At 45.3% G+C, this 71,866-nt stretch overlaps 4 protein-coding genes and 3 pseudogenes across 4 annotated transcripts; 2 read left to right on the top strand and 5 right to left on the bottom strand.

Moving 5' to 3' along the window:
- Positions 1 to 12,353: 12,353 nt before the first annotated feature.
- LOC135888037 (olfactory receptor 5V1-like) lies at positions 12,354 to 13,238 on the bottom strand. The gene has a single exon (XM_065415850.1). The coding sequence runs from the start codon at positions 13,236 to 13,238 to the stop codon at positions 12,354 to 12,356; it is 885 nt and encodes a 294-aa protein (XP_065271922.1).
- Positions 13,239 to 20,279: 7,041 nt separating this feature from the next.
- LOC135888454 (olfactory receptor 10A7-like) lies at positions 20,280 to 21,251 on the bottom strand (annotated as a pseudogene).
- Positions 21,252 to 26,518: 5,267 nt separating this feature from the next.
- LOC135887643 (olfactory receptor 6C76-like) lies at positions 26,519 to 27,438 on the bottom strand (annotated as a pseudogene).
- A 12,576-nt stretch (positions 27,439 to 40,014) lies between these two features.
- LOC135888479 (olfactory receptor 6M1-like) lies at positions 40,015 to 40,926 on the bottom strand (the record flags this gene model as incomplete). Its single annotated transcript, XM_065416284.1, has 1 exon — positions 40,015 to 40,926. A coding segment is annotated over one exon (912 nt), but the record flags the coding sequence as incomplete, so codon positions are not given.
- Positions 40,927 to 41,305: 379 nt separating this feature from the next.
- LOC135887940 (olfactory receptor 14A16-like) lies at positions 41,306 to 42,226 on the top strand (annotated as a pseudogene).
- A 4,369-nt stretch (positions 42,227 to 46,595) lies between these two features.
- LOC135887474 (olfactory receptor 14I1-like) lies at positions 46,596 to 47,531 on the bottom strand. The gene has a single exon (XM_065415221.1). The coding sequence runs from the start codon at positions 47,529 to 47,531 to the stop codon at positions 46,596 to 46,598; it is 936 nt and encodes a 311-aa protein (XP_065271293.1).
- Positions 47,532 to 57,551: 10,020 nt separating this feature from the next.
- On the top strand, positions 57,552 to 58,481 carry LOC135887356 (olfactory receptor 14A16-like). The gene has a single exon (XM_065415130.1). The coding sequence runs from the start codon at positions 57,561 to 57,563 to the stop codon at positions 58,479 to 58,481; it is 921 nt and encodes a 306-aa protein (XP_065271202.1). The 5' UTR covers positions 57,552 to 57,560.
- The last annotated feature ends 13,385 nt before the right edge of the window (positions 58,482 to 71,866 follow it).

The raw sequence follows: 71,866 nt of genomic DNA, 5'->3' as shown, positions 1-71,866 counted from the left end.
TACTCTAGTTCAAATCAGCAAGTGGCCCGTGCCCCATGCTGCAGAGGAAGGTGAAAGTGGGTGAGACCCATCTATCTATAACATGGCTCTACAGCCAAAATGCTTCTGAAATAAATGTAGTCAAACTTTACTAATTCTGGGTCACTGAGAACGAAAATGATGCTTAAAATTGTTGATTGGATCTAGTTTTCAAGATATGCTATTGGGTCAGTATATACGACCCTTGACTTGGGAATGGCGGAGGATAAGTGAGTTATAAAGGGAAGGGATCTCAATTTAAACCAGAAATGACTAAAATACATCTTTGACTGGATCTATGAATAAATCTATGACTGGGTTTGGACAGTACTTGCTTTTTAGGCAAAACAATGAATGATGCAATCTGAAGCTGGTACTGCGTCATACATGATATGAATTGCATCATGTTATTCTTAGAAGTCATGGATGATGCAATCATAACAAAGCTTACATCACTCTGCTGAACAAATTGCCCTATATCAGCTCTAGAAATCATACAGTGTCGTGCTCTCTTATTTGTCAGTGTTTGATTTTGCAAAGGGACACATTTCTGTTTAGCCAAAGTGAGTAGAGATGCCTCATACTTGTGTGAACAGTGCAGATAACTTCTGCTATGTTTGTGGTGAAGTGACTTTTGCATCACAAAAGTGCAGTATAACCACTATGGTTAAGAAAGCCTATCACCTTTATTTTGGCTGCAAAATTGGAGATCAGGACAAGAGGTGGGCCCCGCACATATGCTGCAACACTTGTGCAACAAATCTTCGCCAGTGGTTGAACAGGAAAAGGAAATCTATGCCTTTTGCAGTGCCAATGATTTGGAAAGAGCCAACAGATTATACCAGCAATTGTTACTTCTGAATGGTGCCTCCAGTTGGGAAAGGTGTGTCTAAGAAGAAAAAGTGGACTGTGCATTATCCAAACATTCCATCAGCTATATGCCCAGTACCCCACGGAGAAGAACTGCCGGTTCCTGATGCACCAGAATCATTCTCACTTGAGTCAGACGAGGAAGAGGATGAAACTTCTGGTCCTGAACCATCAATGTCACAGGACCCACATTTTCTCCCATCCTCCTCCTCTGAACCACTCCTCATAACACAAGGTGAACTGAATGACCTTGTCAGGGATTTGGAACTACCCAAGAGTAAGGCAGAGCTGTTGGGCTCCAGACTACAGCAGTGGAATCTCCTGGCAGGTGATGTTAGGGTTTCCATGTTCCGTGACCGTCAAAAAGGATCTTGTCCCATTCTTCTTCATGGAAGGTGATCTTGTAGCCTGCAACAACATCGATGGTGTGATGGCAGCCCTCAACATCGTTCACGATCCAGATGAGTGGAGACTGTTCATTGATTCATCGATGACGAGTCTTAAAGCTGTTTTACTGCATAATGGCAATGTTTTGCCATCAATTCCAGTTGGTCATGCAGTCCGTATGAAGGAAACCTATGACAACATGAAACAACTTTTGAGGTGCATAAACTATGACCAACATCAGTGGCAGCTTTGTGGCGATTTGAAGGTTGTTGCTCTCTTGCTTGGTCTGCAGACTGGATACACAAAGTACTGCTGTTTTCTCTGTGAATGGGATAGTCGTGCAAGAGATTCCCACTACATCAAGAAAGATTGGCCCCTCCGACAGTGATTGGAGCCTGGGAGGTAAAGTGTTCAGCATCCACCACTTGTTGAATCAAGGAAGATTTTGTTACCACCCTTACACATCAAGCTGGGTCTGATGAAGAACTTTGTCAAGGCCATTGACAAAACACAAGCAGCTTTCAAGTACCTCCGTGGAAAATTTCCAAGGTTAAGTGAAGCTAAGATAAAGGAAGGTGTCTTTGCTGGTCCTCAGATTCGTGAACTTCTTCGAGATGATGCATTTGACCATGCACTGCGTGGCAAGGAAAAGACGGCATGGAAAGCCTTCCAGTTAGTGGCAATAAATTTTCTCGGAAACAACAAGGCAGACAACTACAGGTTGTTGGTGGAAAACCTCCGCAAGGCATACAAAAGCCTTGGTTGCAACATGTCACTAAAGATACATTTTTTGCACTCTCATCTAGATTTTTTTCTACCGAACTGCGGAGCAGTGAGCGACGAGCACGGCGAGCGATTTCACCAGGACATTGCAACAATGGAGAAACGCTATCAGGGCAAATGGAGCCCATCAATGCTTGCAGACTATTGCTGGACAGTGACAAGAGATGCTCCATTTAATGAATACAAGAGACAAGGCAAGAAGCGCCGAGTAGACACTGAATAGGACTAAACTATGTACATAATAGTTTTTTGCCTTTTGTTTCATAATACATTTTATTTATATAATCCTTTTGCAGATTTTTAAAGTGTTACATAAACAGGACAGGTGAAATATTATCATGTAAAGCAACCATAAACACATGAAAAGACCTAGGTTTACAATTTATGATTAAAACTCTACTATCTACACAATATACATAGACATAAAATGTAAAAACTTAAATATCTTAGAAACAGTAGCCAATCAGTTGTTTTAATTGTCATATTTGAATTCAGCACATCAAAATACATAATAAATAGCACATTTTATCTCTGAAGCAGACGACTTCTCAAAAATTGTAGACCAGTGTAATAATTCTCTGTAGCCCTCTTCATCTGGTGTCCCATCTCTGGCAATCGGAGCTATTTGCTAATAGCAGTCACAGATGGGCCATAAGCCATTCTGACCGACAGATGGGAAGCATTTGGAAATGGATTGTGATAGAAAAGTAAAAAGAAGAGCCTGAGAGTACGGCTCATATCAAAGAGATTCTGTTTGCTTTATATGATCGCTAGATGGCAGCACACGGTCAGAAATGAGAAGGAAGCAGCATTATAGGAAATGGATGGAAGGAGACAATAATTTATAGGTTTTAAGGCCAGAAGGGACCACTGTGATTGTCTAGTTAACCTCCTGTTTAACACAGGCCATACGACTTCTGCGAATTAATTCCTGCTTCAAATCCAATAGTTGTGATTGAACTAGAGCAGATCTTACAAAAATAAATTCAGAAAGAGGCAGATCCTCTGTGAAATGAGAATGATGAATATGAATAAAATACATTGAACATCACATTACTATTGTTAAAACAATGAGGAGTCCTTGTGGCACCTTAGAGACTAACAAAATTTATTTGGGCATAAGCTTTCATGGGCTAGAACTCACTTCATCAGATGCATGGAGCGGAAAATACAGGAGCAGGGCCAAACTGGACAGTCTCTATGCAAAAGAATAAATGGACACAAATCTGACATCAGGAATCATAACATTCAAAAACCAGTAGGAGAACACTTCAATCTCCCTGGTCACTCAATAACAGACCTAAAAGTGGCAATTCTTCGACAAAAAACTTCAAAAATATACTCCAACTGATTTGAAACTGCAGAACTGGAATTAATTTGCAAACTGGACACCATCAGATTAGGCCTGAATAAAGACTGGGAGTGGCTGGGTCATTACAAAACCTAAACCTAATTTCCCCAATACTAATTTCCCCCTACCGTTACTCACACTTTCTTGTCAACTGTTTGAAATGGGCCACTCTCATTACCACTACATAAGTTATTTGTCCTCCCTTGGTATCCTGATGTTAATTGAATTGTCTCGTTAGACTCGTCAGCCTCTATTTCTAGATAGCTTTAACCACTATAAGGAATAGCCAGCATGTAATTGTCAAGAACAAATCATGCCAAACCAACCAAATATCCTTCCTTGACAGGTTACTGGGTTGGTGGATGAGGGAAAGCAGTAGACAAGATATATCTTTATTTTAGTAAGGCTTTTGACACAGTCCCACATGATATTCTCATAAACAGACTATGGAAATGCAGTCTAGAAAAATTATTATAAGATGGGTGCATAACTGGTTGAAAGACCATACTCAAAGAAGAGTTATGAATGGTTCACTGTCAAAGTAGGAGGATGTATCTAGTGGGGTCGCACAGGGTCAGTGCTCGGGCCAGTACCATTCAATATTTTAATTAATTACTTGGATAATGGAGTAGAAAGTATGCTTATAAAATTTGCAGATGACACCAAGCTTGGAGAGGAAACAAGCACTTTGGAGGACAGGATTAGAATTCAAAACAACATTGACAATTTGGAGAATTGGTCTAAATTAAACAGCATCAAATTCAACAAAGGTAAGTGCAAAGTACTTCACTTAAGAAGGAAAAATCAAATGCACAACTACAAAATGGGGAATGACTGGCTAGGTGGTAGTACTGGGGAAAGGATCTGGGGTTATGGTGGATCACAAATTTAATATGTGTCAACAATGTGATGCAATTGTGAAAAAGGCTAATATCATTCTGGGGTGTCTTAACAGAAATGTTGTATGTAAAACAGAGGAGGTAATTGTCCCATTCTACTCGGCACTGGTTAGGGATAAGCTGGAGTACTGTATCTAGTTCTGGGTGCCACACTTTAGGAAAGATGAGGATAAATTGGAGAGAGTCCAGAGGAGAGCAAAAAAAATGATGAAAGGTTTAGAAAACCTGACCTATGCAGAAAGGTGAAAAAACTGGCATGTGTAGTGTTGAGAAAAGAAGACTGGGGGGACCTGATAAGGGCTGTTATAAAGAGAATGGGGACTAATTGTTCTCCATTTCCACTGAAAGCAGGACAAGAAGTAATGGGCTTAGATTTAGGTTAGATTTTTGGAAAAACATTCTAACTCTAAAGACAGTTAAACTCTGGAATAGGCTTCCAAGGGAGGTTGTGGAATCCCCATCACTGGAGGTTTTTAAGAACAGGATGGACAAACACCTGGCAGGGCTGGTCTAGGTTTCCTTGGTCCTGCCTCATCACAGGTACTGGAACTGATGACTTCAGGAGGTCCCTTCCAGCCCAACATTTCTATGATTCTGTGATTTGTTACCCTGTTCAACAGGGGACCACAAATGGTCATCTAGCCCCACTACTGCTGTGGGGAGAGGGACCGTAGCTGTGGCCAACTACCCCCTGCCTCTGGTGGAGTTTTCGTTCCGCGGTGAGTGCTGGAGTCCACAGATGCTTGTGTGCTGACACAGGGAGGGCTAATGCTGTGCCATGCTTCTTCATGGGTCTCCTGGGGTGAGGCAGGCTCCTGGACTGTCTGCCTGGCACCATCCAGAAGAACTAGGGGCTAGCTTCATAAATTAGGCATGGGGACACTGAGGCCTGGTCTACACTATGAGTTTAGGTCGAATTTAGCAGCATTAAATCGAATTAAGCCTGGACACGTGCACACGACAAAGCCCTTTTTTTCCACATAAAGGGCCCTTAAAACCAGTTTCTTTACTCCACCTCCGACGAGGGGATTAGCGCTAAAATCGGCCTTTGTGGGTCGGATTTGGGGTAGTCTGGATGGAATTTGACGTTATTGGCCTCCGGGAACTATCCCACAGTGCTTCATTGTGACTGCTCTGGACAGCACTCTCTACTCAGATGCACTGACCAGGTAGATAGGAAAAGCCCTGCAAACTTTTGAATTTCATTTCCTGTTTGCCCAGCGTGGAGAGCACAGGTGACCATGCAGAGCTCATCAGCACAGGTAACCATGATGGAGTCCCAGGATCACAAAAGAGCTCCAGCATGGACCGAACGGGAGGTATGGGATCTGCTCGGCATATGGGGAGATGAATCAGTGCTAGCTGAACTCCGTAGCAGTAAACGAAATGGCAAAATATTAGAAAAAGTCTCAAAGGCCATGAAGGACAGAGGCAATAACAGGGATGCACAGCAGTGCCGCGTGAAAATTAAGGAGCTAAGGCAAGCCTACCACAAAGCCAGAGAGGCAAACGGAAGGTCTGGGGCAGAGCCGCAAACATGCTGCTTCTACACGGAGCTGCATGCCATGCTAGGGGGTGCAGCCACCACTACCCCAACTGTGTGCTTTGACTCCATCAGTGGAGAATCACGCAACATGGAAGCGGGTTCGGGGTACGAGGAAGATGATGATGAAGACAATGAAGATAGCTCACAGCAAGGAAGTGGAGACACCGGTTTCCCCAAAAGCCAGGATATGTTTATCACCCTGGACCTGGAACCAGTAACCCCCGAACTCACACAAGGCATGCTCCCAGACCCTAAGGGCACACAAGGGACCTCTGGTGAGTGTACCTTTGTAAATATTACACATGGTTTAAAAGCAAGCGTGTTTAATGATTAATTTGCCCTGGCAATCGCGGCCAGTACAGCCACTGGAAAAGTCTGTTAATGTGTATGGTGATGGAGCGGAAATCCTCCAGGGACATCTCCAGAAAGCTCTCCTGGATGTACTCCCAAAGCCTTTGCAAAAGGTTTCTGGGGAGGGCTACCTTATCTCGTCCACCATGGTAGGACACTTTACCACGCCAGGCCAGTAGCACGTAGTCTGGAATCATTGCATAACAAAGCATGGCAGCATATGGTCCCAGTGTTTGCTGGCATGCAGACAACATCCATTCCTTATCTCTCTTTGTTATCCTCAGAAGAGTGATATCATTCGCGGTCACCTGGTTGAAATGGGGTGATTTTATTAAGGGGACATTCAGAGTTGCCCGTTCCTGCTTGGCTGAACAGAAATGTTCCCCGCTGTTAGCCACGCGGTGGGTGGTGGGGAGGGGTGACGTGATCATCCCAGAGAATTGGGTGTGTGGAGGGGAGGGGGGTTAGTTGGGTTTGTGCTGCATGTTAACCCGGAAACCACAGCCCCTCCTTTTACATTGCAAACCCATTTTAAATGGCCAACCCAACGGGTGCTTCGTATGGGAAATGGGGGTGCTGCTGTTTGAAACCATTCCCACATGTTATGAAGGTTAAAAGACTGTGGCTTACCATGGCTGCCTGCAAGCCGAATTCTGTTGCCTGGCACTGCGTGAGTGATCTCTCACACCAAACCGGCAGGCCCTCAACATAAGAGGGAAAATGCGACCTTGTAACGAAAGCACATGTGGTGTGTAATGTGAACAGCAAAATTTAACGTGAAAAAGTGTACCCATTGTTCTCTAAAATGTGTCTTTTTTAACCACTTCTCCCTTCTCCTCCACCAGCTGCAAATGTTTCTCCTTCTCAGAGGCTAGTGAAGATTAGAAGGAGAAAACGGCGGACTCGGGATGATATGTTCTCGGAGCTCCAAATGTCCTTCCACGCTGACAGAGCACAGCAGAATGTGTGGAGGCAGTCAATGTCAGAGTGCAAAAAAGCACAATATGAACGAGAGGAGAGGTGGCGGGCTGAATCGCGGGATGAAGAGAGCAAGTGGCGGGCTGAAGAGGATAGGTGGTGTCAGCTTGCTGACAGAAGGCAAGAGTCGATGCTCCGGCTGCTGGAGCATCAAACTGATATGCTCCAGCGTATGGTTGAGCTGCAGGAAAGGCAGCAGGAGCAGAGACCGCCGCTACAGCCCCTGTGTAACCAATAGCCCTCCTCCCTAAGTTCCATAGCCTCCTCAACCAGATGCCCAAGAAAGCGGTGGGGGGGCCTCCGGCCACCCAGCCACTCCACCCCAGATGATTGCCCAAGCATCAGAAGGCTGGCCTTCAATAAGTGTTAAACTTTAAAAGTTTTAAACTGCAGTGTGTCCTTTTCCTTCTGTCCTCTCCCACCCCTCCCGGGCTACCTTGGCAGTTATCCCCCTAGTTGTGTGATGAATTAATAAAGAATGCATGAATGTGAAGTAACAATGACTTTATTGCCTCTGCAAGTGGTGCTCGAAGGGGGGGTGGGGAGGGTGTTTAGTTTACAGGGAAGTAGAGTGAACCAGTGGGGGGGGGAAGGTTCATCAAGGAGAAACAAACAGAAGTTTCACACCGTAGCCTGGCCAGTCACAAAACTCGTTTTGAAAGCTTCTCTGATGCGCACCATGCCCTGCTGTGCTCTTCTAACCGCCCTGGTGTCTGGCTGCACGAAATCAGCGGCCAGGCGATTTGCCTCAACCTCTCAACCCGCCATAAATGTCTCCCCCTTACTCTCACAGATATTGTGGAGCGCACAGCAAGCAGCAATAACAATGGGGATATTGGCTTCGCTGAGGTCTATCCGAGTCAGTAAACTGCGCCAGCGAGCTTTTAAACATCAAAATGCACATTCTACCACCATTCGGCACTTGCTCAGCCTATAGTTGAACAGGTCCTGACTACTGTCAAGGCTGCCTGTGTACGGCTTCATGAGCCATGGCATTAAGGGGTAGGCTGGGTCCCCAGGGATAACTATAGGCATTTCAACATCCCCAATGGTTATTTTCTGGTCCGGGAAGAAAGTCCCTTCCTCCAGCTTTTGAAACAGACCAGAGTTCCTGAAGACGCGAGCATCATGCACCTTTCCAGGCCATCTCACGTTGATGTTAGTGAAACGTCCCTTGTGATCCACCAGGGCTTGCAGCAGCATTGAAAAGTACCCCTTGCGGTTTATGTACTCGGTGGCTTGGTGCTCCGGTGACAAGATAGGGATATGGGTTCCATCTATCGCCCCACCACAGTTTGGGAATCCCATTGCAGCAAAGCCATCCACCACGTTTCCCAGAGTCACTACCCTTGATATCAGCAGGTCTTTGATTGCGTTGGCTACTTGGATCACAGCAGCCCCCACAGTAGATTTGCCCACTCCAAATTGATTCCCAATTGTCCGGTAGCTGTCTGGCGTTGCAGGCTTCCACAGGGCTATCGCCACTTGCTTCTCAACTGTGAGGGCTGCTCTCATCCTGGTATTCTGGCGCTTCAGGGCAGGGGAAAGCAAGTCACAAAGTTCCATGAAAGTGCCCTTACGCATGCGAAAATTTCGCAGCCACTGGGAATCGTCCCACACCTGCAACACGATGCAGTCCCACCAGTCTGTGCTTGTTTCCTGGGCCCAGAATCGGCGTTCCACGGCATGAACCTCCCCCAGTAACACCATGATTTGCACATTGCTGGGGCCTGTGCCTTGTGAGAGGTCTATGTCCATGTCAATTTCCTCATCACTCTCGTCGCCGTGCTGCAATCGCTGCAATCACCTCCTCGCCTGCTTTTGCTTTGGCATGTTCTGGCTCTGCATATACTACAGGACAATGCGCGTGGTGTTCATAGTGCTCATAATTGCCGCGGTGATCTGAGCGGGCTCCATGATCCCAGTGCTATGGCATCTGAGCTAAAAAAAGGCGCAAAACTATTGTCTGACGGAGGGAGAGAGGGAGGGGTGAGTGATGACATGGCTTACAGGGAATTAAAATCAACAAAGGTAGCTGTGCCTCAGGGAGAAACACAAACAACTGTCACACAGAATGGCCCCCCCCCAAAGATTGAACTGAAAACCCTGGGTTTAGCAGGCCATTGATTTCACGGAGGGAGGGGGAAGCAAATGAATACAGAACAAATCTGGTCCATCTATCTTTTACATCTTAGGCTGGCAGCAGACGGTGCAGCATGACTGATAGCCATCGGCATCTTCTGGGTGCTTGGCAGAAGATGGTGTATTATGATTGCTAGCCATCATCATCAAGATGGTGCAATAGGACTGCCGGCAGGACTGAGTCTCCAGGAGACAAAACATGTCTGCCCAGGTGCCTCTGACCGAACTCGCTGAGGAATACGACGATGATGGATACCAATCATAATACACCATCTACTGCCAAAAGGCAAGGAGCTGCTGCTATATAGCAATGCAGTGCCACGTCTGCCGGCACCCAGGTGACATATGGTGACGGTGAGCTTTGAACAGGGCTTTGCCACCTCTCAAATGACTGCCCTATGGGATATTCTGACAGGGGGCTCACTCAATCTCTCCTGTTGGAGTCATTCCGGTGTGGATAAATAATGAAAGTCATTGGAGCATGGGGACTGGATTCTGGGTCTCCCAGCTGAGTGCTCTAACCACCAGGCTACAGAGTCATTCCCGGTCTCTTTCTGTCTGGCCTACCCAGAGCAGAGCAGGAATACTCCCTCTATATACATCTCTAGGGAATTAGCACCTGCTCAGCTGTAGGCCTCTCTTTCCCCAAGGCCTCTTCTCCTCTAGCAGGGATGGGGTAGTCCCGCTTTGTCTGAGGATACCCTCCCCACTCCTGGAAATTCTGTGCTCAGATCAGGGCCTCAGAATGCCAGAAGCCTCCCAAATAAAAATAGACCCATGTGCAATGGAAAAACCTCGCTGCCTTCTCTGAACTACTAGTGAGATGCTCAGATACTATGGTGATGGAAGTCATATAAGTAGCTATAGATTCATAGGCAGAAGGGACCATTGTGATCAGCTAGTCTGACCTACTGTATAACATAGGCCAGAGAACTGCCCAAAATAATTTCTAGAGACCTTTTCGGAAAAAAAAAATCCCATCTTGATTTAAAAATTGTCAGTGATGAAGAATGTACCGCAACCCTTGGTAAGTTGTTCCAATGGTTAATTACTCTCAGTGTTAAAAATGCACACCTTATTTCTTGATGGCATAGATAGGATAGATTAGATAGATACTGAAGAATAATATGAAATCAATTTTATTTTATGTAACACCCTTTTAGACAAAATATATCCCACACATTTTGCAGAGAAAAAAAATACATTTAACAGGATTAAATAGTACACAAAAGCAGAGGGAAATGGACATAATTAGTATAAGTTAATGAGAAATAAACACAGGCAAATGAGAAATACTATAACTAAACTTTTTGTTGTCACTTTGGGCTTGTCTATTACAAACTCTTGGCTGGGACTGGTGTGTTGGCAGAGCCCCGTAGTGGCATAGCTACACCATTTGCCTGAATAACATAAGCTATAGCATCAGACACACTCTTCTGTCAGCATAGTTGCCTCTACATGATGGATTTTGGTGACATAACATGTCAGTGAGGGACTGTGACTTCTTTCACACTCCTAGCTCACATAACTATTTGGCAAACTTTGCAGTGTAGACGAGACCTTGCATAGTATTTCTCATCTAAAGATATGAAATGACTTTACAGACAAAAAAACGCTGGGAAGTTTTGTTTTGTTTTTTGAAGGAGGCTAACTCCCAATGGGAGATGGGCACCTAAATTCCTTTGGCTCCCATGAAAATCCAAGCCTCAGCCTTTGAGGGAGTTAGGCAATAGGGAATGTTCAGTCCACCCACTACTAATATGCACCCATATCAGGGATGGAGCATCAAAGTTCTGTAACGAATGAAACACAGCAGAGGAGTTTACAGGCGTGTGGACTCTTACTCCCATGAGTGAAGGGATTCATGTGCATTGGAAGGGGGGGAGAGGATGTAAGTCAATCCAACAATTACTTATGGCCGTGATTTTCAAAGGGGCATAAAGGAGTTAATTGAAAATGAATGGGAGTTGGGTGCCTAACTCCCTTAGGCTCCCTTAGAAATCTGAGCCCACATGCTTAAGTAGTTGAAGGACTGGCCCAAAATTTCATTTTTTAAGTCAGATGTATATCATAGAATCATAGAAATGTCAGGCTGTAAGGGACCTTGAAAGGTTAAGTCCAGCCCCCTATGCTGAGCCAGGACCAAGTGAACCTAGACCAGACCTGACAGGTGTCTGTCGAACCTGTTCCTAAAAACCTCCAGTGATGGGGATTCCACAACCTCCCTTGAAAGCCTGTTCCAGAGCTCAACTCCCCTGAGAGTTAGAAAGCTTTTCCTAATAGCTAACCTAAATCTCCCTTGCTGCAGATTGAGCCCTTTGCTGCTTCTCCTACCTTCGGTGGCCATGAAGAACAATTGATCCCTCTCATCTTTAAATGAGCCATTAACATATTTGAAGACTGTTATCTGTCCCCCCCTCAGTCTTTTTTTCTGAAGACTAAACATGCCCACCTTTTCCCCCCTTTTTTCACATTTCCACATAGGTCAGGTTTGCTAAACCTTTTATCATTTGTGTTACTCTCATTTGGACTCTCTCCAATTTGTCCACATCTTTCATAAATATGTGAAACACGTTCAAGGCCACACAGCAAGTAACATTACGTTTATAAATTAAGGTTCAGTTTAATTGTAATGTTCTATTGATGGATCCTTTCTCAAACTTTCCTAGTGATTGAACTCCACATTTAATAATAACATTTAGCACCCCTATAAAAGCTTTCATCCATAGATATAAAAGCTCTTTGCAACAGTCCTGGGGCTTCAACTCCGCTGCTCCAACCCCTAGACCCATTCCCCTCCAAGAGTCATCAAATGTAACCTAGGATCCTGACTCCCAGCATCCCCCCTCTCTAACCACTAAAACCCACTCCCTTCCCAGAAAGAAGAATAGAACCCACGAGTCCTGACTTCCAGAACCTATATGTTCTAACTTACTACATCCCATTCATGGAAATAGATACTAATGCCAGTATTCTTGATTCTCTTAGAAGAACATTTTCTTCACACGGACCTTTTTCATGGCTCTCTTCACATCCTTTTCCTCAGAGTATAGATCAATGAGTTTAACATGGGGGTGACGATGTTGTACAGCAGGGAGATTAACTTATCATTATCCAATGAGTAACTAGAGAGGGGTCTGACATAGGTGAAGATACTACTCCCATAGTAGAGCAGGACTGCAGTGAGATGTGACACACAGGTGGAGAAGGCCTTGCTCCTCCCCTCAGGGGAATGTATCTTCAGTATCCTTGAAACAATGTATCCATATGAAAGTCCAATGCACAGGGTGGGGCTCCACCCCAAGAAGATGTTGGAGACCAGAATCATGGTGACATTGAATGAGATGTCTCCACAGGAAAGAGCCAGCAGGGGTGGGATATCACAGTAGAAGTAGTTGACCCTGTTGGCCTCACAGAAGGGCAAGTGGATGGTGAGGAAAGTGTGCAAGGCTGCATTGAGTGTACCACTAAGCCAGGAGACTGACACCAGCAGAACACAAAACTTCCTGTTCATGAGCAGCGTGTAGCGCAGGGGTTTGCATATGGCCACGTAGCGATCATATGCCATGGTGGCCAGCAAGATGCACTCTGCACCCACAAAAAACAGGAAGAAGTAGAGTTGTGCTGCACACCTTGCATAGGAGATACTGCTCCTGCCTGAGAGGAGGTGCACCAGCATCTGGGGGACGGTGGTGGTGGTCTGGCAGACGTCTAGGAGGGAGAGGTTTCCCAGGAAGAAGTACATTGGGGTTTGGAGACGTGGTTCCACCAAGGAGAGGAAGATGATGAGCATGTTCCCCAAGATGGTGAAGATGTAGATGATGGAGATAACCCAAGACAGTAGGAAACGTAACCCCTGAATATTATGAAATCCAAGAAGGATGAATTCAGTTGGCATGGATTGATTCTCCATGACCACATCTTCACTTGTCTGCAGCAGAGAGGAGAATGGTGTATAAACAAGGAAAAAGGAGTTATGATACAATAATTTGCATATTTCAGTTTGGTCACTGGCAGAACCAGGAGTCTAGAATTTTTTTCCACTAATCCTCTCTTACCATTAGAACACATTTCCCTCTCAGATCCAGGAATAGAGGCTAGACATCCTGACTCCCTGACCCTGATCTAACCCCTAGAACCTGCTTGCCTTCTGGAGCTTGTACCGCAGGGATATCACTGCTAGAGCACACACCATTCCCAGGGCTGAGGAATGCTCGTGGCTCCTAGACCTCATTGCTCTAACCACTACACTACACTCCCTCCCAGAGCCTGCAATACAATCCATGACACCTGTCTCCAAGCCCCCTGTGCTAATCCACTAGACCCCACTCACCTGCCAAAGCTTGGAATAGAAACCAGAAGTGCTGACTCCCAACCCCTGCTTCTCTAACCAATAGACCCTATTCACCTCTCACAGTCGAGAATAGAACCCAGGAGTCCTGATTCTGAGACTCCCAAATCACTAAACAATAGAGCTCACTCCCTTTCTGAGCTTGGGATAGAACTCAAGAATCCTTCTCTCATTGGTAGATCACATACCTTTATGAGTACCTGAAGGAGGACATAGAAAAGCTCCTGATTCACCGTCTTTGCTTTAACTCTAAGATACCAGTCTTTCCCTTAGCCAGGGCTAGTGCTTGTGTATTGGAGAAAATTTGTCCCTCCTTGGACCATACCACACATATTCAAGTGATAAATAAAGGACTTTAATCTTCATGGACTGTAAATCTAATACTACAGTCAGAGGCATGGTACTGTGAAAACACTGACAGTGGAGAGACAGATTATTACCACTAGCTGGTAAAATATAAAAACAATCTAATCTTCATTTCTTTAGCTGCCATACATTTCCAGATTTCATTTAAAATAAACATTTAAAAAAGGATAAAAGGGTATGTATGAAACTTATGGGCATAGTAGGTTACAATGTCTTTCTGCTGAAGAGCCAGATTCTACCCTCCACAAAAACTGTAAGTTTCAATTAACTTAAACAGATAGATAAAGACACAGAGAGAGATGCATGTAGATGGAGAGTGAATAATTTGGTGAGAGAGAGAGAATGATGAGGAGTATAACTTATTTGTAATTAATAAAATATACAAAATATACAATCATTTTATTCTTTCTTTAACTGCTTTATATTTCCACAATGCAAAGTACGGCAGTCCACTTGGTATTGGGGTCCATTTGTTTTCAGTTTAGCTAAATGGCAAAAATTGCAGTTTCTCATTATTGCATATATAAAAATCTACATGCCCCTCAATGGCAAGGTAGGTTAATACAAGACTTTACAGAAGATCCAGATTCTGCTCTCCACAACACCAGAAAGTTTTGAATATTCCAACAGAGAGACAAATAGTTGGATAGATAGATAGAGACAGAAGGAAATAAATAAAAAGAGAAATGGGAAAAAAATATTATGACAAGAGCTAGCTACCCACCTGATATAGATAGATAGATAGATAGATAGATAGATAGATAGATAGATAGATAGATAGATAGATAGATAGATAGATACTGACTGGTGAGACAGAGATGATGGTGAAGATGATGACGATGGATGCTTTTATTAAAAGCATTAGTAAAATACAGAATCACCCTATGTTTTATTTTGATCTATTTTATGTTTCTAGATTTTCAGCTTACAAAATGCAAGAGTCCAGTTGATATCAGGATCCATTAGTTTTCCCCTTACCTAAATCAGAAAGATTATACTCTCTCATGTTTGCAAGTTAGTTGTACATTCAGAAACAAAAGCACAACAAACAAACAAATATATTCAAAATTTCTGTGCCCTTCAGACACTACAGAAGAATGAAATTGTGCTTCCCATAGCACCAGAAAGTTTCATACAACTCACCAGAGCGATAATAGATAGATAGATAGATAGATAGATAGATAGATAGATAGATAGATAGATAGATAGATAGATAGATGAAGGAGATTCAAAACATCCATGAAAGAATGAACATTCAGAATCACTATAATAGCTACAGCAATATGTGAAATATCTCTTACTTACCAGTTCAAATAAATAAATGGTGCTGGCTCTGCATTACTAACAATGGGGACCTTGAAGGAGAACTTAAATATATATACTTTAAAAGGACTCTTGAGAACACATCCCCAGAGCATGTGTTGTGTGTTCAGAGATGAAGCTGCTTTGGGTGGAATTCCAGTGTGGGGCGGAATGGGAGGGAGATATCATCAGTTTGTTCTCTGGTGAAATACCTGTAACTGTACTATGTGGTGGTGAAGTAAATTATATTTGGAAATAGTAGTGTTAGTGTTGATGTACGTCTATACCCACTGATATCCAAAGCCAGATTGTGGCTCTTTGGAGTGGAGCATAGATCACAGCCACTTTTTTTTGGTGTCTTTGACAATTTCTGCAGAAGTAAGCATCTAAGCCCTATGGATGGGAAATATGACCCTGATAAAGGACCCTGTAGGGCTGTGAGAGGAAAGAGGTCTTGAGCATCTACAATTCTTAAGGGTCATTTGGAATCCCCAGAGAAAAATATCTGTTCTAACATCATTTAAATGAATGGATTTATGTCAGGGATGAATTTTGGCTCCATTACTTCTCAGATAGGGAGATGACTCTGAAACCTATTGATGACATATTGGGTCAGATTTTCAAACTTGGTTTACCTAATGGTAAAGACTGAGACTGGGATTTTCAAAGAGGCCTAAGGGAGTTAGGCACCCAGCTAGCTTTCCTCTATGTCCAATGGAAGCTGGGTGCCTAACTCCCTGGGGTCCTTTAAAAATCCCAGGTACAAATCTTTATTTGAGCAACTTCATGCCAAATTCTATTTTGACCATTTCGCAGCAGAAACTTAAAGCACTTATTGGATTTGGGGTAGAATATGGTATTTTAGTTGGAGACTGGGATATGGGTGTGGTGTGAGCAGAGACACCAGACTCCGTTTGCCTTAGCCGAGAACTAGAGAATGCCCTCCCACCATAAGATCCACACATTATTAACTTCATCCTACAGTCTATCCTAGACTGCTCTGGAAATTGAAGGACCAAGAACTCTATGAATTCAAGTCACCTCCACAGCTGATCAAGCTTCAGTAGCATACCACCACTTTTCCCCGTTCTAAATTGACTCCTGCCTCTCTTTCACGAGAAACCACATATGCTTTAGGGAGTCAATAGGACTTATTTGTACCCTGTGATGTGTTACTAAATTATTACATGTGGATATAAAAGTGTGAGGTGCTTTACAAAAATTTTAATTAGGGGTGAATTGGAGCCTAGAGAATTTAGTTTTGCCTTGAACCTGCAGGAAGGGAGTAACACCCCCAAATGGAATTTGCCCATGTTAGCAGGGTTGACAGAAAGAATTTGGCAAAGTTATAAGCAACTGAAAACAGGGTTGTAATGGGGTTGGGGTTCTCACCCCTAGCGAGGGCCCTTGGCTGAGTGTGCGCAGGCTTGCACTTTCTCTCCCTGTAGCCCTCTTTGGGCTCAAGTCCTTAATTAGTCCCGTAATCTATCAATGGTCTCAGCCCTGGTGTCGAGACATACTCCCAGGGCTTTTCCCCAGGAGGCAATGTCCTCGCCCTCTCTGGGCGCTTCAGGCCCTAGCTCTCTTGCTAGGCCACTATGGAGTTCTGTTCCCCTTCTGGGGTGCCTCAAAGTCCAGGCCACTACTCCCCCAGTGGCTAATGGGGGTGGGGGGGACCTGGGCCCACCCAGTACTCCAGGTCCCAGACCAGGGACCCTGTTGATAGCCGCCATCCACTGGGTCCCTTTATCTAAGTCATACCACTGCTTTAATTCCCTAGGCCACTTCCCCACAGCCCGGCACCTTCTTCACCCTAACCTCAGGACCTTGTCTGAATAGGGTCCCAGTTACCAGCCTAGAGCTCCTTCTCACTCCCTCGGCCAGCCACACACTCCACCAGTTCCAGAAAGAAACTGACTCACTCTGGCCCTGCAGCTCTTCTTATACTAGCCTGCTGGGCCCTGATTGGCTATGTCCCACATAGCCCTTCTAGGCAGTTTGGAGGATCCTCTCCCCTGCGTTTTCAGGGTCAGGGTGTGACAGGGCCATGATGTCTTGAGCAGGGTGCCAGTTTGTAAAAGGACGAATTCTTCTGTTGACCTAGCTACCACTTCTCAGAGAGGTGGATTAACTACATCAATGGATAAACTCCTTCCACCAACAAAGTAAGTGTCTATGCTATAGCGACACAACTGCAACATTGTAGCTTTGCGGCTGTATGTTGACGTGCAAATGTCTCTTGGGAGAATGCATTAGCCATAGGCTACAGAGTTATTCCCACTCTCTCTACACCCTCTAGAATTCTACAGAGCTAATTGCTAGGATGTTCTCCTCCAATACCCCACGTTCCACTCCCTGCTCCAATGAAGATTTCAGTACATACACAGAGTAGAACAGCTTCAACAGGGGAGATTGAGAGAGACCTCTGAGCACACCTACCAGATTAGACCCCCACAAGTGAGATTCCTGAGGGAGCACCAAGTTTGTAAATGCCACTAGGGAGTTGACATGAGTCAGGGCTGAGCTGCTCTGTGGTGTCAGTAATTTGATGGCTTCCCAAAAGCCCACTGGCAAAAATGTAGGCACCTCTGGGACTTTACTGGTGGAAACTTAGGCACCTGAGGACCAGATTCACAAGGGGGATTTAGGTGACATTCATGAAACCCCTGCTACCTTGCCCTGTAGTGCCTAAGTCTCTAGATGGTATGGTTGCAAAGACAACCTAGCAAAAATGACCCGAGTGAAACCACTGTGGCAATGTCTGCCCGAGTATGCAGAGAGCCTGACACAATAGCTCAGAAGTGTGAACTGCCTCATTTATTTAAATGGGTGCTGTTCCAACCTGACCCTGCCCTCCCCCTGGTCAGGCATCAGTCTGTTGTACTCAGACCCAAACTGTGTTTCTCATGTGATTCTAACCTCTCTGGATCTAGATAGTGACTGGTCACTGTTCCTAGCTCTGGGTCTCTCTGAGGCATATTGACAGGTGCAGACCCCATGCATGACATCCTTCTTGGGCAGTGGGACTCTGCAGTCCACCTGGCTTAGATCACAAAACAACTGTCTCATTCCTCCCATCATCCAATTACTTATACCTATTCCCCCTCACCTTGCAGTGGGAGCCCAGACAAACCCTTCAGGGACAATGCAGCAGGAAAGCAAGAAACGCAAACACTTTCCAAGGCATCCCACACTCTAGCAGGGGCAGCAGTGCTCATAAAAGACTGATGCTGTCAGGATAGGCTGCTTTTTCACTAGCATCTGAATGTTCTAAACCAACAAGGAGGTTACAATGCAAAACAAAGGTCTCAATGAAGGTGACAACCACAAAATTGCTAAAGCACATTGGTATGCTATGTCACCAGCCCCATACAACTGTAACTCTGCATTCATAAAGTTTTTGTCAGTGAATTTCCCAGGTGTTTTTATTTTTGTTTCTTTTTTAACAGAAAATGCTGTTGGTAGGAGATTAGAAGTCATTTAGACAGTTGTAGTTGTCAGACATTCATAGAAATGTAGGGCTGAGAGGGACCTCGAGAGGTCATCAAGTCCAGCCCCCTGTGCTAAGACAGGACCAAGTAAACCTAGAGCAGCCATGAGAGGTCTTGTCCAACCAGTTCTTAAAAATCTCCAATGATGGGGATTTCACAACCTCCCTTGGAAGTCTGTTCCAGAATTTAACTGCTCTTCTAGTTAGAAAAAAATTCCTAATCTATAAACTAAATCTCCCCTGCTACAGATTAACCCCTTTACTTATTGTTTTATCTTCAATGGACATGGAGAATAATAGATCACCATCCTATTTATATCAGCCCTTAACATACTTGAAGACTGTTGTCAGGTTCCCCCTCAGTCTTCTTTTCTCAAAACTAAACATGCCCAGTTTCTTTAACCTTTCTTCCTGTAAGGTTTTCTAACCCTTTGGTCATTTTTGTTGTTCTCCTCCATACTCTCTCCAATTTGTCCACATCTTTCCTAAAACATGGATGTAATAAAATACAGCCCAGATTTTAAATGTGACCTGCCCTTCTGGATGCCTTCTGGGTAGGCTGCCCCCTTCTGAGACCCTTCTCCAGTCCCATGAGCAAACCCCTTCCATGTGGCTGGCTCATGCCTCTATTTCTCTCTGGGGTAGGATCCAGAAATATAGCCACGCTCCAATGGGGTCACCAGCTTCTTCCTTCCCGGGTGCCAAACCCACTACCTCTCAGGTCCAGCTGTGCTTGGACTCTGCCAAAGTTCCCCTTTGGGACCCTGTGGTCAGGAATCGTTTGCAGTGACATAGAAGCAGGAGTATTTGTCCAAATCGTGCAGAGTGCTTAGAGAAGCAGATTTTAACAATAAAATAAGACCTATAGGGCCATTGTCTTCCCTACATTTGGCATTTCCCTCCAGCCCCTGGGTAGACACGACCTACCCTTGGTGTCTCCTGTTGTCTCTGGGCACCAAGTTACAGCTTGACCACTGCAGTTCCTGACTTTCAGTCTGTCTATCTGTCTTTCTTCACCCTGATGGATCTGGGTCTTTTTGTCAGATTCCAGCAAAGCCAACTACTTCCTTTTTAACCCTTCAGGGTCTTTTGATCTTAGCCCTAGCCTTAGGAAGAGTAAAACATCCTAATGTGGACCATGCCAGCCAGGTTAGTTCTCTCCCCAGTTGATGACCCAGCCCATTGTTGTCTTAACTCTCTGAAGTGGGTACCTCAGAGGCTGAATTATCTGAGTCGTTGTGTTACCCTTCATGGATTCCTTAACAGCACACTTTACAACCTCCTTTGCTTTAACACTACACATTAAGCCAGACAGCAAAAATTAAAAAGGGAAACCAAATTATACATCATATTTTTAAGCAATAATACAGACATTTTCCCACTTTGTGACACTTCCCAAGTTGAGACACTTTAATGGGGCTCAATGATCAGAAAAACAACTGTATTTATGAGAACAAACAAATGTTACTCCTGGTCAAGAATTTCCTCAGAGCATCCTTGACTTCTTTTCTTTGTTCCTCAGGCTGTATATGATTGGGTTGAATGTCGGAATAACAACCGTGTAGAACAGGGCGAGGGCTCGGTCGGTGTCCACAGACACATTGGAACTGGGCCTCATGTAGGTGATAAAGACGCTGCAGTAGAATAAGATGACTGTGATTAGGTGTGAGGAGCAAGTGGAGAAAGCTTTGCGTCTCCCCTCACCTGAGTGCATCTTCAGAATGGTCCAGATGATGCTTGCATAGGAGGTGATGATTAAGATTAAGGGGACTATTGTGAACACCATAGTGAGGAAGGCAAGAATGGCATTGATGAGTGATGTGTCCGTGCTCACCAGTCTAAGCACTGGGAGGACGTCGCAGAAGAAGTGGTTGATTTTATTTGGCCTGTGGAAGGGTAATGTGAATATTGCTGCCGTTTGCTCACATGCCACCAAGTTGCCCACAATCCACACCACAGCTGCCAAGCTTACGGAGACCTTTTCTGCTCATGATGAGTGAGTAACGCATGGGGTTGCATGTGGCAACGTACCGGTCATAGGACATAACAGTCAGTAGGCCACACTCCGTGCTGCCAAAGAAAAGGTAGAAGTACATCTGGACTGCACAGCCTAGGAAAGAGATAGCCTGCCTCTCTGAAAGGAAGTTGGTCAAGGTCTTTGGGATGACCACCGAAGTGTAGCAGATCTCCAAGACTGACAAGTTCCTGAGGAAGAAATACGTGGGGGTGTTGAGGGCCAGGTCAGCAACCGTCACAGCGATGATGAGGCCATTTCCTATCAGTGTGATGAAGTAGATGAGTAAGATGAGGACGAAAAGAAGGGGCTGCAGATGCTGGAGGTCTGAGAAGCCCAGAAAGATAAATTCTGTCACTGCAATTAGGTTTTCCTCCATAGCTCGGACCTGTTGAGACCACATAGGTATTTAAATACCTCTCTGGGGTTTGCATGGTATCTCATAATAGATAGATAGATAGATTAGATAGAATCACAGTTACACAATCAGCTTCACCCCATCCCCTTTCTCATCTCACTATGTTCACACAGCTCAGGTGTTCCGTCTCTTGGATCTTACTCATCTCTGGTTGGCGATTCTGACACCCTGTCCCAGGGTTTGCATGGTATTTCATGATAGATAGATAGATAGATAGATAGATAGATAGATAGATAGATGATTATGTGAACACAGATCAGGTGTTCGGTCTCTTGGATCTTACTCATCTCTGGTTGGCAATTCTGACACCCTGTCCCACACTCATCTTAGGAACAGGCATTGGCAAATGCTGTGTCCACTCCAGAGGGGCAGTTGGGCCACATCTAACTGGCGCTGTGACCCCACGTGCTTGGTCGCAATTCCTGGAGTGGGGGTTGGGGCTAGCCCCACAGGACAGGCACTGCAGGAGCCCCCACTTCAGGGTGAATCATGGACACACACAAAAAAGTCATGAACAAATGGGAAAATCACAGTGTCTGTGACTTCTTTCCCATTGTGACAGACATGCATCCATAAGAATGATTATTAAAGAGTACCCCCACATTTGTTACCACTTCCCTACCTCACACAGTGCCATCCCATTAATGAGAATGAGATACCAGAGTGTTGAGAGAAAAAGCACTAGACAAACCAGCAATAAACAGCCCAGACAAATGGCTGGTCCCATCTAATCTTACACTTCACTGCCAGCTAATGTGGTTAGATTTACCTTTCACGTTACTGGAACCCACCTGGACCAATTTCTGTTCTTCTAGACAGACAAGATTCTCCAGTGTGTCTGTGGGACTCTCAAATCTGGGTAAGACGAGAGACAATCCTGTAGATGAAGATATTTTAGGTGCCTTTGAAAATGACATTGTAAACAGACAGAATCAATAGGCAGATAGATGAGTCATTCATTAACTTTAGTTGACTTGATAGAAAGACTTTATGCACAGTACCTTTGATAAGACAGAGAGAAAGACATGAAGGACAATTCTGTAGATTAGATACATAAGAGTAAATTAGATTGAGTGATTAGATGAGAGAGAGAGTGAAAGAGGTTGCTCTATTTTTCCTTCAATTCTGGAGATAATTTAGGTGTTCATGACTCAGAAAATGAACTTGGGGTCATAATAGTAAAGAAGGAAAATGCCTCAGACTGGCCCACAAATACCTTGCTCTTAGCCGTCAAACCTTCCCACTTCTGAGCAGTTCCATCATTTCTGAAACTGACTTATCTTTAACAGAAAAGCTTCTCTGCTAGTGAATCTCAGACGTTAATCCTTTCTGTACTGTTCAGTAACCACTGGGATAAAATCCCGAGGGTTCTCTCTGACTATGGGTGCCTGGGAGAATTAGTAATTGTATTCTGTTTGTAAGCACTTGGATCAATGAAATCAACTCAGCAATAAAGAAACTACCATTAAATTCAGTGATGGTCCGATCCAAATTGCAGTGTCAACTGTACTTGTTCATAAAGGTCAGAATATTGGTTTACTGACAGTTCTCCAAGCATTTACTGTAGACATATTCTTCATTATTAAGATGTATTTGTTGCAATAAGGGTCTAAGCCCTTAGAGCCTGGACAATTTATATAAGCTTCTCAGGAACATGGGACATGTTCTAAAGATGTATAAATTGTATCTACAAATGTCAAGAAAAAATATAATTGAAAGGTAGGCCAAAAGCTTTTAGCAATAATTGCCAGTGATCTCAACTGCATAGATCTTGGTAGAACTGGTGTGAGGTCTGACTAGTCTTTAAAGAGACATGGTGTTCACTTCATCATGATCTCAACATCCAACTTGGAACACATTGCACCCCAGTGTTGGCACTCTCAGGATGGAGCTGAGAACTCACTGGACCATGGGTAGTTATTAACTCCCCTCTCATCCCTAGAGTGACTTCTTAAAGACAGAGTTGAGGCACACTGGTCAAGAGTGTTTGTAGGGAAATTCACAGGGCCATTTCCAACTTGTGTTAGATATACAGAAAGCCAAGGACAGCATCCTCCATGGATGTCAGCTCTTCCCACCATTAATTTCTAAATCTCCAGTTCAGATCTATCCCCTGGCAGGCATGACTCCAATTTGTTATCACATGATGGCTGCTTGTTGTCTCATGTGAAATGTATGCAGTGGTTCTCAGACCAGGTCCCAGTGGACAAGTCTCCATGTCTAAAATGTATTCACCAACAGCCTTGGAAATAATTTTCAAACTTCTTGGTAAATTCATCTCAGCGGCCAAGGGCTAGTGGTGAAATTCACTCCAGTGTCATTCCCAAGCCATTCCCATTGGGGGTAACTTTCAGTGTGAACTAGACAATGATCTCCCTTTCACTTCTTTGAAAATCCTAGCCTAAACCTGCAAAGGCCTTGAGTGGTGCACAGGCCTTGAGTTTATTTGACATGGAAGGATCACGGACATTGAACTAACCTGGGACACCTGGATGCAGGCTCCCCAAGACAGGGCCGAAGCAGGTTAGTGGGACAGTGTGCTGGAACTGTCGGTACTTCAGCCTTAGCCTGAGCTGTTTGATGAATCACTGGAGGAACTCTGTCCTCATGTGCAGAGTTGCATTAATTCCTTGTTTTATAAGGGTTTTCGTCACCTTCCTCTGAGACATCAGATCTTGGCAATTGACAAAGTTATGACACTGCGATGGCAACAGTCTCAGCCTTTAGAGCCAATCTTTTCTTGCCCCTGATTTTCGCCAATCATGATTATTAAGAAGAGGTGATATATGAATAATAAAACCTCTGATTTATAAATATGTTTGTGAATAACATAGTAAGGACACTTCTCCAATGACCTGAGAGAAGTCTGTTCCAAGAAGATCGACTGTTTATAGCAGGTAGCTGAGCATCAGCTTTTCTGGGTTCAATTTCTAGCTCTGGGAGAGGATTGGGTGTAGCAATTATAGTGTGTGGGGCGGGTGGCTTGGGGACAGATGGGAGTCAAGATTTTTAGAGAACAGGGCACATCAGGGAGCTGGTTCTGAGTATGTATGTATTTCATAATCTCTCTCCTCCTTCCTGTGGAGGCCAACTGTCTTCTTTAATTGATAGCTCTTCAGTGAAGGCACCAACTTTCAATTATACCCTTATTATGGGCAGATCAGTAGATCCCCGGTCCTGATTGGAGCATCTGAGCATTGATATCACTCCCTACATGGTTGTAGACTTGGATTTTCAAAGGAGTCTGCTGGACATAGGCTCCCAAATGCAATTCAAAACCAAGGAAAGTTGGGTGACTGACAATCTCAGCCTTCATTATTTTAGCCATATCATCAAGGTCTACAAAAATGACAGAGTAACCATAGACTGGTGGACATAGTCTGTGATTGGTTTCAGTCCCCTGAAGAAAGTCTCAGTTTTCAACAGACTGGGAAGCACTGGGGAAAGGGATTCTTATTCTGGCACATGATGCCATTAAAACATGAAGGCGAAGACTCACAATCATCCAACTCCCATTGACTTTGAATGGTATTTGGGAGCCTCCTCAATTAGAATTTTTTGAAAATCCAAGTGGGCTGTCAATGTAGTTGTGGAATACACATCTTGCACACTGTAGCCGTGCGGGACTCACACCTGCAGCGCCTCCTGCTGGTACCTTCTGGGAATTAGTTCTCTAGCCATCGGAGCGCCCTCTGCAGGCTGGTGTCCCACTTTTACTGGCCCCCGTGTCCCTCCCGGCCCTGGTGCCCTTTTCTCTGGGTGCTGCCCCTGGAAGTACACCCCTCAGTCTCTGGGTCTCCCCTCCCCGGGGAATCCCCACCCACTATCCCCATCTCGCCTCTGTCTTTGGTTACTGCCCAGGCTCCATCTAGCCCCCGTTCACAGGGGCAAACAGCAGTATAAATGCCACTCATCACAGGCAAGGGGGTTTGGACCTGCTGCCTCTGCCTACCTCCTTGGGCTGCCCCCTGCAACCCCAGTACCTTATTTGGCCTTCCACTAGGCCGTAGCCTGGGGAGTTTCCAGGCCGGAGCTCCCCAGCTCCCTGCGCCTTCCCCCCAGCCCTGCTCCACCTCAGGTACCTTGGTATGCTCCCAGCAGCCAGGTCCCTCCCTCTCAACAGGCTAGAGAGAGAGTGTGTCTCTCTCCCTCCTGGCCCATGGTCACTTATAAGGGCCAGCTGGGCCCTGATTGGGGCATGGCCACAGCTGAGGCTGCTTCCCGAATCAGCCTGGGAGCTACTTGCTCCAGCAACAGTCTTCTGCTAGGCTGTTTTAAGCCCCTCCGCACCGGAGTGGATGACCACCCCACTACACACACCTTGACAAATTTCTTCACACGCCTCCCGTCAAACTTTTCACACTCCAGATGTCAAAATCAGTTCTCACCCCTCAGTGCTGGTTGGTCAGGGGGCAGTGCTAAGAGACTTGTTGGGGGCAGTGCTAAGGGGGGCATGATGTAGGTCCTGCACCCCTTGAGCATGTGCTCTGGGGCACAGGCAGGAACTTTTGGTGGTAGTTATCCTGAATAGATAGAGTCAATAGGTAGATAGATGAGTCATTTATTTTGATCAGTTAGCTTGAGAGAGATAATGATGCACAGTCCATTTCACCATGATTGCACCATCGCATTGGTACAATATGTGTACCCCATAACCACTCCTACATAACTGTCATGTATTTCATAGTCTTTATTATTTATTATTTGTATTTCAGGATCAACTAGGATCCCCAATAATAGACCAAGAAAACATGGGCTAGATTCACAAAGGGACATAGATGTTCCGGTGCTGATCATTGAAGCAGCTGAATTTTATGTACCTAGAAATTCAAAGGGATTCACAAAGCCTCAGTTTAGGCACCCAGGCTCCCTACACAATGAATGGGGAGAGGTAGGCACCTAAAAATGGGATTCACAAAAGCCAGCATGCTCAGGGGTTCCTCATCTAAGCTAGCCAATGGGAGATTCCAGGGAGGTGCCTATCTGTCAGCTTTCTTGGGGTCAGGCACCAAAGGTGTTTTTTGCAAGAGGCCTGAGGCATGAGAAGGATGACTCATTCATCACTCTTAGCTCAGTCATTTGGGTACTCAACTAGGAGGCAGAAGACCCAGCTTCAATTTTGCCCTCTGCCTTAGGAGAAAACGGATTTGAACAGGGAACTACAACTTCTTAGGAGAGTACTATAGCTTAGGAAAGTACTATAACTATTACTCTTGCTTAATTTCCCCTTCTTTTCCCCTCACAAAACCCATTCAGAAGTTAATATTCTTCCTTGAGAAGTTCATGCTTCTCTTCAAGGCAGCCCTCAGGGAATCTTTCATCTGCTGGTTCCTCATGCTGAAGATGAAGGGGCTCATGAGAGGGGTCACCACTGTGTTGAGCAGGGCCACCAGCTTGTTGAGCGAGGTGTCACTGCCCAAAGGCCGGACATACATGAAGATGCAGCTGCCGTAGCCCGTGGTGATGATGATGAAGTGGGAGGAGCAGGTGGAGAAAGCCTTATTGCGTCCTGAGAGGGATGTTATCCTGAAGATGGTGGCAACAATGTAGGTATAGGATACCACCGTCAGGATCAAGGAGCCCAGCAGGATGGCAGAGGAGGTCATGAAACTCAGCAGCTCCACAAAGCTCATGTCCACACAGGACAGCTTGACGAAGGCCAAGCTGTCGCAGAAGAAGTGGTCGATCTGGTTGGCATTGCAGAAGGGCAGGGTGATGATGGGGATGATGGTGATGATGGTGGTCAGGAACCCCATTACCCACGACCCCAGCACGAGCTGGAAGCAGAGCTGAGCATTCATGACCATGGTGTAGTGCAGTGGGTTGCAGATGGCCAACAGGACAAACTCACTGCAGCCCAGAAGGAAGTAGAAGTAGCACTGAGTGATACAAGCCAGGTAGGAGATGGACCTGTCACCCGTCAGGAGCTGACAATCACCTTGGGTAGGACAGAAGATGTAATAAGGATCTCCAAACAGGAGAGGTTCCAGAGGAAGAAGTGCATGGGGCTGTGGAGGTGACAGTCTAAGAGGATGATGGCGATGATCATGATATTGCCAGACAAGATCAGCAGGTAAGAGGCCAGGAAGCCAACAGCCATGAGGCATTTTAGATGGCGGAGGTAGACAAAGCCCCTGAGAATGAATTCGGTTATGGTGGTTTAGTTCCGCATGGCTACATTGGAGCTATCTGTGCGGGGTAGAGGAAGGACGGAGGGAATAGGGAATAATGTGTCAGATGAACAGGAGAAAAGAAAAGTAGAAAAACAGAAGAGTAGAGAAGAGGAAAGAAAAGAACAGAAGAGAACTTAAAAGGAAAAGGAAGAGAGATAAGGAGGAAAAAATGATTAAATGTAGAGAAGGAAAGCAAGGGTGAAATAAGAAAAGTGAAGAAGACAAAAGAACAATACAGCAAATAAAAATTTACCCTGTGGGCAAAGGGTGGGATGGGAAGAACAACAAGTCAATGTGAGCAGGGAAGGGAAGACAATGAGAAGAGGAAACAAATGGCAAACAGAAGAGGAAAGAAAAGTGGAGGAGAGAAAAGCCCCAAAAATAAAGAATAGCAAAGCTGGGTGGAATTGTTTCTCTGTGCAAATTTTTGAATTTTTTTTTTTGAGGTGTGGGGGAGAAAGGAGAAGAAAAAAGAAAAGTGTTCAGCTGAAAACTCTTCAACTTTCTGTTTTTTTATTTTCTTAATGAAAAGTCAAAAATTGTCCACAGAAAGCAGACTCTTACCACAAAGGTTTTAGTTTAATTGAAAACCCAATTTTTTGGGTCAGAAAACAGTTTTGATAGAAATATTTGGACTATCCTTAAAAATAAGGAAAGAAATAAAAAAGAGAAAGGAGAAGTAAAAGGTAAAATAAAGGAATAGAGAAAAGCAATAAAGGAAATGAGAGGGTGAAAATGAAAGTAGAGAAATGAAGAAAGGGAATAAAAAGGAAAGGGAAAAAAGATAAACAGAAAATGTAGGAACCAAAAAAAAATCAAAGTAAAAGGAAGGAAAGAAAAAAACAAAAAAGAAGAAAAAAAGATGAGTGAAAGAAAAGAAAGGAGAGAAAGGAGAAAGGGGAAATGAAAATATAAGAAAAAAAGTTATCAAAATGGAGAACAAAGATATTAAAAAAGAGAAGATGGAAAACAAAAACAACAAAAGGAAACAAATAAACAGAATGGGGGGCAGAACAGTTACTCACGTTAGTCCGTATGTCTACACTATGAAATTAGGTCGAATTTATAGAAGCCGGTTTTATAGAAATCGGTTGTATACAGCCGATTGTGTGTGTCCCCACATAAAATGCTCTAAGTGCTCAAGTCGGCGGACCGCGTCCACAATACCGAGGCAAGCGTTGACTTCCGGAGCACTGCACTATGGGTAGCTATCCCACAGTTCCTGCAGACTCCGCCGCCCATTGGAATTCTGGGTTGAGATCACAATGACTGAATGATGCAAAACAGTGTCGCGTGGGGTTCTGGGTACATGTCATCAGGCCCCTCCCCCTCCATCAGAGCAACGGCAGACAATAGATTCGCGCCTTTTTACCTGAGTTACCTGTGCAGACAACATACCACGGTAAGCATGGAGCCCGCTCAGCTCAGCTCACCGTCACCATTTGTCATCTGGGTGCCGGCAGACATGGTACGGCATTGCTACACAGCAGCATCTATCTGCCTTTTGGCGGTAGACGGTACAGCATGACTGGTAGCCTTCATCGGTGATCTGGGTGCTGGCAGCCATGGGGCTGGCAGCCTTAGGGCTGCATTGCACCAGCCCCTTGCCTTCTGCCTTTTGGCAGTATATGGCATATTACGACTGGTATCCGTCGTCGTCGTACAGCAGTGGCTGGAACTCCGTATGTACCCCAATCCCCCCCCCCCCAGTAATATTCTGCTGTCTTCACAATGACGATGATGGCTATCAGTCGTAGTATGCCATTTTCTGCCAAGAGCCCAGTATTATCTGCTAAGCACCCAAAAGAGGCCGAGGGCGATCTGGGTGCTGGCAGAAGTGGGGCTGGCAGACGTGGGGCTGCATTGCTACACAGCAGCAGCCCCTTGCCTTTTGGCAGTAGATGGTGTATTAAGATTGACATCTATCATCGTCATACTGCGGTTCAATCAGAGGCACCTGGGCAGACATGCTCAGTCCTATGGAACCGTCTTGATGATGATGGCTATCAATCTTAGTACACTATTTTCTGCCAAGCACCCAGTATTTGCTGCCAAGCACCCAGAAGATGCCGAGGGCTATCAGTCATGCTGCACTGTCGTCCGCCAGCTAAAGATGTAAAAAATAGATTTGTATTCATTTGCTTCCCCCTCCCTCCGTGAAATCAACGGTCTGCTAAACCCAGGGTTTTGAGTTAAATCTTTGGGAGGCCATTCTGTGTGACAGTTGTTTGTGTTTCTCCCTGATGCACAGCCACCGTTGTTGATTTTAATTCCCTGTACCTGTACGCCATGTTGTCACTCGACCCTCCCTCCCTCAGATACTATTTGTGCACCTTTTTTCTTACCAGACACCATAGCACTGTGATCATGGAGCCTGCTCAGATCACCGTGGCAAATCTGAGCACTATGAACACCACGCGCATTGTCCTGCAGTATATGCAGAGCCAGGACATGCCAAAGCAAAACCAGCGCTAGCCGAGGAGGCAATTGCAGCACGGTGACGAGATTGATGAGGAAATTGACATGGACATAGACCTCTCACAAGGCACAGGCCCCAGCAATGTGGAAATCATGGTGTTACTGGGGCAGGTTCATGCCGTGGAACACCGATACTGGGCCCGGGAAACAAGCACAGACTGGTGGGACTGCATCGTGTTGCAAGTGTGGGACGATTCCCAGTGGCTGCAAAACTTTTGCATGCGTAAGGGCACTTTCATGGAACTTTGTGACTTGCTTTCCCCTGCCCTGAAGTGCCAGAATACCAGGACGAGAGCAGCCCTCACAGTAGAGAAGCGAGTGGTGATAGCCCTGTGGAAGCTTGCAACGCCAGACACCTACCGGTCAGTCGGGAATCAATTTGGAGTGGGCAAATCTACTGTGGGGGCTGCTGTGATCCAAGTTGCCAAGGCAATGAAAGACCGGGTGATATCAAGGGTAGTGACTCTGGGAAACATGCAGGCCATAGTGGATGGCTTTGCTGCAATGGGATTCCCAAACTGTGGTGGGGCGATAGACGGAACCCATATCCCTATCTTGTCACCGGAGCACCAACCCACCGAGTACATAAACCGCAAGGGGTACTTTTCAACGGTGCTGCAAGCCCTGGTGGATCACAGGGGATGTTTCACCAACATCAACGTGGGATGGTCAGGAAAGGTACATGATGCTCGCGTCTTCAGGCACTCTGATCTCTTTCGAAAGCTGGAGGAAGGGACTTTCTTCCCGGACCAGAAAATAACCGTTGGGGATGTTGAAATGCCTATCATGATCCTTGGGGACCCAGCCTACCCCTTAATCCCATGGCTCATGAAGCCATACACAGGCAGCCTTGACAGTAGTCAGGAGCTCATAGACTCATAGACTCATAGACTTTAAGGTCAGAAGGGACCAATATGGTCATCTAGTCTGACCTCCCGCATGATGCAGGCCACAAAAGCTGACTCACCCACAACAGAATCTTCCAGCCTGCGACCCCTGCCCTATGCTGCGGAGGAAGGCGAAAAACCTCCAGGGCCTCTGCCAATCTACCCTGGAGGAAAATTCCTTCCCGACCCCAAATATGGCGATCAGCAGAACCCCGAGCATACAGGCAAGATTCTACAGCCGGACTCTCATTTTACCCGCGATGGCCCGTTAATGCCTATTTGACTAAAATCACATTATCCCATCAAACCATTCCCTCCATAAACTTATCAAGCCTAATCTTGAAGCCAGGAGCTGTTCAACTACAGGCTGAGCAAGTGCCGAATGGTGGTGGAATGTGCATTTGGCCGTTTAAAAGCGCGCTGGCGCAGCTTACTGACTCGCTCAGACCTCAGCGAAAAGAATATCCCCATTGTTATTGCTACTTGCTGTGCGCTCCACAATATCTGTGAGAGTAAGGGGGAGACATTTATGGCGGGGTGGGAGGTTGAGGCAAATCACCTGTCTGCTGATTACGCGCAGCCAGACACCAGGGCGGTTAGAAGAGCACAGCAGGGTGTGGTGCGCATCAGAGAAGCTTTGAAAACGAGTTTTGTGACTGGCCAGGCTACGGTGTGAAACTTCTGTTTGTTTCTCCTTGATGAAAACTTCCCCCTCCCACCCAGTTCACTCTACTTCCTGTAAACAAACCACCCTCCCCTCCCCCCTTCGAGCATCGCTTGCAGAGGCAATACAGTCATTGTTACTTCTCATTCATGTAATCTTTATTAATTTATCACACAACTAGGGGGATAATTGCCAGGGTACCCCAGGATGGGTGCGGGAGGAGGGAAGGAAAAGGACACACTACAGTTTAAAACTTTACCACTTATTGAAGGTCAGCCTTCCCATGCTCGGGCAATAATCTGGGGTGGAGTGACTGGGTGGCCGGAGGCCCCCCCACCGTGTTCTTGGGCGTCTGGGTGAGGAGGCAATGGGACTTGGGGAGGAGTGCTGTTGGTTAGACAGGGGCTGTAGCGGCGGTCTCTGATCCTGCTTACCTTCCTGCAGCTCAACCATATGCTGGAGCATATCAGTTTGATGCTCCAGCAGCCGGAGCATCGACTCTTGAGTTCTGTATGCAAGCTGACGCCACCTATCCTCTTCAGCCCGCCACTTGCTCTGTTCATCCCGCGATTCAGCCCGCCACCTCTCCTCTCGTTCATATTGTGCTTTTCTGTAGTCAGTCATTGACTGCCTCCACGCATTCTGCTGTGCTCTGTCAGTGTGGGAGGATATCTGGAACTCCGAGAACATATCATCCCGAGTCCTCCGTTTTCTCCTTCTAAGCTTCGCTAGCCTCTGCGAAGGAGAAACATTTGCAGCTGGTGGAGGAGAAGGGAGAGGTGGTTAAAAAAGACACATTTTAGAGAACAATGGGTACACTGTTTCACGTTACATTTTGATGTTCACATTACACAGCACATGTGCTTTCGTTACAAGGTCGCATTTTTCCTCTTATATTGAGGGCCTGCAGGTTTGGTGTGAGAGATCACTCACGCAGTGCCAGGCAAAAGATTTCGGCTTGCAGGCAGCCATGGTAAGCCTCAGTCTTTTGGCTTTTTTAACCTTCTTAACATGTGGGAATGGTTTCAAACAGTAGCGCCCTCATTTCCCATACCAAGCACCCGTTGGGTTGGCCATTTAAAATTGGTTTGCAATGTAAAAGGAGGGGCTGCGGTTTCCGGGTTAACATGCAGCACAAACCCAAGTACCCCTCTCCCCCCACACCCCCCCCCCCCATGTCTCTGGGATGATCACTTCACCCCTCCCCCCCCACCGCGCGGCTAACAGCGGGAAACATTTTTGTTCAGCACAGCAGGAACGGGCAACTCTGAATGTCCCCTTAATAAAATCACCCCATTTCAACCAGGTGACCGTGAATGATATCACTCTCCTGAGGATAACAAAGAGCGATAAGGAATGGATGTTGTCTGCATGCCAGCAAACACCGGGACCATACGCTGCCATGCTTTGTTATGCAATGATTCCAGACTACGTGCTACTGGCTTGGCGTGGTAAAGTATCCTACCATGGCGGACTGGATAAGGCAGCCCTCCCCAGAAACCTTTTGCAAAGGCTTTGGGAGTATATGAAGGAGAGCTTTCTGGAGATGTCCCTGGAGGATTTCCACTCCATCCCCATAGATGTTAACAGACTTTTCCAGTAGCTGTACTGGCCGCGATTGCCAGGGCAAATTAATCATTAATCATTAAACACGCTTGATTTTAAACAATGTGTAATATTTACAAAGGTACACTCACCAGAGATCCCCTCTGTGCCCTCAGGGTCTGGGAGCACACCTTGGGTGAGATGGGGGGTTACTGGTTCCAGGTCCAGGGTGATAAACAAATCCTGGCTGTTGGGGAAACAGGTTTCTCTGCTTCCTTGATGCTGTGAGCTCTCTCCATTATCTTCAACCTCATCTTTCTCATTCCCCGAACCATCTTCCCTGTGTTTTTCTCCACTCAAGGAGTCATAGCACACGGTTGGTGTAGTGGTGGCTGCACCCCCTAGGATCGCATGCAGCTCCGCGTAGAAGCGGCATGTTTTTGGCTCTGCCCCGGACCTTCCGTTTGCCTCTCTGGCTTTGTGGTAGGCTTGCCTTAGCTCCTTAATTTTCACGCGGCACTGCTGTGCGTCCCTGTTATGGCCTCTGTCCTTCATGGCCTTTGAGACCTTTTCTAATATTTTGCAATTTCGCTTACTGCTACGGAGTTCAGCTAGCACTGATTCATCTCCCCATATCGCGAGCAGATCCTGTACCTCCCGTTCTGTCCATGCTGGAGCTCTTTTGCGATCCTGGGACTCCATCATGGTTACCTGTGCTGATGAGCTCTGCGTGGTCACCTGTGCTCTCCACGCTGGGCAAACAGGAAATGAAATTCAAAAGTTTGCGGGGCTTTTCCTGTCTACCTGGTCAGTGCATCTGAGTTGAGAGTGCGGTCCAGAGCGGTCACAATGAAGCACTGTGGGATATCTCCCGGAGGCCAATAACGTCGAATTCCGTCCACACTACCCCAATTCCGACCCGCTAAGGCCGATTTTAGCGCTAATCCCCTCGTCAGAGGTGGAGTAAAGAAACTGGTTTAAAGGGCCCTTTAAGTCGAAAAAAAGGACTTAGCTGTGTGAACATGTCCAGGCTTAATTCGATTTAACACTCCTAAAGTCGACGTAAACTCATAGTGTAGACCAGGCCCTAGGTCTGTGATGTTAGGAAGATGCCATAAGGCTAAGCCGGCTAGACACAGATTGAGCCCTGTGCCTCAATCATCACCAACTACTGTAGAACAAATTCTTGTAGGGTAATTTTTAAATTCTAGTCCCTCCTTTTTTGGATTAAATACTAAAGTAGTTTATTCTGAACTTCTTCAAAGACTGAAAAGAAGTAATCACTCTGATTTTTCCCTTCATGTCAAGCCATGAGAAGCCCTCAAACAGCACCTGCAACATCAGGATCTTTTGACTTGTCCAACGGGTATTTTCAAATCTAAGCAAATTGTACTTTTATATGTTGACTCTAGTTCTTCTGGTCTCAAAAATGATCTACTTGCCATTCTCTGTGAAGTAGGTCTGCCTCAACTGGGTGAGGTTGACTAGTTTAAATGATCACAGGTACCCCAGGGGATCCACTCATTGGAGAATCCCAGAGCCACTTTTTGAGTTGTACATGGAAAGATTAAAAAAATGACACTTTTTTCCCAATAAATTTTAACTAGGTTACCATCTGTGAACCCAACTACTGGTACCTTTCAGAATGTTTTAGTCTTTGCCCATATGTCATAGGCTCACTTGTGATGGCAGAGACCTTTAATGTGCCATTTAATTCATTTCACGTGCCTCCTACCATATAATTATTGTGTTCCTTACACTTCATTCGTACACAGCATAGTCCAGTGGGTTACGCACTGGTCTGGGCAACAGGAGGTGCTCACTTCTAATTATATCTATTCCATTTACTCAGGGCAGGTCCTTTAGCACTAAGACCCAGATCCACAAAAGCATTTAGCTGCCTAACTACTGCTGTGACAATTGGGCCCATAATTTTTGTCTGCTTGGGAATTAACTATGGAAAGTTCACTAGTAAATGTTATAATCAGCTTAATTCCCAAACACCGCCTCAAATGAAATGGGATTGGACTTTAACAATAACAGCTCCAGCCCATCTCAACTAATTTCTTCACTTTCCATCCAAAGGACAGTTATTACCATATTTGATGCCATCTAAGAGACTGACAGACAAAGGTTGTTTTTTTTCCCCCTTCTAAAACTCTCTTCAGCTAAAGGGACAGGGAGTGAGGGATGTTGTTAAAATGAAAGCCTTATTTAATACCTTACATTTCAAATGCTTTAACTGTGCTTTCTTTTTTTCTTTATCTTTAATAAAAGGTTAAAAGGATTTTAATGGTGTGTTTGCCGTGGGATTAAGCAGGCTGAGGCCTGTGTGTATCAAACCCTGAAACTTGTTTAACATTGTTTGATGTTGGACAGTGACAGGGTTATGCTAACACCTTTGACTTTTTGGGCCCACATATTCCATCTTAATTAACACAACACTACTACTTTAGACACCTAAGTTCAAAATTTAGGCATGACTGAGATCCTCAAAGCCCCCACTTAGCTGTTGCCTAACCCGGTAAGTGCCTTAATTCACTCGATGCCTAAAGTTTTGCTGCAAAGTGCTTATGTTTCTGCTCTAGGCATGCACACTGCTGCCTCACTTGAGGTGCCTGTCTCAAGTCTAAGCCCCAGCTGTATCCTCAAACCCAGGTGAACATAGACATTACTGCACTTCTTTCTCCTGTGGAACTTGATCTGGTAGGTGGGTTCTGAGCACGCCGAAATCCACACAAAACAGTGGAGGGGGGAAGGAGGATTTCCCTCATAACTAGGCTATGAGGGATTCAATTTTTATTGGTAAATATTAATAAATGTCGATTTCACCAAACACCCACAAACCGACAAAAAAATATTTCCATCGATAATCAAAACTGACAGGCAAAGTAAGAAAAATGCTACTTGAGAACTTATTACAGTTTTATTTAAGGATATTTACTTTGTATATTTTCACATGTGATGTGACAATGTGTATTATAACATTTTATAAAGCTTTAACTTTTTGACACTCAGCATCTACTGTCATTAAATAATTATTGTATGATCCCCTCCACCATAATTTCCTGCAACTGTGAAAATTTAAATCGATAAACATTGTGGGGATGGGGGGGAGCTTAAAACCCCTGATTTTGCACAACTGTGAATCCTAAATAAAAAAAAATGGGGGGGAGCTTAAAAATAAACATCAATAATATTGCTCAAAATTATTTTTTAATAAATGATTTCTGCCAACCCGACTCATAACTTGTAACCCAGGGGTAGGGACACACATGGGGGATGAGGGACCCTATGTTCCTAACCTCTTGTTTCTGGTTTTCACTGGGTGGCCAAGGCCCAGCTCCACAAAAAGACTAAGGCATTGCAATGTGTCGCAACACCTAATTTTAAGACACCAAGACAGCCAGTGGAATCAACAAATCCTGATTTAGGCACCCAGGCTCCCTATACATTGAATGGGAAGAGATAGGCACCTAAGAATGGGATCCACAGAAGCCATCATGCTAGGCAGGGAGATGCTTAAATTAGCCAAAGCCAGATGCCAATGAGAGGGATGTGTCTTAAGCCTGCGCCTCTCAGGGAGTTCAGCTCCTAAATCTGGGCTGGAGGTAGTCACCTAGCTCTGTTTCGGATTTTCAGCTGTGAATCCTCTCCTGGAGTTAGGTACCTATGCCATTTTTTGCAAGACATGCCTGGGGAGAAGATGCAATGCCTTATAGCTTTTAGCCCACTTGTTAGGACACTCACCTGGTACGTTAGCGACCTGGGTTTAATTTCACCCTCTACTCAATGTGGAGAGGGAATCTGAACCAGGGCATCTCACATCCCAGGTGAGCACCCTAACAATTGAGCTAAAGGTTATAATGGAGTTCCTCCTGCTGCCCCCTGTGTGGAGTTGGGTTACCTCAGAGCACTCCTACTGGATCAGGCCCTGCAGGTGAGATAGGCTAAGAATTGCCACTATGAATGACAATGAATAGTCATTGGGCCAGGTACAAGAGCATGAGGATGACTCTAAAGCCTAGTGTTTCGAGTGTTCACCTTGGATGTTGAAGAGCTAAGTCCATGTCTCTGTTTATTATTTATACATAGTGGAGCAGCTTCAACATCAAAGACTGAGAGAGAGCCCTACACCAGACCATCCCGTAATCCAATGATTAGGGCGCTCTTTTGTAGTGTAGAAGACCCAACTTCAGAGATCTCCACATGAGATAGAGCGGGGAACTGTTGGGTTTTCTATAGCACATTTCGGCGAACACACTCAGGTTGGGTCAAACCTTTATTTGAACCAAAAGCATTTCTTGAGGTTAACAGCCACTGTTAAAGCAGTAGATAGTGACAGATAGGCAGAAAAAAGTTAGGACCAGTTAACTTCTCCTGTGGCATAGGCAGGTCATGATGAATTTATCCAATAATGTTCCAATTACCCCCTTACACAGTAGCATATTTATACATATTCAATAAATTTCTTCCAATTAGCAAAAAGCATTACACAGCTTCCAATTAATATAAAACACACACAATATTAGCCTTTCCATGGGTTAATTGTTATTAATGATACCTAACCTATATAAGGTGACTGCTTCATCTATTGGCTACTTTTAGCTCAAAGTTGTTTTTCTCTACTATACTTTCCTTTTTGCCTCAGCTTCCCTGTTTTTGTCCTTAACTGTACTTTCTTGTTTATCTTAACTCCCCTGGCCTTGTGGTCACCAGTATGGGTGGGACGCCTCTTACAAACACATAGTTATCAGTTATTTAGCAAGCAATGCACACAAATTTTAGCTTGGGTATATTTTGCGGTTTTAACAGAAATTTAGACATTTTCCGTCATGGAAAGATTAAAAGGGAGGTCTCCTTTCCCCTCTACCCCACATGACATTTTGTGAATCTCATCCTCCTTTCCTTTAGTCAAAATGACTGAAATCAAAGCAAAATTTGTCGAGTTTGATTGACATGAAAAATTTAACTTCAACATTACCAAAACATTTTGATTTTTTTTTTTAGTTTGCTCAAAACTATTTGGCAAACTTGACACTCATGGCAGAACAGTTTTGGGTCAACCAAAACTGCATTTTTTGGTGTATAAACTATTCAAAAAAAATCACTCATCTCTATTTGTGAGAGGTCAGACTGTTGATTCTGTAGTAATTTGTCTCATAAAAATGGCAATACTGGGTCAGACCAATGGTCCATCTAGCCCAGTGTCCTGTCTTCCGACAGTGGCTGATGCCAGATGCTTCAGAAGGTATGGACAGAACAGGGCAATTTTTGAGTGATCCATCCCCTGTCGTCCAGTCCCATCATCTGGCAGTCAGAGGCTTAGATCATCTGTAAGCATCAGCCATAGGCGGTAATGACAGATAATAAGTGTCCAAGCTGGGTTTACAGAATGGAGATAAGGAAGAACTGATCTCTGTGTTCTTTTCCTAACTGCTCTCTTGACTGTGTGAACTACAAGGTTTAAGCTCTACATGTTACATCAGGGAGGCCTATTAGTTTGGGCTTCTGGGTAAAGGTGGGCAAAATTTTAATGACAAATAATTTATTAGTCAAAAAATGCAGTTTCAGAGCAACCAAAACTATTCATGAATTCAGATCAAATTTGGTGAATAGTTTTGTCTGAAAAAAAATCAGCTCATTTTAATATTTACTAAATGAAACATTTTGATTTTTTCCCCAAAATGACTTTTTTTAGATGGTTAACTAGCTTTATTTTAAAAACAAACAACATGGTAAAAACAAAAAAAGCCAACCCTCATACCCCGAAGAACACAATGAAACAAACAAAATAATGATAATAATAATTTTGGTCAAATGAAGTGTTTTGTTTGACCAAAACAAAATTAAATGTTTCATTTCAGGTTAACCAAAATGTTTTGTTTTTGTTTAACCCAATTGTTTTGGGTTTTTCCATTTTGGGGAAGAAAAAAATCCATTTCTGGTTGACCCAATTTTATTTTTATTTTTCCATAGTTTTGGGGTTGGCCATTGAACCAAAAAAATCAGTGATTCACTCAGCTCTAATTCTGTCTTCTATTCCCAGCTCAGGGAGGGGAGTGGGATCTAGTGGTTAGAGCAAGGGGGCCCTGAGTGTTCTGGCTTCTATTTCCAGCTCTGGCATGAAGAAATGCCTAATTGTTTAGAGTAGAGGACTGAGAGTGATTACTCCTGGATTCTGTTTCTGACTCACTGTATGACTTTAAGAAAATTGATTCACCTGTCTGTGCCTCAGTTTACATATCAGTTTACACAAAATGCTGATTATGAAGAGTCTCACTTTCACACAAGAGATATACTGTGCCCAAATAAATGCATACATTGTATTTTCCTTTTTAAATTCAGAATATTTTATTTTATATATTCTGATTGGTATGTTTTTATTATATTTCCCTTCTAAAGGCAGCTTCTTCTGCAGTACTGACATGAAAGGAGTGATTTTAAAATAAGAAAGAAAGAAAGAAAGAAAGAAAGAAAGAAAGAAAGAAAGAAAGAAAGAACTATTAAATAAAACTTTTCTTTTATTCATATTGGTATATGTTGTCATACCTCCCTCCTAAAATACCCACTTCTTCTGCACTGGTCACAGAAAACAATAGGAAACAATCAACATCTTCAGCATGGTCTTTGTCCCTAGCTGAGATGCTATAATCCTAAATGGTGGATCAGTGGATGCTGCTGCTGTGGGGCACTTATAAATCACTTGTAAGTTTATAACCAAGCCATCAGCACAGGAAATAGAAGGAGCAGCTAAACTACACATGGGCAGCATTGAAAAGAACACTTAGGCCTTCATTTTTGATCCTGCCAGGTGCTTCTTGGGAAATGCCGAACATTCTCAATGACAGCAATGGGAGTTGTGGGTGCTCAGCAAACTCCAAGAGGCTGTCTGCACCCTGAAGAATCATGACCATGGACATCTTCCACTGGAACTAAAGCAGCAGCACCAGGGAATACAAAACCTCAATACTTCTGCACTGTCTCCTTCTTAGCCCAGCTCAGAGTGTGTGTTTGATGAGCCCCAGGCACTTGTCAATTGAGACCCTCAACACCTCCTTGACCTTCTGGTTCCTGAGGCTGAATATGAGTGGGTTGAGCATTGGGGTCACTGCTGTGGTCATCAAAGAGGCGACCTTGTTGAGGTTCATGGAGCTGACTTGCAAGGGCATGATGTAGATGAAGATGGAAGTGCCATAGCCGATGGTGACCACAGTGAAATGAGAGGCACAGGTGGAGAAAGCTTTCTCCCTGCCCTTGGCGGATGGGATACGGATGATGGTGCAGATAATATACACGTAGGAGATGACCATCAACATCAGGGAGGCTAGCAACACAGGCAGCAAGATGATGAAGTTGATGAATTCCACCAGCCGGATGTCGGCACAGGCGAGGTATAACAAGGGTGCGCGGTAGCAGAAGAAACGGTTGATGATGTTGTGGCCACAGTAGGGCAATCCAAGTTTGATCACGCTAGGGACCAAGATGGAGAAGAATCCCCCCATCCGTGATCCTACCACCAGCCAGACGCAGACCTTTCTATTCATGATGGTGCTGTAGTTCAGTGGGTAACATATGGCCACATATTGATCGTAGGACATCCTGACCAACAAGACATACTCTGAAATGCCCAGCAGGAAATAGAAGTAGGACTGAGCCAGGCAGCCATAAAAGGAGATGGTATTCCTCCCTGATAGGAAGTTCTCAAGCATTTTTGGGACCACAATCATAATCATGGGGATTTCAATGAGGGACAGATTGCAAAGGAAGAAATACATGGGTGACTGCAGGCGGTAGTCAGTGCATACCAAGGTGATGGAGTTCCCAGTCATTGCCACCACAACATTCACAGCAGTGCCCTGACAGCAGAATCTGGCCAGCCAGACCCCTGATTCCCTTTGGTAAACTGAGGATAGTAACGTTTATACAATGTTATCCAGAGTTTGCCCACATCTGAGTGACAGAGGTATACAAATACAAATACCTCAAAAGCAATTGTACCTAATTCTCCTTTTCATCGCCCTGATGTAAATTAGGAGTAACTGCACTGGAGTCCATTGAGCTGATTCTACTTTCTCTCACCCCAATGCAAGTCAGGAGTAACAGCACTGGAATCAGTGGAGCTGCTTTCCCCATCCCATTCCCATATTACACCAAACTTCACAAGCTAAGGGTCTGACTGAAGGAAATTAAGGTGGTTATCACAAAAGGAGAGTTATTTAACCGATCTAATCCTGGCCCTTGCTCTTGTCCCTCCCTCTGCAACCATCACATGATGTCTTGAGAAAGAAAATGCCCAACCTAATCACCGTGACCGAGTTCCTTCTCCTGGGATTCTCTGATGTTCGGGAGCTGCAGATTTTGCACTTTGTGGTGTTCCTACTGATTTACCTGGCAGCCCTGATGTGGAATCTTCTTATCTTCATGGTCATAGCCTTCGACCACCACGTTCACAGCCCCATGTACTTCTTCCTAATGAATCTGTGGATCCTAGACCTTGGCTCCATCTCTGTCACTGTTCCCAAATCCATGGCCAACTCCCTCATGAACACCAAGTACATTTCCTATGCTGGATGTGTTGCCCAAGTCTTTTCCCCCTTCTTCTTGCTGGCAGTGGATTTTTCCCTTCTCACCGTCATGGTGTATGACTAATATATAGCCATCTGCCAATCACTGCACTATGAGAGAATGATGAACAGCAGAGTTTGTGTCCAAATGGCAGCCGGTGCCAGGATCACTGGGGTTCTCTTCTCTGTGCTACATACCGGAAACACATTTGCATTGACCTTCTGTGGAGGCAACATGGTGGATCAGTTCTTCTGTGAAATCCCCCAGCTGCTGAAGCTCACCTGTTCTGACTCATATCTGAGTGAAGTTAGGGTTCTTGCATTTACTGTGTGTTTAGTCTAAGGCTGCTTTGTTTTTATCATTGTGTCATATGTTCAGATCTTCAAATCAGTGCTCAGGATCCCCTCTGAGCAGGGCCGGCATAAAGCCTTCTCCACCTGCCTCCCTCACCTCTCTGTGGTCTCCTTGTTTGTTTGCACTGGGGCGTTTGCCTACCTGAAACCCACCTCCAGCTCCCCATCTGCTCTGGAGCTTGTGGTGACTGTTCTTTATTCCATATTGCCACCAATCATGAATCCAATTATCTACAGCATGAGGAACAAAGAGATCAAAGCTGCCCTGAGGAGAAAGACTGGGTGTAGGTAATTCACCAAGAATCAATTTTCTGTCTTTCTCTAATTAAAGTTTGCTTACGTAGTATCTTTAAGTATTCATTAACGTGAGTTATTTCCATGACCACACAGCTTGCACAGAACCAGGTCTGATTTTGGCATCAGTTGCACCAATGCAAATCCAGATTAACTTCGCTGATGTCACTACTGCTGGGGTGATTTACACCAGTAGAAAATCTGGTCCACTTGTGGAGTAAATGGGTGTAAATTGTGTGCACGAGAGGAATCAGACTTTCATTCTGTGCCAAAACAATACCCGTTACACTGCTTGGTCACTTGCACCCATTCCATGGCCACTGAAAACAATGATGGGAGTTGTCTTTCTTGCTTGTGTGTATAAATCAGTAGTGGCTTCATTGGAACCAAAGGAATCAGACTGGAGTAAGACTGGGGTAGATCCTCAACACGTTCCATTGACTTTGGTGGCGCTAAAGCAATTTGCAGCATCTGTGGATCTGAGATACTGCCTTCAATGGAGCTGTATATCCATTACCACCAGCTGGGGACTGGGCCCACTGTCTTCTAAACCATCATTCATGGCCTAACCACTAGAGGGGGACAAGGAGCCAGACTGTGTCAGTCTGGCTCACATGTACATTCAGGCGTGTGAGAGATGGAGAGACTGGCTAGAAATTACAGGGAGGTTTCTAACCACGAGTGGGGTGAGGTTCTGGAGCAGCCTCCCAATAGGAGTTGTGGGAGGCAAATGACTGAATTAGTTTGAAGAGAGAGCTGGACACATGTCTGATTGGGACTGTATGACGTCGCTGCTTGTGATGGTGGGGGACAGGGCTCAGCAACCCTGGGGCTCAATTGCAGCATATGTCTTATGTTCCTAAAAGCTCATGCTTCAGGGTTTCATCTGGCCACTGGCAGGGGTCAGGAAGGGATTCCTCCCAGTGTATTCTGTGTGACCCAGTGTGTTCTGGGAGATTTTATTTAAATCTCTGAAGCATTGGGCACCCCTGGCTGGAGATGGGACATTGGGTGGGATGTGCCAGGGCTCTGAGGTGACACTGAACCATTCTCTCTTTCTCAGGTTCTTGGCTGGCTGGTTCTTGCCCACATGCTCAGGGTCTGACTGATCACCATGTGGGCATCAGGAAGGAATTTTCCCCCTGGTCAGATTGGCAGGGACATTGTGGGGGGTTCACTTTCCTCGGCAGTGTGTGGTGCAGGTCACTTCTCACGATTTTCTGGGTGTATCTCAATAATTTCCCTGCCATTGTGGGGGCCTTGGGCACTGGAGCCCTTCAGTCTCTCCTATTCTTTGCCAATGGCAGAGAACCATCTAGTGTCCTGAGGGCTGTGACAATTCGATCTAATTTCAGTTGTTGGGTTTGGTGTGCAGATGCTGGGTGGTGTTGGCATACAGCAGGTCAGACTGTATCATCTGGTCATCCCTTCAGGCCTTGAAATCTGTGACTTTATGGATGTGTGTGGATGGGGGAGAGGAGAAGGGGCCACACAGAGAATAAAATCCAGTAGAGTCCATGGCGTTTCTTTAGTACAACTGTCTGTGACACCCTGTCCTTCTGGCTGGGGATAGGTGACTCCAGCTCAAATGAAGCCCTTGACCTCTGCAGCCACACAGTGTCACTGTATAAACACCACCCATAGGCCGTGCGTGTTATGAGGCCCCTCTGTGCCCCACCTAGGGGATAGGGGGCTGTTCTGGTGGATGTCAGGCAGCCTGGCTGTTCAGCTCAAGCTGTAGAAGCTCGTACTCTGGATGTCTCTGATTGAGTCCCCCGGGGGCCAGACTGGATTAGATGGTGACCCTCACATATGCGCAAGTGGCCTGAGTACTTCAGGGGACCATATTCCTGCACTAATCAGAGGCTGATGTTGCCTACCAAGATACTGCAGAACAGCAGCAGGAGTGAGACCTAAGAGGGGAAGAATTCTTTAGTGAGAGGAGGAGCAGGTTTATTCCTGGATCATCTCAGGTATGCCCATTCCTAGTCCCCCTGCACCCTGGAGACTGAAGATCCATGGCATGGGCAGGGATGTGTGTGTTGCTCTCAGCTTAGGTTGGTAGAGCAGGTCAAAGTAACTTGTCATTGGGAAATGGTTTCCTCAACCTGTTTGTGACAAATGCTGCTATGTTTTTAGATGAGTTAAATAATCTGCCAATGTCTTAGAAAAATGTTTCCCAACTCTTCCCTCGACAAGGTTGGCCACTGAGGCATTCCCAGAATACCGGATCTGATGGGTTGGATCACAGAAACCCCCTTGGGAACTGGCACCTGTTGTGCCTGGACTACTTCTGAGCCTGTCTTCCCTACCAGCTTGGGTTTGAGCCCGACACGTTAGCCTGCTACAAACACAGACCCAGGTCTGAACCACGTCCCCCAAAAGCTGCAGGCTTAACTGAAAACAGCTTAAGAAGTGTTCCTATCTCCAACACTCAGGTTTCCTACTCTGAATGGGGTCCAAACCCCAAATAAATCCATTTTACCCTGAATAAAGTTTATATAGGATAAACTCATAAATTGTTCACCCTCTATAACACTGATAGAGAGATATGCAGAGCTGTTTCCCCCCAGATATTAATACAAACTCTGGGTTAATTAATACGTCAAAAGTGATTTTATTAAATACAAAGAGTCGGATTTAAGAAGTTCCAAGTAATAACAGACACAACAAAATGAATTACCAAGCATAATAAAATAAAACACGCAAGTCTATGCCTAATACAGTAAGAAAGTGATTCCAGATGAAATCTCACCCTCAGAGATGTTCCAGTAAGCTTCTTTTACAGTCCAGCAATTACTCACACCCCTGTGGTTACAGTCCTTTGTTCCAATTTCTTTCAGGTATCCTTTGGGGGTGGAGAAGCTATCTCTTGAGCCAGCTGAAAACAAAAGTTTCCAGTGGCTTAAATAGACTTTCTCTTTTGGGTGGAAACCCCTTTTCCTCTCCTATGCAGAAGCCAGCTGCAAGATACAGTTTTGGAGTCACATGGGCAAGTCACATGTCCATGAATGACTCAGAACTTTTCCGGATGATGCCACATTCCCAGGAAAGCTCAGAGGTGGATTGGCATCTCTCAGAGTTCATTGTTAGCTTAAGTGTTTCTTGATTGGGCACTTACTGAGAATAGTCTTTTCTCAAGAAGCTGACCAACTGCTTCACTGGGGCTACTTAAAATCCAACAAGTACATAGCCAATATTCATAACTTCGAATACAAAATGATGCATGCATGTAATTAGGATGAATATATCCAGTAGATCATAACCTTTGCAGAGATATGTTACATGGCATATCTAACATAAAACATATTCCAGTCATGTCATATTTACATTCATAAGCATATTTCTATAAAGCATTATGGGGTTTATTATTTCTAGAAAGCAACGCCACACCGGACAATCTGGTACTTCTGGGAAAGCTGTGGCCCCACCCCTACCTCATGGGCCTGCCTGACAGTGTGACCTTGCATGCGTCCCTCATCCGTGATACTGGACAAAACCATGTCTGGTTTTGTCTCAGTACCAGACAGGGGACAAACCACTCAAAAAGGGGATTATCCAGCTTAAAACCAAATGAATGGCCAGCTACCAACCATGCTCACCACTCCCAAACAGCTTCTGTGCGGCTTCCTAGAAATCTCCTCTACCAGGAATAAGTTCCAACAAACTGTATCTCCTGCATTCTGTCCCAGAGGCACTGATGGTGGGTATATTGTCCAAATAATGAACATTGTGGCTCCTTTCTGGAGTAGGGTCTAATGGAGTTAAAGGAGTCCTTGGGAACTTGTGTTTAACTTCTTAGGCCTCTTAGAAAATCACAGCTCTGGTCTTAGCCCATCCTCCTGTCTTCTCCCTAGACATGGCACCTCCAGGTTACATGACAGACACATTGCCTTGGACAAGTGCACTTGATTTATAGGTGAAAAGAAGGATTTAGTTCTCCAGGGCTCTCAATTAAGGACCAAACAAACAAGAGACTGAAAACAGGCTTTAGTTTAGAATTTTAAAGGTCCCTAGGGGGTTTGGACCATAGGTACCATCAATGGAATAGGCTGCCAAGGGAGCTTGTGGAATTCCCATCATTGGAGATTTTATGAAGAACAAGTTGGACAAGCAACTGTCAGTGCTGGTCTAGATTTACTAGGTCCTGCCTCAGCTTCTCAAGCTTTTCAGCTTCAGCCTCACATTTCTATGGTTCTGTGATTCTATAATATACCAATAAAAGAAATTTTTTTCTATTAGGTGGGCTGGCGCCAGCCGCAGAATCAACAAAGATGTGGGAATATTCTTCAAAGGGGAGGACTATTCTTTCCAGGAATTTAAAATGGGATTTTCAAAGAGCCAGGCACCAGGTTCCCCTGGCCATTTTATTTTTTGGAGAATAGCCTTGACCCAATCATTTTCCACAGGGCAGCACTGATATCCTTGTTCCTCATGCTATAAATGATCGGATTAATCATGGAAGGCACCACGGAATACACAACAGCCACCATGTGGTCCAGACCTGAGATTGAGCTGGAGGTGGGTTTAATATAGGCAAAACTAGCAGTGCAAACAAACACAGAGACCACAATGACGTGAAGGATGCAGGCGGAGAAGGCTTTATGCCAGCCCTGCTCAGAGGGGATTCCCAGCACTATTTTCAAGATCAGTACATAAGACACAATTATAAAAACAAAGTAGCTTAAGGCAAAGTATACACTAAAGGCAATAACCCCAGTTTCACTGAGATATGAGTCATAGGAAGCAAGTTTGAGGAGCTGGGGGATTTTACAGAAGAACTGCTCCATCTCATTGTCTCCACAGAAGATTATTGCAAACGTGTTTCCAGTGTGCAGTGCAGAATTGAGAACCACACTGATCCAGGTACTGGCTGCCATTTGGACACAAGCTCTCCTTTTCATCATTGACTTGCAGTGCAGTGGTTGGCAGATGGCAATGTACCAGTTGTACGCCATGATGATTAGTAAGGGAAGCTCAGCTGCAGTGAAGAAAAGGAAGAGAAAGTATTGGGCGGCACATCCATAATACGAAATGGCCCTGGTGCTCATGAGGGAATTGGCTATGGACTTGGGGACGACAATGGAGATTGAGCTAAGGTCTAGGATGGACAGATTGTTCAGGAAGAAATACATGGGTGTATGAAGATGGTGGTTGAGAGCTATGGCTGTGATGATGAGATGATTCCCAGTCAGGGCTGCCAGGTAAATCGCTAGAAACAGCATGAAATGCAAAATTTGCAGCTCCCAAATGTCAGAGAATCCCAGGAGAAGGAACTCGGTCACAGTGATTTGGTTGGACATTTTCTTCCTCAGTACATCATGTGATGGCTGTGAAGGGAAGGATAAGGGCAATGGTCAGGGTTTGGCTGCAGTCAGTATAGGCCTTGCTGGAGCCCTAGGCATAACTAACAGTATGAACCAAAGGCTGCAAATATGAAGAGATGAAATAGAATGTATGGGTTTGAAATTATTGTATTATTGGACAATATTTGCATTCCCCAGCCTTGCTTAAAGCTCAGTTTCCAATTAAGCATGGTCAGAAATTTTCTACTTAAATTGTTTTCAAAGGAAAATTGTGTTTTCAATTAATCAAATTTTCATAGAAAGTCTCAGGTATCCTCAAATATATTTCACGGATACTTCATATATATACATAGGAAAACTGAAAACTCATGTTTCTTTGGGTGGATCTAGGCAGAAAAAAATCAGTTTTCTGCTATTTTTTGCTGAAAATGTTTGTTTCTCACTTGCCAAAACATGAAACATTGGAGATTTCTGGGAAGTCTATGAAAACCCTATTTTTTATATATAAAAAAAAATGTTGATAGACTCTAGATGGTTGATTGACTTGATAGCAAAAGTCTTAAAGAGTTCCAAACATAATTCAAATGTATGTTCTTAAATTACCCCTGTATATTAATACTCTAACATATTTAATTGAAATGGCAAACTTACTGTGCTTTTCTTTAAGGAATTTTTCCCAGCTTGCGATGCATTCAAGCCTCCAGTGTTAGGAATCATTGATCTATCTATCTATCTATCTATCTATCTATCTATCTATCTATCTATCTATCTATCTATCTATCTATCTATCTATCCGCCCACTGCCAGGATTGTTTGGTTATCTCTCTCTCTCTTGCCCTCATCACTGTATTATCCAGCAGCCACTGTCGTGTCCCTTTGCTGGATGTCCTGAGTTGCTGGGTCTCTGTGCAGTTCCTAGCAGACAGGGATCTACTCCACAGATGGGCTCTCCCTGCTCCCCTCCTTGGGTGGGCTTGGCTGAGAGGTGATGGACTAAATGGGATGAGGGACTGAAAGCCTCTCCCAGCTCTAGAGAGGGCAATGCAGAGGAAGGAGGAGAGTGGGGTGGGAAGGAAGTGGTGGCCAGGGCTGGCCAATGGAGAGAAGCAGGAGAGAATGTCTGGTGTTTGGAGGTGGGACATACGGAAGCGGGGATGGGGGGCTATTCCCTGGGGCTTGGGCCATGTCAGGGGAGTGGGGCTGAGCAGAGAAGGGGACTGGTGGGCAGAGGGGTTCAGCAGGGATCTCTGAGGAAGTTGAGTCAGGAACTCTGGGTGGAGAATTGGCTCTGGCCATGGAAGGGGGAATCTCAAAGAACAGGGATGGAGAGTGTCCGTGAGTTGGAGAGTTGTGAGAGGGGAGGGAGGGGATTAAGGGCTAGGGGGGTTGTTTGGGGGTCTGGGCTGTGTGAGGTGGAGGGAAGGAGAAACTCGGGGACTAGAGTAATAACATTCAGGGGGTGGAGGATGTGGCAGAGGCTGGAGTCAAAGGGCCTGAATCATTAAAATGTTGCACGTGAACAAGAAATAATAACCAGAGTGGTTTTTTAAAAAAAATCTTGAAGTCCTTGAGCTATATTGTCCTCTCCATTATACCAGATTTATGCCACCATAACTCCCCTGATTTCACTGAGTTTACACCACTGCAAAACTGGTACAATGGGTGCCCATACAACATGATGGGGCTAACTTAGCTAAAACAATCAGGAAAAAGATCTTGGAGTCATCATGGATAGTTCTCTGAAGATGTTCATGCAGTGTGCAGTGGCGGTCAAAAAAGCAAACAGGATGTTAGGAATCATTAAAAAGGGGATAGAGAATACGACAGAGAATATATTATTGCCCTTATATAAATCGATGGTATGTCCACATCTTGAATACTGCGTACAGATGTGGTCTCCTCATCTCAAAAAAGATAGACTGGCATTAGAAAAGGTTCAGAGAACAGCAACTAGAATGATTAGGGGTTTGGAGCGGGTCCCATATGAGGAGAGATTAAAGAGGCTAGGACTCTTCAGCTTGGAAAAGAGGAGTCTAAGGGGGGATATGATAGAGGTATATAAAATCATGAGTGATGTGGAGAAAGTAGATAAGGAAAAGTTATTTACTTATTCCCATAATACAAGAACTGGGGGCCACAAAATGAAATTAATGGGCAGCAGGTTTAAAACAAATAAAAGGAAGTTCTTCTTCACACAGCGCACAGTCAACTTGTGGAACTCCTTGCCTGAGGAGGTTGTGAATGCTAGGACTATAACAGCGTTTAAAAGAGAACTGGATAAATTCATGTAGGTTAAGTCCATTAATGGCTATTAGCCAGGATGGGTAATGAATGGTGTCCCTAGCCTCTGTTGACAGAGGGTGGAGATGATGGCAGGAGAGAGATCACTTGATCATTACCTGTTAGGTTCACTCCCTCTGGGGAACCTGACATTGGCCAGTGTCGGTAGACAGGATACTGGGCTAGATGGACCTTTGGTCTGACCCAGTACGGCCATTCTTATGTTCTTATGACAGTTTTTATTCTGTTTTTATTCAGGCAAAACTCAAAGTGGAGAAAATTCTGATCTCAGGGATGAAGCCAAAATAAGTCCAATGACTTCATCTTTACTGTGGTGTTACTGAGATCCCAGTCTGGCCCAGCCAGAGTCTGGCTTGATTAAACACTTATAAGTAACTCAAAATGTGGCTCCTAAATAGGCTTGTTCAGCAGTTTACAACTATAGATCAGTACATCAGCTGCAGATATTCCAAACCAAATTGTCTTCTCTCACGTACCTTGGAGAAAGGCAAAAATGCTACCCAGAGATACGGACCTGAAGCCAATACACGGTGTGAATATTCCTCTCATTCACAACATGCATCTGACCCCAAAGCATCTCAAAGGTGGTAAGAAAAATAAGCCACCACACTGCTTTGGCCTCACTATAGGAAAAGCAGAACCTGTGCAGATTTTGCAGAGCTGCCAATTTTCCACCAAAGATAGGTAATAATAATATTGTGTGTGTTCTGAGGTCAATATAAATAAATACGCCTCATGTAGGAGAAATGACAGCACCCCTACACATTCCTCAAATGTCACAGTGATGGATAAAGTTCAGACAGAAGGTTCAAGACAGTGGGAGAACAGATTATGTACAGGAATAAAGAGATAGATCATGCAAGTGCCTCAGCACCAAGAAGCCAGCAGATTTCCGATGGGTTCCCATGTTTCCATTTCAGTGATGGGGAGCTGGTTGTGGGAGGGGTTTGTAGACACCCCCTCCACTATGTGCATTGCCAATTCCGAACTCCTATTCCTAAATGTGGGAACTGATGTCTTGGCCCACAAAGTGTTTTGTTCTCATTGCCAAACTCAGATCTGGTTCCTTGTTTTGTAACATTACTATACGCAGTATTACCATCTAAACTGGGACCAGTGAGATATATGGGACATAACGGTGTTGTGTTTGTGTGTGAGAGCCCGTGAGTGTGTTTCTATGATTGTTTTTGTGCTGGGGGAAAGAGTGTGTTTGGTGCATTTATGCTGGTGAGTTAGAGTGAGTGTTTGCATGTTGGATAATGTATGTGTGCCTGCTTGTGTGAAGAATGAATGAGCATCATGGTGTGTGTGTGCATCAGTCTATGGAAGATACTGTGTGGTTGTTTGTGTGAGTGTTTCCCTGTGTGTTTAAATGGCAACAATTGAACACAATAAAAGTTATCTTCCTCCTTCTTTATTGCTCCTAATCTAGAACATCAAATTCCCCATGATATGCGGGAGGCAAAATCCAAATAGAGCTGGGCGAATAATAGATTTTTCATTTCACTGGCAATTTTGAAAAATCAGAAATAAAATAATTGTGGGTCAAACTGAAAATGGTATTTTCCAAATTTCAGGTGAATCAAAAAGTCAAAAACAATTTTGTTTCAGGTTCCATTTTGACAAAATCTAAACATTTTCTTTCAATGTTGACCACATTTTGAAGTAAAATTAAGGAAAAATTTTAAATGAAAAGTCGTTTTGTACTGGAAAATCAAAATGTTTCATTCCAAAAAGGTCAATTGTTTTACACGTCAACTGACAATGCCACTTTTTTAACCTCTGATCAGTGCAAATTTTGTGGTCCATTTTAAGAATGGGTTAAAATCTTCTCTCACACTGATATAAATCCTGATTATTTCCATTGAATCTACTTTACTGTCAGTGGATTTACTGCAAATTTATATCAGTCCAAACGAGGAGCTGAAGTTTTCTCTGGCAGCTTAATCAACATGCCCAGGTTTTTTTAACTTTTTATTTAGGAAGTTTTAACAAGTTTACAAATCCTTGCCATGTAAATATCAGAAACAAAACAATCATTACAACAGTGAACTTTGGTTTAAAGAGACATCATACGGGAATATACTCACCAGATCTTTCTATTTAACAGGGTGATACCATAGTACAGAGTGAGGATCATTACAACTCCTATGTCATTTCTGGTGATTTTATTAAATTGAGTGAAATCTCTGTATTCACATATTTAACAGACCAGGTATGTCTATCAAATGTTCATATGCAAAGAATTGGACAGGTGTGCTGGGATTTTTTTTTCAGGTGAATATACTTTGAGCACTGAATAAGAGGTAAACAAATATTTAAGTACTTATCTGTCCTCTGTCTATTTTGCTGAATATGTAATTGTTGTGTTAATTTTTCCATAACCAACCTCCCATATTGTTTTGACCCATTCCTCAATGGTCGGACTATTTTTCTTTTCCCATTGAGAGGTTACTAATAGCTGAGCAGATCAGAGGTTAATTTTTCATTTCCTTTTGTGTGACCATTTCCATCAGGAAACCCCAGGAGGATCACCAGAAGGTTATTAGATAATAAATATCCAACAATTGGGTCATTTCTTTATGGATTGCTTCCAATACTCACTAGTGACTGGAGATGTCCAATGCATTAAATCTCCTCTTTCACCACAATTTCTTTAACATTTATCCCCATTTAGTCTGTGTATGTGTATATATATATATATTGCTGGTCCTCTTTTCCAGATCAAACCGCATTCCTCTGCATGCCTTTTTTTTTTAACTGTTCCTCATAGGTCAGGTTTTCTAAACCTTTGATCATTTTTGTTGGTCTCCTATGAACTCTGTCCAATCTGTCCACATCTTTCTTAAAGTGTGGCACCCAGGACCGGACACAGTACTCCAGCTGAGGCCTCACAAGTGAAAAGTAGAGCGGAACAATTACCTCCCATGTCTTACATATGACACTCTTTTTAATACACCCAAATGATATTTTCGCAACTACATCACATTGTTGACTCATATTCAATTTGTGATCCACTCTAGCCCTGAGATCCTTTTCAGCTATGCCACCACCTAGCCAGTGATTCCCCATTTTGTAGTTATACATTTGATTTTTCCTTGGTAAGAGAAGAACTTTGCACTTCTATTTATTGAATTTCCTCTTGTTGATTTTAGACCAATTCTCCAATTTGTCAAGGTCATTTTGAATTCTCATCCTGTCCTTCAAAGTGTTTGCAACCCTTCCCAGCTTGGTTTCATCTGCAAGTTTTATAAGCATATGCTATCCTTCATTATCCAAGTCGTTAATAAAAATATTGAATAATGGCCTTAAAAATCCCACCAGAAAAGAGTTGCAGGTTTTGATTGTAAAACTATGGGTGGAGATTTTCACCTAGGGGACTAGTATGTCAAATTCCTATTAAAACTATTTGGAATTTTGGTGGCCAAATATCTATAGGCAACCTTGACAATCCCATCACTGGTCATGTTGGTCCCTCCATGAACACAAAATAGCCTACATCGCCAAAAGAGAGATGGAGTTGTGTTACCGTGAGGTGTTGCCTAATTCAGCTAAAATCTCCCGGAATTAATTTTAATAGATCTGGTCAAAAACAGGGGAGAGGATCAGAATCCTTCTACATCATTATTTAAAGAAAAAAATATTTTTTAATTCATAGAAATTTTGAATCTTTTTTTAAAATCTACTATTTTGTGAGGTTTTTGGAGACATTTTGTTCCTATTTTTTGGTGGAGATCAAATTAGGTTAATAGATTCCAAGGCCAGAAGGGACCATAGTGACTGTCGAGTCTGACCTCCTGTATAACCCAGCCCACAGAACATCCCCAAAATAATACCTAGAGCAGATCCTTTAGAAAAACATCCTATCTTGATTTGAAAGTTGTCAGTGATGGAATCTACAAAATCAGTAATGAATAAAAAACTAATTGAGATATTCAAAGAGGATTAATGGAGCTGGGCACTCCTCTCCTGTCAAAAGCCAATGGGATTTAGACACACAAATCCAGTAGGTTCCTTTAAATATTCCAGCCTATCTGGATAATGAGAGCATGCAGTTACTTTGTAGTAGATTAAACTCTATGATGGGAAGAAACTCACCTTCCTCACGCCATAGACCATTCACAAACTGATGATGACAAGACTCCACCATGGCAGGGCCGGCACAACCCATTGGGTGACCTAGGCGGTCTCCTAGGGTGCTAATATTTGCGGGGCGGTGACCGCGGCGGCTGGATCTTTGGCTGCCCCGGTCATCGGCCGTATTTCGGGGGTGGGACCTTCCGCCGCCTAAGGCGGCAAAAAAGCTGGCGACACTCCTGCGCCATGGGCAGGTTATTCGAGAACTGTCCTCTATAGGGCCTCTTAGACTTTCCACTGTCAGAGATAGAATACTGGACTGGATGATCAAAATGTCTTACCTAGTTAGACAGTTCCTATGAGAAGCAGATGCTGTCAAATAAAATTGGAATGAATGTTGCACCCACATCAACTCAAATGTATTTAATATATTTTTAATTATTCATTATTAAAGCTGCTCAAAAATGAAAATTATATTTTTGTGGAAAATGTCATTGTTTTATAACATCCCACAGTATTGCTTTTGGATGGGGGTGGACAAAAAAATGAAACTGGAGACTGAAAAGTGTTTGGTTTTCAATAAACTTCTCTAGTAAAAATGCAAGTTTATGGTAAACATGTTCTAGTTTTGGGAAAATATTTCTGATATTGAAAACTCTTCCCCAAAAACCTGAAAAAATATACAAAAATGTTTTCCATCTCCAGGTTTTCACAAAACCAAAACCAAAAACGACTTCCTCCCACCATCGCCACTCATTATGAATTATCCTCCAAGTAACTATTATCCCCATTAGACGGATGACAAAATGAGGAAAGGAGCGGTGAAGGGACTGAACAAAGTCAGGGGAATAGTTGGGATCAGATCTCAGGGCACCTTGGACCTTAGCTTTTTATTAAATTAATTAATTAATTATCTGATAGTTGCACCTAAAATGAGAGGCCCATTAAATTAGGTAAGACAGTCTCCACCCCAAGAAGCCTACAGTAGAAAAGACAAGCAAAGGGTGCGAGGGAAAAGACAGCCCTAGGGAATGACTTTCCCAGGTAACACAGCAGGTCAGCAGCAGGGCTAAGTCCTGTGTGCCCTTAGTGTTTGCCTCACAATCTTTCCTCTAGACCCTGCTGCTTTGTTTTAATTGTGATTATTTTAGTTTCTGGAAACTCTTCAGGGAAGTAGAGGGCAAGAGAAATTAATTGTTGCCTCTGGGCTGTTGAGAGCTCCAGGGAATGAGTCCAACAAGCCCGTAGAAAACAGACATGGATAAATCACCTTCCCGCAGCACCAACGTTTTGGACACACAGCTCATCTGCAGACAGCACAGATCTCAGTGTATTTCCTGCAGCTCAGCCTCGGTGTGGTGGGGGAACGGCCTCTCATAATACAGTGATCGGGGCATTAGATAGAGAGATAGATCGATAGAGCGGTGTGCATGGGGCTAGAGAGAGAAGGGTGACCAGATGTCCCGATTTTTAGTCCTGATATTTGGGGCTTTTTCTTACATAGGCTCCTATTACCCCCCCTACCCTCGTCCTGATTTTTCACACTTGCTATCTGGTCACCCTAGAGAGAGAGGGGTAACCAATTGCAGTCTGTAGCTGGAGGAGAAAAGACATCTCAGTCTGGGAGGATTCCACACTGACCGGCACCGTAAGTTTGCTCTTGCAATGAAATATATTTGTGGGTTACAGAGTGGCACTTTAAGGATGAAATTGTAAGTGACAATAGATTTTTTTTCTTAGTTTCACTCTTACCTCACTTTGGGCATGGGAAACTGAGGCAGTCCAAAGCATTTACCTTAGGAAAGAGGGGGCAGAATATTTATGCCTCAGTTTCATTCTATTGGGAGTGAGGGAATTGATCAAATTGACACACATAGTTTTTTAGAATGGATCGAGGAGTTTACATTAAAATTGTCCAAACATTGTGACAAACACTATTGGCTCATTGTTGCTTTTCTCTGTGTATACATTAGTTTGTTGTTATTGCTGTCTATCTATCTGTTTATATTTTTCTCTATATATTAGTTTGTTTATACTTCTCGATCTACCTGTTAGTTTGGGTTAGTTCTGTGTTTCTCTCTCACTTTCTGTATCTGTTCTTTTCTTTCTTGTGTCTCTCTGTTTGTTGTTAGATGTATCAAACTATCTATCTATCTATCTAGCATCAGTTTGTGTCTAGTTCTCAGTTTATTGTTTCGTCTGTCTATTAGACTGCTGCAAGGGTAGTTGAGTCAAGTGGGTTAGAGTAGTGGAGACTACGAGCCAGGATTCCTGAGTTTTATATGTGACTCTGACAGGAAGTTCAGTCCAGTATGTAGAGGAGCCAGAATCCCAATTCTGTTCCATTTCTGTCTCTCATAAGGACTGTGGGACTGGCACCCCTCAATGCTTGAAGCTGAGTGGTTAGGGCACTCGGCTGGCCTGTGACAAACTCAGGTTCAATCCCTCCCTCTGACTGATGATGAGAAGGGATTTGAATTGCCAATTTACAGGAGGGTGCCTGAGCCTCTAGGCTACGGGCTGTTCTGAAATGAGACTGTCTCAGTCTCTCCTGTTGAAGCTTCTCCGCGTTGTATCAATAATTAAATAATCACTGGAGCAAGGACTTGAACTTGGCTCTTCCAGACACCAGGTGAGTGCCCAACTATCATGCTGGAGAATCACTCTCATGTCCCTACCCTGACCCAATGGCTCTCCATTGTCACTCGGAGCAATCATTCCTGATGGCAGTGGAGAGTCACTGCGACAGAGGCTGAGATGTAGTCTGACGTAGTGGTTAGTGGAGGGGACTGGGAGTCATGACACCTCACTTGTGTTCCCAGCTCTGGGAGGGAGTTGAGTCCAGTGGGTAGAGCCTGAACTCTTGGCCTGTATTTCCAGCTCCGGGAGGGGTGTTGGATTTAGTGGTTTATAGCAGGGGGCAAAATGGGAGTCAGGACTCCTGGGTTCTCTTCCAAGTTCTGGGAGGGAGTTTAGTTGAGTGGTTAGAGAAGTAGGAGGGGAGCCGGAACATCTGTCTCTCGCAGCAAGCATGGAAATCTTGCTAGAACGGGGGATGGGGCATCAGGACTCCTGAGCTGTATGCATGATTCGCGTTCACTGTGTAATTATGGCTGGGTTTGCTCACCTCCATTTGAGATGCTGCTCCCATTTAGGCAATATAAATGGGGAGTAATTCCATGGCATGCTGTGAAATTACCCCACATTCACAGCAGTGCCCCTGACAGCAGAATCTGTCCAGCCAGACCCCTGATTCCCCTCAGTAAACTGAGGATAGTAACATTTATACAACATTATCAAGAGTTCACCCACCTTTGGGTGGGAGAGGTAAACAAATACCTCAAAAACTGTTGTACCTAATTCTCCTCTCCATCACCCTGGTGTAAATTAGGAGTCATTGCACTGGAGTCCATTGAGCTGATTCTACTTTCTCTCACCCCAGTGTAAATCAGGAGTAACTCCATTGGAGTCAGTGGAACTGTTTTCCCCATCCTCATTCTCATATTACACCAATCTTCACAAGCTAAGGGTCTGACTGAAGGAAATTAAGGTGGTTTTCACAAAAGGAAAGTTATTTTACTGATCTAATCCTGGCCCTTGCTCTTGTCCCTCCCTTTGCAACCATCACACGATGTCCTGAGATAGAAAATGTCCAACCGAACCACCGTGACCAAGTTCCTTCTCCTGGGATTCTCTGATGTTCGGGAGCTGCAGATTTTGCACTTTGTGGGGTTTCTAGTGATCTACCTGGCAGCCCTGGTGGGGAATCTTCTTATCTTCATGGCCATAGCCTTCAACCGCCACGTTCACAACCCCATGTACTTCTTCCTGATGAATCTGTCCATCCTAGACCTTGGCTCCATCTCTGTCACTGTCCCCAAATCCATGGCCAACTCCCTCATGAACACCAGATCCATTTCCTATGCTGGATGTGTTGCCCAAGTCTTTTTCCTCATCTCCTTCGTGACAGCGGATTTTTCCCTTCTAACCGTCATGGCATACGACCGATATGTCGCCATCTGCCAACCACTGCACTATGAGAGAATGATGAACAGCAAAGCTTGTGTCCAAATGGCAGCTAGTGCCTGGATCAGTGGGATTCTCTACTCTGTACTACACACCGGGAACACATTTGCATTGACCTTCTGTGGAGGCAACATGGTGGATCAGTTCTTCTGTGAAATCCCCCAGTTACTCAAGCTCGCCTGCTCTGACTCATATCTAAGTGAAGTTGGGGTTCTTGCATTTAGTGCGTGTTTACTCTTAGGCTGCTTTGTTTTTATGATTGTGTCATATGTTCAGATCTTCAAATCAGTGCTCAGAATCCCCTCTGAGCAGGGACGGCATAAAGCCCTATCCACCTGCCTTCCTCACCTCACTGTGGTCTCCTTGTTTGTTTTCACTGGCATTTTTGCCTATCTGAAACCCACCTCCAGTTCCCCATCTGCTCTGGATCTTGTGGTGGCTGTTCTCTATTCCGTATTGCCACCAATCATGAATCCAGTTGTCTACAGCATGAGGAACAAGGAGATCAAAGCTGCCCTGAGAAGATTGACTGGTTATAGGTAATTCACGAAGAATTAATTTTCTGTCTTTCTCTAATTAAAGTTTGCTTACTTAGTATCTGTTCATTAATGTCAGTTATTTCCATGACCACACGGCTTGCACACAAACAGGTCGGATTCTGATCTCAGTTGCACCAATGCAAATCCAGATTAACTCCGCTGCTATCACTGCTGCTGGGGTGATTTACACCAGTAGAAAATCTGGTCCAGTTGTGGAGTTAAATGGGTGTAAATTGTGTGCATGAGTGGAATGAGACTTTCATTCTGTGCCAAAACAATACCTGTTACACTGCTTGGCCACTAGCACCTGTTCCATGGCCACTGAAAACAATGATGGGAGTTGTCTTGCTTGTGTGTATGAATGAGGAGTGGCTTCATTGGAACCAAAGGAGTCAGACTGGTGTAAGACTGGGGTAGGTGGGAGAAGAAGTTTGTGGTAGATCCTCAGCACATCCGTGTAGTTCCATGGAATCTGGTGTCCCTAAAAAGCAACAGAGGGTCCTGTGGCACCTTTAAGACTAACAGAAGTATTGGGAGCATAAGCTTTCGTGGGTAAGAACCTCACTTCTTCAGATGCAAGAAGTGAGGTTCTTACCCACGAAAGCTTATGCTCCCAATACTTCTGTTAGTCTTAAAGGTGCCACAGGACCCTCTGTTGCTTTTTACAGATTCAGACTAACACGGCTACCCCTCTGATACTTGGTGTCCCTAAAGCAATTTTCAGCATCTGTGGATCTCCAAGGAGCTGTATAAGCATTGCCACCAGCTGGGGACTGGGCCCATTGTCTTATAAACCACCATTCGTGGCCTAATCACTAAAGGGGGACAAGGAGCCAGACTGTGTTAGCATGGCTCACTTCTACATTTGGGCATGTGAGTGATGGAGAGACTGGCTAGAAATTACAGGGAGGTTTCTAACCACCAGCGGGGCGAGGTTCTGGAGCAGCCTCCAAATAGAAGTTGTGGGGGGCAAATGACCGAATTAATTTTAAGAGAGCTGGACACACGTCTCAGTGGGATTGTATGATGGGGCTGCTTGTGATGGTGGAGGGCAGGGCTCAGCAACCCTGGGTCTCACTTGCAGCGTATGTCTTATGTTTCTAAATGTTCATGCTTCCGGGTTTCATCTGCCCACTGGCAGGGGTAAGGAAGGGATTCTACACCCCCCCCCCCAGTGTATTCTGGAAGGGTGTTTTTTTTAATCTTTGAAGCATCGGGGTGGTCCTAGCTGGAGATGGGACATTGAGTGGGATGTGCCAGCGCTCTGATGTGGCACTGAGCCATTCTCTCGCTCTCGGGTGTTTGGCTGGCTGGTTCTTGCCCACATGCTTAGGGTCTAACTGATCATCATGTGATGGTCAGGAAGGAATTCCCCCCCTCCCCCGGTCAGATTGGCAGGGACCTTGGGGGAGGCGGGGTTTGCTTTCCTCTCCAGCATGTGGTGCAGGTCACTTGCCAGGATTTTCTGGATGTAACTCAATCATTTCCCTGCCATTGTGGGCGCCTTGGGCACTGGTGCACCTCAGTCTTTCCTAATCTCTGCCGGTGGCACAGAACCGTCTAGTCTCCTGAGGGCTGTTCTAATTTCAGTTGTTGGGTTTGGTGTGCGGGTGCCCGGTGGTGTTGGAGTACAGCAGATCAGACTGGATGATCTGGTCGTCCCTTCTGGCCTTGAACTCTATGACTGTGACTTTATGGATGTGCAGGGACGGGGGACAGGAGAAGGGGCCTGTACAAGAGTTTGCATGGGCTTGACCCTCTCCGGGGCGGCGGGGAGCCATACCAGCTCACTACACATCGGTGCGCTGGGGAAACTTGTCCGGCCATGGGTCTCCCTCGGCAGCTCTTGCTGTAGGTAGAAGAACACGGTAAGCCTCGCCCTGCTCAGGGCGGGGCAACAAACGCTGAGTCAGAAGCTCAGGCCCTTAGTCAGGGCTGAGCAACAGTAGAACAAAGTATTTAGGCCCAGGCCATAGGTCAGGGCAGGGCAACAAACACTGGGTCAGGAGCTCAGACCCACAGTCAGGGCTGAGCAATGGTAGAACAAGTACTTAAGCCCAGGTCCTAGGTCGGGGGGGCAACAAATGCTGAGTAAGGAGGTCAGACCCTCAGTCAGGGCTGAGCAACAATAGAACAAGTATTTAAGCCCAGGCCCTGGGTCAGGGCGGGGCAACAAACGCTGAGTCAGGAGCTCAGGCCCACAGTCAGGGCTGAGCAACAATAGTAGGCCCAAGCCTCAAAAGGCCTGGGAGAGGGGGAGACTGCCACCCACGGGTTGGGTGGCAGGGGGGATGCAGGCCCTCCCACTCCACTGCGTCCCAGCCCGGGGCCCTAGCAGCGGCAGAAGGCCCGCTGTTTAGTCAGTGGGGATCCTGGCCGCAACACACTGACATCGGCTCTGGCAGTGCTGCAGCCAGACTGGGGTCGGCTGCCCCCGGGCTACTTCCACTCTCCCCCTCGAGGCCTACCTGGGGGCTGGTGTCGGCCTTGGGGAGATCATGGACCATGGGTTCGTCAGGCTAGGGATCGTTCGGCAAGACTGGCAGCTCCTCTGGATAGCGGGCGCAGGGCAGGCCCGGCGGCTCCTCCGGGTAGCGGGCGCAGGGCAGTCCCGGCGGCTCCTCCGGGTAGCGGGCGCAGGGCAGTCCCGGAAGCTCCTCCGGGTAGCGGGCGCAGGGCAGGCCCGGCGGCTCCTCCGGGTAGCGGGCACAGAGTAGGCCCGGCGGTTCCTGGCAGCCGCCCCGGGCCGCGGAGGTTTCCCAGCCCCGAGCTAGGCTGGAGATGTCTGGTCTCTCTGGCGGCTGGAGCCTGACTGAGTTCTGAGGGAGAGCCTTTGTACTTCCGGGTCGCCGCCTGACCCCCTGAGGGGCGGGCTCAGAGCTCCCTAGCTTGTTTATTCCTGGATCATCTCAGACATACCCATTCCTAGTCACTCTGCACCCTGGAGACCGCAGATGCATGGCTTGTGCAGGGGTGTGTGTGTTGCTCTCAGCTCAGGTTGGTAGAGCTGGTCAAAGTAACTTGTCATTGGAAAATGGTTTCCTCAACCTATTTGTGACAGCTGCTGCTATGTTTTTAGCTGAGTTAAACAATCTGCCAATGGCTTGGAAAAATGTTGCCCAACTCTGCCCTCAACTAGGTTGACCACTGACGCATTCCCAGAATACCGGACATTCTGGTACTTCTGGGAAAGCTGTGGCCCCGCCCCTGCCTTCATGGCCCCAACCACCAATGTGACCTTGCATGCCACCCCTCCGAACAGCTTCTTCACGGCTTCCTAGATACCTCCTCTACCAGAAATATGTTCTAACAAACTGAATCTCTTGCATTCTGTCCCAGATGCACTGGTGGTGGATATATTGTCTAACAGTGAACATTGTGTCTCCTTTCTGGAGTAGGGCCTAATGGAATTAAAGGAGTCCTTGGGAACTTGCGTTTAACACCTCAGGACTCTTAGAAAATCGCAGCTCTGGTATTAGACCAACCTCCTGTCTTTTCCCTAGACATGGCACCTCCAGGTTACATGACAGAGACATTGCCTTAGACAAGTACACTTGCTTTATAGGTGAAAAGAAGGATTTAGTTCTCCAGGGCTCTCAATTAAGGAGCAAACTAACAAGATACTGAAAACAGTCTTTAGAATTTTAAAGGTCCCTAGGGGATTTGGACACAATTATAAAAACAAAGCAGCTTGAGGCAAAGTACCCGCTAAAGGCAATAGCCCCAGTTTCACTGAGATATGAGTCATAGGAAGCAAGTTTGAGGAGCTGGGGGATTTCACAGAAGAACTGATCCATCTCATTGTCTCCACAGAAGGTTATTGCAAACGTGTTCCCAGTGTGCAGTGCAGAATGGAGAACCCCACTGATCCAGATACTGGCTGCCATTTGGACACAAGGTCTCCTGTTCTTGATTTCCTTGAAGTCCACTTGTTCTCCATGTCAGGATAGATGAGTTCTGGCTGCTTGGTTCAACTCTCACCCTGAATTTAAAGGCACTAGTCTACAAAACAAATTCTGTGGGCTATCAGCTTTCCTGCTTACTCAGTTTTACTATCTGGCAGCTACCCCTCTGAAACAGAAATAAGAAGGGATGCAATAGAGTGTATGGGTTTCAAATTATCATATTATTGGACAATATTTGCATTAGCCGGTCTTTCTTAAAGCTCAGTTTCCAATTAAGGGTGGTCAGAAATTTTCTGCTTAAATTGTTTTCAAAGGAAAATTGTGTTTTCGATTAATCAAATTTTCATAGAAACTCTCAGGCATCCTCAAATATATTTCAGTGATACTTCATATATATACATAGGAGAACTGAAAACCCATGTTTTTTGGGGTGGATTTAGGCAGGAAAAAATCAGTTTTCTCCTATTTTAGCTGAAAATATTTGTTTCTCACGTGGCAAAATATGAACAATCAGAGATTTTTGGGAATTCTATGAAAGCCCAAATTTTTTTTGATAAAAATAATCTGATAGACTCTAGATGTTTGGTTGACTTGATAGCAAAGGTCTTAAAGAGTTCCAAACATAATTCAAATTTATGTTCTTAAATTAGCCCTGTATATTAATACTCTAACATATTTAATTGAAATGGCAAACTTACTGTGCTGGTCTTTGCGGAATTTCCCCCCGCTTGCGATGCATTTGAGCCTCCAGTGTTAGCAATCATTGGTCCTATCTATCTATCTATCTATCTATCTATCTATCTATCTATCTATCTATCTATCTATCTATCTATCTATGCATGCACTGCCAGGATTGTTTGGTTATGCCTTTCTCTCATGCCCCCATCACTGTATTATCCAACAGCCATTGTCGTGTCCCTTCGCTGGATGTCCTGAGTTACTGGGTCTCTCTGCAGTTCCTAGCAGACAGGGATCTACTCCACAGATGGGCGCTCCCTGCTCCCCTCCTTGGGCAGGCTTGGCTGAGAGGTGATGGACTAAATGGGATGAGGGACTGAAAGCCCCCCTCCCCCAGCTCTAGAGAGGGCCAGGCAGAGGAAGGAGGAGAGTGGGGTGGGAAGGAAGTGGTGGCCAGGGCTGGCCAAAGGAGAGAAGCAGGAGAGAATGTCTGGTGTTTGGAGGTGGGACTGAAGGAAGCGGGGGGGGGTTCCCTGGGGCTGGGGTCATATCAGAGGAGTAGGGCTGAGCAGAGGAAGGGACTGGTGAGCAGAGGGGTTCAGCAGGGATTTCTGAGGAAGCTGAGTCAGGAACTCTGGGTGGGGAATTGGCTCTGGGCCATGCGAGGGGGAATCTCAGAGAACGGGGCCCGGGAGCATTTGTGAGGTGGAGGGTTGTGAGAGGGGAGGGGGGTGTTTGGGGGTCTGGGCTGTGTAAGGCAGAGGGAAGGAGACACCTGGGGACTAGTGTAAGAGCATTCAGGGGGTGGAGGATGTGGCAGAGGCTGGAGTCAAAGGGGCTGAATCTCCTCTCCCTGAAACCAGACACACTCCACCGTAACACCATGGACTTACCCTGAGATGAGTGACTGGGAAATCAGCCCTATTGATTCCAGTGGGGTTACTCCTGATTTACACCAGGATGAGTGAGAGAGAAATCAGTTGACTGCAGTGGAGTATTTCTAACTTTTCTTACAGTTGGTGCATTTTGGTGCTGATTTTATTGTGCATAGCTAGAAATCAAACCGGGGCTCAGATCCTCACACCAGGGACCCCAAAGCTCAGCAGAGTGCAGTCCACCCACTGGCCCTCGTGGGGAAATAAATGACAGCATTATCAGCCACAGTGTTTAGTTCTCAGTTAGGCACGTCAGCCTTTGAAGTGGTTGGAGTCACGCCAAACAAATTGCACTGTGCATGTGCCTGGCTAAAGGAGGAGCTGGTTGCAAGCTGTTTCTGACTCGCAGCCCCATAGCTGCTGAAAGGAGAATGTTCTGGCCAACAAACCTAGGCCCTGTGAGTTAAAATCTAACCCTGGGCAGAAATCTGTGACTAAAAGCAGGTGACATCTGCCTCTGTTGAAGGGTTTCTAATCTTGGAGAACTGTCCCTTGAGCACAGCCGAATACTGAGAAGGTGCTGAAACTATTTTTGAAATGAAAATAAATAACCCATGCACACGCTCATTGGGAGGTGGGATTATTGGGGGTGGAAGAGTTGGTGGGAAAGGGAGGGAGGTGTTTTGGGGGCCGTGAGAGTAGGGGTGATTATGGGGAGGAGGATAAATGAGGAGGTGGGATAGGAGACGGGTTGGGTGTGAGGAGATGGGGAGGGGTGGGGCACTGGGAAAGGGAACATGAGGGTGAGTGACAGCAGCCTGGGGGAAAATGGGGACAGGGGCACCTGACAATCCCACATTCCCCTCCCATGTCTGTACGAATATCTGGGGGTTTCCAACCCATCTATGGGGGTCCACCCCTCCCTGCTCCCTTCACGTGATCTCGGAGGCTTTGTCCTTGCCCTTCTGGGGGGCTGAACCCGTCTCCTTAAACCCTTCCCCATGTGTGCCGGGTCTAGGGAAGCGCCACCCCTTGAGGTGCGAAGCTGAGAAGAGGCACATGTGGAGCGTGCACCGACAACACCATGAAACCCTGCTGGCACTGGGGTGGCTGGTACAAGTGAAACAGTTCACACCTCTCTGAATGATTGTTTCAGGCTGTACATCTCCTGGAGGGATTCTCACTCAGCTCAGAATATCTCATTAAGATGAACAGGCCATTTCACTGAGCCTCCTATGTGGCAAATGGATGTGTCCGGTGCTGCACTTATGGAGAGGTTCTGTGGGTGAATGTGAGGGGAACCCAGACAGGCACAGAATACAGCTCCTGTCCAGAAAAAACATGGTGGTTCTGAAAAGATCCTTTTGCTTCTCTCGTCATCCATATCCACTGCTATCTACAGCTGATGCCCAATGAGCATCCCCAGGGCTTTGTTGAAATAAATATGTGTTTGTGGCACAGACATGTGACCTACAATAGCTAAGAGCCCAGTGGCACCAGACCCCCAGCATGAACGTGCCGTAGTGCAGAAGATGACAGATGACAACGTAGCTGTCATAGGCCATGACCCCCAGCAGCAGGCACTCGATCCCCCCGAAGGAGATGAAGAAGAACATCTGAGAGAGGCAGAAAGCCCATGAGAAGGACTTGTCCTGTGACAGGTAATTGGCCAACATCTTGGGCATGGTGGAGCTGATGTAGCCAATGTCCACCACTGAAAGGTTGCCCAGGAGGAAATACATGAGTGTGTGGAGCCTGGAGTCCAGACTGATCAGCGGTAAGATGAGCACGTTGCCCATCAGGGCCACCAGGTAGATGGCTGTGAAGACCCCAAAGAGGATGAGCTGCTCCTGCAGGTTGCTGGAGAGACCTAGGTGCTGTTCTCCCCCCTCATCGGCTCCAGGAGGTCCATCTCCTACAAGCAGAGGAAGGGCAGTGGTGTGATAAGTGGATCGACAAATTCACCCTCTTTGTGAGCTCAACTGTAAAAAGCATATGAAAGTTCCTAAGTTGTCACAACAACCTACAATAACAAAGGTTAATGGGAAAAGGTGGGAAAGAGAGACAGAAAGACTGAATTAGTCCAACAGGACTAATATCCTCCTGATATCACTCAAGGTCTATGTTAAGATCATGCCTGGTAAACAAGAGAAGTGTGGGGCCGGAAATCAGTGAACCAAAATTGTGTGTTGGAAACTAGGCCTAATTGGTGGACAAAATAGCGAGGGGATGGGCTATTCCGTCCATCACTCCCTTTGGGGTCCTTCAAGAAAAAGACTTTGGGGGGAAAATGAGGAAGAACAACAGAGGCTACTGGAGCCAGATTCACCATCAGATCTGCCACACACCCCATCCCTGTGACTCCAGCTCTTCGTCCTCCTGATCCTGAGAGATGTCCTGGCCAGACCGGGCCAGAGAGAGGGACCCAGAGGACATCGTCACCCCCCACCTACTCCAGATGAATCCCAAATCCCACCCGAGATGAAATGGGATCGAACTTCAATAGTAGCATCTACGACAACAGCAGCTCCAGCCCATCTCAGCTAACTTCTCTTTCCCCCGCAAGGACAGTTATTACCATCTCTGATACCGTCTAAAAGACTGTCTGATGTGGGGGATTTTCCTTCTAAAACTCTCCCAGCTCAAGGCCAGGGGAATGAGAGATGTTGTTCAAATGAAGCCTTATTGAATGCTTTACATTTCAAATGCTTTAGCTGCTTTTCCTCCTTTTCCTTGTCTTTGATAACAGGTTAAAGGCATGTTTCATGGTGTGTTTGCCATGGCACTGAGCAGGCTGAGGTCTCTGGATACCAAACCTGTAGGTCGCTTAACATGTCTAATGGTTGACAGTGACTGGGGTCTGTTAGCATCTTTGGCACATTTATTCCATCTACATTAGCACAATCTGGTCCAACAGGGAGGGAGCTAGCGGGGTGCTGAGCAGACCCAGGCTGCATTCTCTGCTGTACCACACGGTGACTTAGCACCAGTTTTTCCGAGATGTTTAAGGGGCAGATTTCAAAGGTATTTAGGCATCGAGTGGGATTTTCAATATCATCTAGGCACCAACACCCATTGAAAGCAAAGGGAGTTGGGCACCTCAATGTGTTTGAAAATCTCACTAGGCACCTAAATACTGTAACGAATCTGACCTCAGGTGCCCCCTTAGAGCTGGTCCAAAAAAATCATTAAAACTTTTTTTCCATGAACATAAATGTCATTTTGTCAAAACCAAACTGTTTCCAGGCATTGGAAAGGTTCCAACAAAAAACATAATTGGGAAGGTTTCTCCACACCAGGGAGAGTTTCAGCTGACAAGGAGAAGCCAGAACAACCAGGGAGTTGGGGCAGTTTTGTGGGGTGGAGGAGACCCAGCTACAAGTCCCTGCTCTGTTTAGGGATGGAACCTGGAAGCCTTGATTCTCAGCCCCATTACTCTAACCTTCGAGATCCCACTCCTCTTCCAGAGCTATGGAGGGAACCCAGGCGTCCAAGCTCCCAGTCCCCACTGCTCTAACCCACTAGCCCCCACTCCTCTCCCAGAGCCAGAGACAGAACCGCACCCCACTAGACCCCACTCCCATTTGAATGCAATCTATGTTATGATAATTATAACAGAGCCCAGCAGAGACACCAGCTCTACATGTTGTCGGTGTTTTTTCCCCCCCTTTGTTTTGCCATTTGCTTGTTCCCCATAAATATCTCATCAGTACCTGTGTCTTTCACCTCTCGTCGCTGTGGCTCTGGTTCCAATACTGAGCCACTACTCAGCTGGCAACCCCATCTTGAAAAAAAATGACAAAAGTTTTCTTGGTTTGAAGTCTCCCTCTTAGTTTGAGGTACCCAGAGCAGCACTGGGAGAGGAGTGGTTAGAGCAGGGGGGGGGCTGGTAACTAGGACTCCTAGGTTCTCTCTCAGCTCTGGGAGGGGAAGTAAGACAAGGACAAGTCACTTCCTCACTCCTCTGCAAGGATTCTGGGACAGTGGGAAAGCTGTCGGGAGGGAGCTTGAGGATGGGATAACACAGGCCATGAGCCCTGGGCTCCCCACACCAACAGCTCTGCCGGTACCCCTCAGTCCTGACTCGCAGCCTCACCTGAGCCTCCATGGCAGCCAGTGTGAAATGGTGCTCCAGGGATGCATTGTCTAACACAGGCCCGATAGGTGGCTGCAGTATCCAGACCACGGGTCTGTTCTGGTGCAGCAGATAGCTGGGGGTTACCAGATTAGCCGGGTTTAGTGGGCTGGATGGGCCCAGAGGTCTGATCTGGGGTGGAAGAGAAAGGGGGGGAGACAGCAGGCTTGATGGACCCAGAGGTGTGACCGGGGCAGCAAGGAGTGGCTAGAGGGGCCGATGAGCCAGCCTGGTATGTACGTTCCTACTGAAGGAAATCAATCTGAGATATGAGCTTGAAATCCTCAGCCCATTCGCTGTAGGAATTGCCTTCTTGTCACCTGGTGTCTGCCTCGCTGTCTCCCTCCAGAGCACTTCAGCCGTCCTGTCCTGTGGAAAGCTATGGAAAGCAAGCGTCTCCCTGCCCCTCTCCCACCAACACCCCGGCCCCTGCTCTGTGCCTAGCTGAGAGGCACAGCCCAGCTGGGGGTGCCAGGCTGGGCAAATACTGTAGAGTCATCTCCCAGGGGAATCATCATTTGTGCCTTACAGACATCACCTCAGGCCAGCCCGGGGGTACCAATTTGCCTTGTACAACCGGCATCCTTGGCGGAGGAAGAGAGAGATACAGGATCAACGCCCGTCTGAAACCAAAACAGGAGCCAAGCCATGGAGAACTGCAGTGTTTCACTCTCAAGTCCTCTATTTAGGGGTGTTATGTCTCAGGAACCCCTAGACCAAGTGACTCCAAATTTGTCCCACTTACACTACCTCAGACATCAAAGAGACACAGCAATTTTCAAGACAATGTGATTCAGTATGTGGATTTTAGAGCACCTAGAAAACTTGGCTGCTAAGCAGTGAGCTTGTATCAGACCCTAACTAACTCACTCGGTTGGCTCCTCAGCTGGTGGGAATTGACATTTCAGAGGTTTCCATTTAATCACTTTCCACATTGCAGAGGGTCACAAGGCAGCACTGGGCACCCTGAGCTCTGCCTTAGCCAAGCTCTAGGGCAGTTCACAATTTTTACAGTCCAATCTTCTGCTGGTGGGAATTGGGGTCATTTCAATTAAACCAGTGGGAATTGGGTGTCTAAAGCCACTTGGCAGCTCTGAAAAACCTCAGCCGGCTTTTTTAAAGCCCATCCAGCAAAAATAAACTTTCTCTTCTATAAACTGATTTATTTTTAATGGAATATATTTTTGTTGAAATATGGGAGTTCATCAAAAATGAAAAAAATCATGAAAAAATGTCATTTAGGATGATTGTTTTTTTTAGTTTTCGGAAAAAGTTTCAAAACAAAAATAAAGTATTGGGAAAATTCAGACAATTTTTTAAAAATATGTTAAAACAGTGGGGAAATTCTGACTTTCCGTTTTTTACCTTTACCCCCTTTTCCCCACTGGAATAATTGGAGAAAGTGAGGAAAAAACATATTTTTCACTTATTTGTTTTCCATTGAAAAAATGTGGGAAACATTAAGAAGTTCAAGAAAGTTTCTTTTGTTCCCTTCACTTTGTCTCACTTTTTTAAGTGCAAAAACATCAAATGAAATCAGAGTAAATGTCACTTTAATTATTTTTTATTTTTTTTATATTACTTGAAGGAAAAAATCTCAATAAATAAATAAAATATGTGCCGTTTTTGCTATGGTGACAATGCTTTTGTGAAGAGAAACTTCTTCCACTGTTTTCTAAAGAAAATCTGATTCTGGATAACTGAGGCCAAATTTGGATCCCATTTAAGTCCCTGGGATTTAGCCACACACTTCAAAGGGGTCAGGATTTGGCCAATGGTCAATACACCCAAAGATCCAAATGTGGCTAAAGGCAGCCTGGAGAAAGTGAGTGCAACAGAGTTGTAAGGGTGAGATTTCCATCTCTGATAGACCTGTGCTAATGTGGATTAGCTCCATTGACAGCTCTGGTTTAACTCTGATGATGTTCTTTCTGAAAGAGTCTGAACTAAATTCACGAGGGTAGTTAAGATCGGGAATAAGCTGCCAAGGGAGATTGTGGAAACCCCACCACGGGAGGCTTTTAAGAACTTGTTGCATAAGCACCCATCAGGGCTGGTCTAGACTTATTTAGTCTTGCCTCGGCACAGGGGGCTGGACATGATGACTTCTTGGGGTCCCTTCTAGCCTTACAGTTCTAAGATTTGATGATATAAAAGTTCGTGTAAATTGCTGATCTGGGGTCATTCTGGTCTAACCTTGGTGTAAAAGTGCCTTTATGGGCACTGACCTGGCATTCCATACACCATCCAGTGTAAATCTGGTCACATCCCAGCTGAAAAAGGATCTCAGAATTTGGCTGATTACTCTTATTATTCCCTCTCCGTGCATGGTTGTGTACAGTACATATATGACAGATTAAAGGAGATTATGTGATTAAACAGACAGACAGATAGGACCAATCCTTCTCTGAATACATAAGCTCATTTTGCCATAATGATACATTTCTGATTGATTGTTAATATGTTGATAGACAGAGAGCTAGATAGAAGGTTATGATGATGATGCTAAAGATAGATAGATAGATAGATAGATAGATAGATAGATAGATAGATAGATAGATAGATAGATATGATGAGAGATACAGAGATAGATAAAGAATGGATGCAACTATTGTGACCTTTTTCCTGTTCAAGGCTGTCTATGTCCAGATCATGATGTTCTTATAAGTATTCATTATGAAACATTATTCACCAAAGCATGTCTATGAATATTTCTTATTCCACAACTCCTTTACAATCAGCTCATCATAAGCACTCGGTGTTTGAACTTTGAGCTCTTCCGACTGGATACATTTTTTGTAAGACACTCTGTTTCTTTTCTCTGATTGGATACATTGACCTGTTAGAAAGTTTAAAGTGAAGGGGCCATCCTCAGCTGGTGTGGATTGTCATAGCTCCACTAAAGTCAATACTGCTCTGATAATTCACACCACCAGGGATCCAACCTGAACACACATGAGTATGACGCAAGCCTCTCCCTTCCTCTCTTGAATATTCTGTACCAGGGCCCTGATTCAGGAAACCACTTCAGCATGTGCTTAACTTTAACCAGGTGAGTAGTCCCATTGAAAACTTAAAGTCAAACTCATGCTTAAGTTCTTTGTTGGATTAGGGGCAAAGTCAGGGTTAGAGCCAAAGGCTGCACATAACAGGGTCTTACTTGAACTGCTGTCACACCCAGGCACTTCCTCAATTCCTCTCCTTCCCCAGTTAAACGTCCCACTGCAATTGGTGCGTTGGAATTACACTCCCCTCTGGGGTTTGGTTTATTAACAGAGAATAACAGTTAAAAGCCGGAATCTCTGGGCTCCATTCCCCAGGCTCCCCAGGCCATTATGCCCCTCCTGGGATCCTAATCCCCTCTGGCTGCTGTGATGAGCTTCTTCCCAAGTCATCCCTGACCCTGGGTCCCTTTTGGATCCCCTGCGGGAGTCTCCTGATCCCTGAAATTCTTCTAGCCTTTACTCTTGGATTAGGGTGTCAGGCCCAGTTCTCTGTGCTCTTAGATCTCTGAGCAATGGCACTCTCCCAGGCCCACCCCAGTCCCTGGGCCTCTCCACAGAGACCTCCCCTAGGTCTTTCCAACCCATTGGTCCCCTTCACTGTGATGGATCAGGCTCCCTCCCGTGCCTGGTCACTGACCTAGCTCAGCCCCAAGCCCATCACCTGGGAAGAGATGACAAGGCACAGGTGTGGATGAGCCCATCTCCCCGTAAAGGGCCAGCACACCCTGAGGAACGGGGAACTTCAAATGGGCCTAAGGTATTTGGGCACCCAACTACTATTGATTTGCAAT

The sequence above is a fragment of the Emys orbicularis genome, chromosome 13 (assembly GCF_028017835.1).
Source record: "Emys orbicularis isolate rEmyOrb1 chromosome 13, rEmyOrb1.hap1, whole genome shotgun sequence".
NCBI classification, from domain to species: domain Eukaryota; kingdom Metazoa; phylum Chordata; order Testudines; family Emydidae; genus Emys; species Emys orbicularis.
This window is presented reverse-complemented; position numbering and strand designations above follow the sequence as displayed.

What these genes read in the sequence shown, in the direction of transcription:
- LOC135887474 (XM_065415221.1), bottom strand. Translation starts at nt 47,531, where the DNA reads ATGTCCAACCAAATCACTGTGACCGAGTTCCTTCTCCTGGGATTCTCT.
- LOC135887356 (XM_065415130.1), top strand. Translation starts at nt 57,561, where the DNA reads ATGTCCAACCGAACCACCGTGACCAAGTTCCTTCTCCTGGGATTCTCT.
- LOC135888037 (XM_065415850.1), bottom strand. Translation starts at nt 13,238, where the DNA reads ATGGAGAATCAATCCATGCCAACTGAATTCATCCTTCTTGGATTTCAT.